Genomic DNA, 72,089 nt, shown 5'->3' with positions numbered 1-72,089 from the left:
TGCTATTTGTTATGGTAGTTATAAGTGACATATGCAACCAGATATATTTATCAATTGTATAATACATGTTTTGAGATTAATTTGGGGCATGTTGAAATTGTCTTAGAGGAATGGTGATACTATGTTTTGAATCCTGTAAAAAGTGTACTTCAACTTTAGCAACTTTCTTCAGACATTAAATGTAGAAAGTGCTACCAAGTTGAGGTATATTTTTCTGCAGATTATACCACACACAAAAGTTTTAACTTATATTTGCAAGCAATTTGTATAGAAATACTGTGCCAAAACATTGATCAGGTTTTAGGTTAACACTATGGAAACATTGAAGAAAATGTCATTTGCATTTCTTTTGTAGGACTGTCTGGAAAGATGATGCACGTCTCAATCACTCCAGTCGTTAAGGTAGAAATGCTCATTTATAGCCACTATTTCATGAGGTGAATGGCTTAAAGGAGGGGCAAGGTGGGATTTAAATTGAAACGGTCATCAGGTATCACTGGGTGCAGTTAAAGGGGCTACACCTCTGATCATGCAACACACAGGAGGAATCTGTTCCAACACAGACTACATTCTTAAGTTTTCCTTACATGTGAGGTTGGGTATTAACATGGAGATTTGTTCTCTGAGCAAAAAAGAGAGGAGCAAGATATTCAGCATCATCCCAGTTTATGACCTAAGAAGCCTTCTGACCTGTTGGCAGATCCAGGTAAGTGCTGGATTTCCAGATAGATCTGAGTGAGTCTAGTTACCAGAGATGTATTTGAAAACAATGTGAAATTCATCACCCATTACCATTCAGTATGGACCCTAAGAAGTGTACACTGAGATTACTTCAAATTGGAGCACTGATGTGAAATATAGCCATAAGTGCTCCAAATTGTGGTACTTTCATCTGTGTCTTGCATCTCCATTTTCTGCAGACTTTGATTCTGTTGCAGATTCAGCTAAAGATCATTGTAATTTCTAACCATTTTAGCTATTCTTAAGCAATGTTTCAATTGAGTTACATGCAATTAATTATTGACACAAGGATTTCAGCTCCCAACTACGTCACAGTATATACCTTAACAAATGCACTGACCTGTTGAACAAAATTTGGTAACTGCTATTTATTAAAGTAGTTATAAGTGACACATGCAACAAACAATGTGCAATTTAGTTCAAATTTGGTAAGTGCTATTTGTTATGGTAGTTATAAGTGACATATGCAACCAGATATATTTATCAATTGTTGAGTACATGTTTGAGATTAATTTGGGGCATGTTGAAATTGTCTTAGAGGAATGGTGATACTATGTTTTGAATCCTGTAAAAAGTGTACTTCAACTTTAGCAACTTTCTTCAGACATTAAATGTAGAAAGTGCTACTAAGTTGAGGTATATTTTTCTGCAGATTATACCACACACAAAAGTTTTAACTTATATTTGCAAGCAATTTGTATAGAAATACTGTGCCAAAACATTGATCAGGTTTTAGGTTAACACTATGGAAACATTGAAGAAAATGTCATTTGCATTTCTTTTGTAGGACTGTCTGGAGAGATGATGCACGTCTCAATCACTCCAGTCGTTAAGGTAAAAATGCTCATTTATAGCCACTATTTCATGAGGTGAATGGCTTAAAGGAGGGGCAAGGTGGGAGTTAAATTGAAAGTTATCAGTTATCACTGGGTGCATTTAAAGGTGCTACACCTCTGATCATGCAACACACAGGAGGAATCTGTTCCAACACAGACTACATTTTTAAGTTTTCCTTACATGTGAGGTTGGGTATTAACATGGAGATTTGTTCTCTGAGCAAAAAAGAGAGGAGCAAGATATTCAGCATCATCCCAGTTTATGACCTAAGAAGCCTTCTGACCTGTTGGCAGATCCAGGTAAGTGCTGAATTTCCAGATAGATCTGAGTGAGTCTAGTTACCAGAGATGTATTTGAAAACAATGTGAAATTCATCACCCATTACCATGCAGTATGGACCTTAAGAAGTGTACACTGAGATTACTTCAAATTGGAGCACTGATGTGAAATATAGCCATAAGTGCTCCAAATTGTGGTACTTTCATCTGTGTCTTGCATCTCCATTTTCTGCAGACTTTGATTCTGTTGCAGATTCAGCTAAAGATCATTGTAATTTCTAACCATTTTAGCTATTCTTAAGCAATGTTTCAATTGAGTTACATGCAATTAATTATTGACACAAGGATTTCAGCTCCCAACTACGTCACAGTATATACCTTAACAAATGCACTGACCTGTTGAACAAAATTTGGTAAGTGCTATTTATTAAGGTAGTTATAAGTGACACATGCAACAAACAATGTGGAATTTAGTTCAAATTTGGTAAGTGCTATTTGTTATGGTGGTTATAAGTGACATATGCAACCAGATATATTTATCAATTGTATAATACATGTTTGAGATTAATTTGGGGCATGTTGAAATTGTCTTAGAGGAATGGTGATACTATGTTTTGAATCCTGTAAAAAGTGTACTTCAACTTTAGCAACTTTCTTCAGACATTAAATGTAGAAAGTGCTACTAAGCTGAGGCATATTTTTCTGCAGATTATACCACACACAAAAGTTTTAACTTATATTTGCAAGCAATTTGTATAGAAATACTGTGCCAAAACATTGATCAGGTTTTAGGTTAACACTATGGAAACATTGAAGAAAATGTCATTTGCATTTCTTTTGTAGGACTGTCTGGAAATATGATGCACGTCTCAATCACTCCAGTCGTTAAGGTAGAAATGCTCATTTATAGCCACTATTTCATGAGGTGAATGGCTTAAAGGAGGGGCAAGGTGGGATTTAAATTGAAAGTTATCAGTTATCACTGGGTGCATTTAAAGGTGCTACATCTCTGATCATGCAACATACAGGAGGAATCTGTTCCAACACAGACTATATTCTTAAGTTTTCCTTACATGTGAGGTTGGGTATTAACATGGAGATTTGTTCTCTGAGCAAAAAAGAGAGGAGCAAGATATTCAGCATCATCCCAGTTTATGACCTAAGAAGCCTTCTGACCTGTTGGCAGATCCAGGTAAGTGCTGGATTTCCAGATAGATCTGAGTGAGTCTAGTTACCAGAGATGTATTTGAAAACAATGTGAAATTCATCACCCATTACCATGCAGTATGGACCCTAAGAAGTGTACACTGAGATTACTTCAAATTGGAGCACTGATGTGAAATATAGCCATAAGTGCTCCAAATTGTGGTACTTTCATCTGTGTCTTGCATCTCCATTTTCTGCAGACTTTGATTCTGTTGCAGATTCAGCTAAAGATCATTGTAATTTCTAACCATTTTAGCTATTCTTAAGCAATGTTTCAATTGATTTACATGCAATTAATTATTGACACAAGAATTTCAGCTCCCAACTACGTCACAGTATATACCTTAACAAATGCACTGACCTGTTGAACAAAATTTGGTAAGTGCTATTTATTAAGGTAGTTATAAGTGACACATGCAACAAACAATGTGGAATTTAGTTCAAATTTGGTAAGTGCTATTTGTTATGGTGGTTATAAGTGACATATGCAACCAGATATATTTATCAATTGTTGAATACATGTTTGAGATTAATTTGGGGCATGTTGAAATTGTCTTAGAGGAATGGTGATACTATGTTTTGAATCCTGTAAAAAGTGTACTTCAACTTTAGCAACTTTCTTCAGACATTAAATGTAGAAAGTGCTACTAAGTTGAGGTATATTTTTCTGCAGATTATACCACACACAAAAGTTTTAACTTATATTTGCAAGCAATTTGTATAGAAATACTGTGCCAAAACATTGATCAGGTTTTAGGTTAACACTATGGAAACATTGAAGAAAATGTCATTTGCATTACTTTTGTAGGACTGTCTGGAAAGATGATGCACGTCTCAATCACTCCAGTCGTTAAGGTATGCTCATTTATAGCCACTATTTCATGAGGTGAATGGCTTAAAGGAGGGGCAAGGTGGGATTTAAATTGAAAGTTATCAGTTATCACTGGGTGCATTTAAAGGTGCTACATCTCTGATCATGCAACATACAGGAGGAATCTGTTCCAACACAGACTATATTCTTAAGTTTTCCTTACATGTGAGGTTGGGTATTAACATGGAGATTTGTTCTCTGAGCAAAAAAGAGAGGAGCAAGATATTCAGCATCATCCCAGTTTATGACCTAAGAAGCCTTCTGACCTGTTGGCAGATCCAGGTAAGTGCTGGATTTCCAGATAGATCTGAGTGAGTCTAGTTACCAGAGATGTATTTGAAAACAATGTGAAATTCATCTCCCATTACCATGCAGTATGGACCCTAAGAAGTGTACACTGAGATTACTTCAAATTGGAGCACTGATGTGAAATATAGCCATAAGTACTCCAAATTGTGGTACTTTCATCTGTGTCTTGCATCTCCATTTTCTGCAGACTTTGATTCTGTTGCAGATTCAGCTAAAGATCATTGTAATTTCTAACCATTTTAGCTATTCTTAAGCAATGTTTCAATTGAGTTACATGCAATTAATTATTGACACAAGGAATTCAGCTCCCAACTACGTCACAGTATATACCTTAACAAATGCACTGACCTGTTGAACAAAATTTGGTAACTGCTATTTATTAAGGTAGTTATAAGTGACACATGCAACAAACAATGTGGAATTTAGTTCAAATTTGGTAAGTGCTATTTGTTATGGTAGTTATAAGTGACATATGCAACCAGATATATTTATCAATTGTATAATACATGTTTGAGATTAATTTGGGGCATGTTGAAATTGTCTTAGAGGAATGGTGATACTATGTTTTGAATCCTGTAAAAAGTGTACTTCAACTTTAGCAACTTTCTTCAGACATTAAATGTAGAAAGTGCTACTAAGTTGAGGTATATTTTTCTGCAGATTATACCACACACAAAAGTTTTAACTTATATTTGCAAGCAATTTGTATAGAAATACTGTGCCAAAACATTGATCAGGTTTTAGGTTAACACTATGGAAACATTGAAGAAAATGTCATTTGCATTTCTTTTGTAGGACTGTCTGGAGAGATGATGCACGTCTCAATCACTCCAGTCGTTAAGGTATGCTCATTTATAGCCACTATTTCATGAGGTGAATGGCTTAAAGGAGGGGCAAGGTGGGAGTTAAATTGAAAGTTATCAGTTATCACTGGGTGCATTTAAAGGTGCTACACCTCTGATCATGCAACACACAGGAGGAATCTGTTCCAACACAGACTACATTTTTAAGTTTTCCTTACATGTGAGGTTGGGTATTAACATGGAGATTTGTTCTCTGAGCAAAAAAGAGAGGAGCAAGATATTCAGCATCATCCCAGTTCATGACCTAAGAAGCCTTCTGACCTGTTGGCAGATCCAGGTAAGTGCTGGATTTCCAGATAGATCTGAGTGAGTCTAGTTACCAGAGATGTATTTGAAAACAATGTGAAATTCATCACCCATTACCATGCAGTATGGACCCTAAGAAGTGTACACTGAGATTACTTCAAATTGGAGCACTGATGTGAAATATAGCCATAAGTGCTCCAAATTGTGGTACTTTCATCTGTGTCTTGCATCTCCATTTTCTGCAGACTTTGATTCTGTTGCAGATTCAGCTAAAGATCATTGTAATTTCTAACCATTTTAGCTATTCTTAAGCAATGTTTCAATTGAGTTACATGCAATTAATTATTGACACAAGAATTTCAGCTCCCAACTACGTCACAGTATATACCTTAACAAATGCACTGACCTGTTGAACAAAATTTGGTAAGTGCTATTTATTAAGGTAGTTATAAGTGACACATGCAACAAACAATGTGGAATTTAGTTCAAATTTGGTAAGTGCTATTTGTTATGGTGGTTATAAGTGACATCTGCAACCAGATATATTTATCAATTGTATAATACATGTTTGAGATTAATTTGGGGCATGTTGAAATTGTCTTAGAGGAATGGTGATACTATGTTTTGAATCCTGTAAAAAGTGTACTTCAACTTTAGCAACTTTCTTCAGACATTAAATGTAGAAAGTGCTACTAAGTCGAGGCATATTTTTCTGCAGATTATACCACACACAAAAGTTTTAACTTATATTTGCAAGCAATTTGTATAGAAATACTGTGCCAAAACATTGATCAGGTTTTAGGTTAACACTATGGAAACATTGAAGAAAATGTCATTTGCATTTCTTTTGTAGGACTGTCTGGAGAGATGATGCACGTCTCAATCACTCCAGTCGTTAAGGTAAAAATGCTCATTTATAGCCACTATTTCATGAGGTGAATGGCTTAAAGGAGGGGCAAGGTGGGAGTTAAATTGAAAGTTATCAGTTATCACTGGGTGCATTTAAAGGTGCTACACCTCTGATCATGCAACACACAGGAGGAATCTGTTCCAACACAGACTACATTCTTAAGTTTTCCTTACATGTGAAGTTGGGTATTAACATGGAGATTTGTTCTCTGAGCAAAAAAGAGAGGAGCAAGATATTCAGCATCATCCCAGTTTATGACCTAAGAAGCCTTCTGACCTGTTGGCAGATCCAGGTAAGTGCTGGATTTCCAGATAGATCTGAGTGAGTCTAGTTACCAGAGATGTATTTGAAAACAATGTGAAATTCATCACCCATTACCATGCAGTATGGACCCTAAGAAGTGTACACTGAGATTACTTCAAATTGGAGCACTGATGTGAAATATAGCCATAAGTGCTCCAAATTGTGGTACTTTCATCTGTCTTGCATCTCCATTTTCTGCAGACTTTGATTCTGTTGCAGATTCAGCTAAAGATCATTGTAATTTCTAACCATTTTAGCTATTCTTAAGCAATGTTTCAATTGAGTTACATGCAATTAATTATTGACACAAGGATTTCAGCTCCCAACTACGTCACAGTATATACCTTAACAAATGCACTGACCTGTTGAACAAAATTTGGTAACTGCTATTTATTAAGGTAGTTATAAGTGACACATGCAACAAACAATGTGGAATTTAGTTCAAATTTGGTAAGTGCTATTTGTTATGGTAGTTATAAGTGACATATGCAACCAGATATATTTATCAATTGTATAATACATGTTTTGAGATTAATTTGGGGCATGTTGAAATTGTCTTAGAGGAATGGTGATACTATGTTTTGAATCCTGTAAAAAGTGTACTTCAACTTTAGCAACTTTCTTCAGACATTAAATGTAGAAAGTGCTACCAAGTTGAGGTATATTTTTCTGCAGATTATACCACACACAAAAGTTTTAACTTATATTTGCAAGCAATTTGTATAGAAATACTGTGCCAAAACATTGATCAGGTTTTAGGTTAACACTATGGAAACATTGAAGAAAATGTCATTTGCATTTCTTTTGTAGGACTGTCTGGAAAGATGATGCACGTCTCAATCACTCCAGTCGTTAAGGTAGAAATGCTCATTTATAGCCACTATTTCATGAGGTGAATGGCTTAAAGGAGGGGCAAGGTGGGATTTAAATTGAAACGGTCATCAGGTATCACTGGGTGCAGTTAAAGGGGCTACACCTCTGATCATGCAACACACAGGAGGAATCTGTTCCAACACAGACTACATTCTTAAGTTTTCCTTACATGTGAGGTTGGGTATTAACATGGAGATTTGTTCTCTGAGCAAAAAAGAGAGGAGCAAGATATTCAGCATCATCCCAGTTTATGACCTAAGAAGCCTTCTGACCTGTTGGCAGATCCAGGTAAGTGCTGGATTTCCAGATAGATCTGAGTGAGTCTAGTTACCAGAGATGTATTTGAAAACAATGTGAAATTCATCACCCATTACCATTCAGTATGGACCCTAAGAAGTGTACACTGAGATTACTTCAAATTGGAGCACTGATGTGAAATATAGCCATAAGTGCTCCAAATTGTGGTACTTTCATCTGTGTCTTGCATCTCCATTTTCTGCAGACTTTGATTCTGTTGCAGATTCAGCTAAAGATCATTGTAATTTCTAACCATTTTAGCTATTCTTAAGCAATGTTTCAATTGAGTTACATGCAATTAATTATTGACACAAGGATTTCAGCTCCCAACTACGTCACAGTATATACCTTAACAAATGCACTGACCTGTTGAACAAAATTTGGTAAGTGCTATTTATTAAGGTAGTTATAAGTGACACATGCAACAAACAATGTGCAATTTAGTTCAAATTTGGTAAGTGCTATTTGTTATGGTAGTTATAAGTGACATATGCAACCAGATATATTTATCAATTGTATAATACATGTTTTGAGATTAATTTGGGGCATGTTGAAATTGTCTTAGAGGAATGGTGATACTATGTTTTGAATCCTGTAAAAAGTGTACTTCAACTTTAGCAACTTTCTTCAGACATTAAATGTAGAAAGTGCTACCAAGTTGAGGTATATTTTTCTGCAGATTATACCACACACAAAAGTTTTAACTTATATTTGCAAGCAATTTGTATAGAAATACTGTGCCAAAACATTGATCAGGTTTTAGGTTAACACTATGGAAACATTGAAGAAAATGTCATTTGCATTTCTTTTGTAGGACTGTCTGGAAAGATGATGCACGTCTCAATCACTCCAGTCGTTAAGGTAGAAATGCTCATTTATAGCCACTATTTCATGAGGTGAATGGCTTAAAGGAGGGGCAAGGTGGGATTTAAATTGAAACGGTCATCAGGTATCACTGGGTGCAGTTAAAGGGGCTACACCTCTGATCATGCAACACACAGGAGGAATCTGTTCCAACACAGACTACATTCTTAAGTTTTCCTTACATGTGAGGTTGGGTATTAACATGGAGATTTGTTCTCTGAGCAAAAAAGAGAGGAGCAAGATATTCAGCATCATCCCAGTTTATGACCTAAGAAGCCTTCTGACCTGTTGGCAGATCCAGGTAAGTGTTGGATTTCCAGATAGATCTGAGTGAGTCTAGTTACCAGAGATGTATTTGAAAACAATGTGAAATTCATCACCCATTACCATGCAGTATGGACCCTAAGAAGTGTACACTGAGATTACTTCAAATTGGAGCACTGATGTGAAATATAGCCATAAGTGCTCCAAATTGTGGTACTTTCATCTGTGTCTTGCATCTCCATTTTCTGCAGACTTTGATTCTGTTGCAGATTCAGCTAAAGATCATTGTAATTTCTAACCATTTTAGCTATTCTTAAGCAATGTTTCAATTGAGTTACATGCAATTAATTATTGACACAAGGATTTCAGCTCCCAACTACGTCACAGTATATACCTTAACAAATGCACTGACCTGTTGAACAAAATTTGGTAAGTGCTATTAATTAAGGTAGTTATAAGTGACACATGCAACAAACAATGTGGAATTTAGTTCAAATTTGGTAAGTGCTATTTGTTATGGTAGTTATAAGTGACATATGCAACCAGATATATTTATCAATTGTATAATACATGTTTTGAGATTAATTTGGGGCATGTTGAAATTGTCTTAGAGGAATGGTGATACTATGTTTTGAATCCTGTAAAAAGTGTACTTCAACTTTAGCAACTTTCTTCAGACATTAAATGTAGAAAGTGCTACTAAGTTGAGGTATATTTTTCTGCAGATTATACCACACACAAAAGTTTTAACTTATATTTGCAAGCAATTTGTATAGAAATACTGTGCCAAAACATTGATCAGGTTTTAGGTTAACACTATGGAAACATTGAAGAAAATGTCATTTGCATTACTTTTGTAGGACTGTCTGGAAAGATGATGCACGTCTCAATCACTCCAGTCGTTAAGGTATGCTCATTTATAGCCACTATTTCATGAGGTGAATGGCTTAAAGGAGGGGCAAGGTGGGATTTAAATTGAAAGTTATCAGTTATCACTGGGTGCATTTAAAGGTGCTACATCTCTGATCATGCAACATACAGGAGGAATCTGTTCCAACACAGACTATATTCTTAAGTTTTCCTTACATGTGAGGTTGGGTATTAACATGGAGATTTGTTCTCTGAGCAAAAAAGAGAGGAGCAAGATATTCAGCATCATCCCAGTTTATGACCTAAGAAGCCTTCTGACCTGTTGGCAGATCCAGGTAAGTGCTGGATTTCCAGATAGATCTGAGTGAGTCTAGTTACCAGAGATGTATTTGAAAACAATGTGAAATTCATCTCCCATTACCATGCAGTATGGACCCTAAGAAGTGTACACTGAGAATACTTCAAATTGGAGCACTGATGTGAAATATAGCCATAAGTACTCCAAATTGTGGTACTTTCATCTGTGTCTTGCATCTCCATTTTCTGCAGACTTTGATTCTGTTGCAGATTCAGCTAAAGATCATTGTAATTTCTAACCATTTTAGCTATTCTTAAGCAATGTTTCAATTGAGTTACATGCAATTAATTATTGACACAAGGAATTCAGCTCCCAACTACGTCACAGTATATACCTTAACAAATGCACTGACCTGTTGAACAAAATTTGGTAACTGCTATTTATTAAGGTAGTTATAAGTGACACATGCAACAAACAATGTGGAATTTAGTTCAAATTTGGTAAGTGCTATTTGTTATGGTAGTTATAAGTGACATATGCAACCAGATATACTTATCAATTGTATAATACATGTTTGAGATTAATTTGGGGCATGTTGAAATTGTCTTAGAGGAATGGTGATACTATGTTTTGAATCCTGTAAAAAGTGTACTTCAACTTTAGCAACTTTCTTCAGACATTAAATGTAGAAAGTGCTACTAAGTTGAGGCATATTTTTCTGCAGATTATACCACACACAAAAGTTTTAACTTATATTTGCAAGCAATTTGTATAGAAATACTGTGCCAAAACATTGATCAGGTTTTAGGTTAACACTATGGAAACATTGAAGAAAATGTCATTTGCATTTCTTTTGTAGGACTGTCTGGAGAGATGATGCACGTCTCAATCACTCCAGTCGTTAAGGTAAAAATGCTCATTTATAGCCACTATTTCATGAGGTGAATGGCTTAAAGGAGGGGCAAGGTGGGAGTTAAATTGAAAGTTATCAGTTATCACTGGGTGCATTTAAAGGTGCTACACCTCTTATCATGCAACACACAGGAGGAATCTGTTCCAACACAGACTACATTCTTAAGTTTTCCTTACATGTGAAGTTGGGTATTAACATGGAGATTTGTTCTCTGAGCAAAAAAGAGAGGAGCAAGATATTCAGCATCATCCCAGTTTATGACCTAAGAAGCCTTCTGACCTGTTGGCAGATCCAGGTAAGTGCTGGATTTCCAGATAGATCTGAGTGAGTCTAGTTACCAGACATGTATTTGAAAACAATGTGAAATTCATCACCCATTACCATGCAGTATGGACCTTAAGAAGTGTACACTGAGATTACTTCAAATTGGAGCACTGATGTGAAATATAGCCATAAGTGCTCCAAATTGTGGTACTTTCATCTGTGTCTTGCATCTCCATTTTCTGCAGACTTTGATTCTGTTGCAGATTCAGCTAAAGATCATTGTAATTTCTAACCATTTTAGCTATTCTTAAGCAATGTTTCAATTGAGTTACATGCAATTAATTATTGACACAAGGATTTCAGCTCCCAACTACGTCACAGTATATACCTTAACAAATGCACTGACCTGTTGAACAAAATTTGGTAAGTGCTATTTATTAAGGTAGTTATAAGTGACACATGCAACAAACAATGTGGAATTTAGTTTAAATTTGGTAAGTGCTATTTGTTATGGTGGTTATAAGTGACATCTGCAACCAGATATATTTATCAATTGTATAATACATGTTTGAGATTAATTTGGGGCATGTTGAAATTGTCTTAGAGGAATGGTGATACTATGTTTTGAATCCTGTAAAAAGTGTACTTCAACTTTAGCAACTTTCTTCAGACATTAAATGTAGAAAGTGCTACTAAGTTGAGGCATATTTTTCTGCAGATTATACCACACACAAAAGTTTTAACTTATATTTGCAAGCAATTTGTATAAAAATACTGTGCCAAAACATTGATCAGGTTTTAGGTTAACACTATGGAAACATTGAAGAAAATGTCATTTGCATTTCTTTTGTAGGACTGTCTGGAAATATGATTGCTTTCGCACGTCTCAATTACTCCAGTCGTTTAGGTAGAAATGCTCATTTATTGCCACTACTTCATGAGGTGAATGTCTTAAAGGAGGGGCAAGGTGGGATTTAAATTGAAACGGTCATCAGGTATCACTGGGTGCAGTTAAAGGTGCTACACCTCTGATCATGCAACACACAGGAGCAATCTGTTCCAACACAGACTACATTCTTAAGTTTTCCTTACATGTGAGGTTGGGTATTAACATGGAGATTTGTTCTCTGAGCAAAAAAGAGAGGAGCAAGATATTCAACATCATCCCAGTTTATGACCTAAGACGCCTTCTGACCTGTTGGCAGATCCAGGTAAGTGCTGGATTTCCAGATAGATCTGAGTGAGTCTAGTTACCAGAGATGTATTTGAAAACAATGTGAAATTCATCACCCATTACCATGCAGTATGGACCCTAAGAAGTGTACACTGAGATTACTTCAAATTGGAGCACTGATGTGAAATATAGCCATAAGTGCTCCAAATTGTGGTACTTTCATCTGTGTCTTGCATCTCCATTTTCTGCAGACTTTGATTCTGTTGCAGATTCAGCTAAAGATCATTGTAATTTCTAACCATTTTAGCTATTCTTAAGCAATGTTTCAATTGAGTTACATGCAATTAATTATTGACACAAGGATTTCAGCTCCCAACTACGTCACAGTATATACCTTAACAAATGCACTGACCTGTTGAACAAAATTTGGTAAGTGCTATTAATTAAGGTAGTTATAAGTGACACATGCAACAAACAATGTGGAATTTAGTTCAAATTTGGTAAGTGCTATTTGTTATGGTAGTTATAAGTGACATATGCAACCAGATATATTTATCAATTGTTGAATACATGTTTTGAGATTAATTTGGGGCATGTTGAAATTGTCTTAGAGGAATGGTGATACTATGTTTTGAATCCTGTAAAAAGTGTACTTCAACTTTAGCAACTTTCTTCAGACATTAAATGTAGAAAGTGCTACTAAGTTGAGGTATATTTTTCTGCAGATTATACCACACACAAAAGTTTTAACTTATATTTGCAAGCAATTTGTATAGAAATACTGTGCCAAAACATTGATCAGGTTTTAGGTTAACACTATGGAAACATTGAAGAAAATGTCATTTGCATTTCTTTTGTAGGACTGTCTGGAAAGATGATGCACGTCTCAATCACTCCAGTCGTTAAGGTAGAAATGCTCATTTATAGCCACTATTTCATGAGGTGAATGGCTTAAAGGAGGGGCAAGGTGGGATTTAAATTGAAACGGTCATCAGGTATCACTGGGTGCAGTTAAAGGTGCTACACCTCTGATCATGCAACACACAGGAGGAATCTGTTCCAACACAGACTACATTCTTAAGTTTTCCTTACATGTGAGGTTGGGTATTAACATGGAGATTTGTTCTCTGAGCAAAAAAGAGAGGAGCAAGATATTCAGCATCATCCCAGTTCATGACCTAAGAAGCATTCTGACCTGTGGGCAGATCCAGGTAAGTGCTGGATTTCCAGATAGATCTGAGTGAGTCTAGTTACCAGAGATGTATTTGAAAACAATGTGAAATTCATCACCCATTACCATGCAGTATGGACCTTAAGAAGTGTACACTGAGATTACTTCAAATTGGAGCACTGATGTGAAATATAGCCATAAGTGCTCCAAATTGTGGTACTTTCATCTGTGTCTTGCATCTCCATTTTCTGCAGACTTTGATTCTGTTGCAGATTCAGCTAAAGATCATTGTAATTTCTAACCATTTTAGCTATTCTTAAGCAATGTTTCAATTGAGTTACATGCAATTAATTATTGACACAAGGATTTCAGCTCCCAACTACGTCACAGTATATACCTTAACAAATGCACTGACCTGTTGAACAAAATTTGGTAAGTGCTATTTATTAAGGTAGTTATAATTGACACATGCAACAAACAATGTGGAATTTAGTTCAAATTTGGTAAGTGCTATTTGTTATGGTAGTTATAAGTGACATATGCAACCAGATATATTTATCAATTGTATAATACATGTTTTGAGATTAATTTGGGGCATGTTGAAATTGTCTTAGAGGAATGGTGATACTATGTTTTGAATCCTGTAAAAAGTGTACTTCAACTTTAGCAACTTTCTTCAGACATTAAATGTAGAAAGTGCTACCAAGTTGAGGTATATTTTTCTGCAGATTATACCACACACAAAAGTTTTAACTTATATTTGCAAGCAATTTGTATAGAAATACTGTGCCAAAACATTGATCAGGTTTTAGGTTAACACTATGGAAACATTGAAGAAAATGTCATTTGCATTTCTTTTGTAGGACTGTCTGGAAAGATGATGCACGTCTCAATCACTCCAGTCGTTAAGGTAGAAATGCTCATTTATAGCCACTATTTCATGAGGTGAATGGCTTAAAGGAGGGGCAAGGTGGGATTTAAATTGAAACGGTCATCAGGTATCACTGGGTGCAGTTAAAGGGGCTACACCTCTGATCATGCAACACACAGGAGGAATCTGTTCCAACACAGACTACATTCTTAAGTTTTCCTTACATGTGAGGTTGGGTATTAACATGGAGATTTGTTCTCTGAGCAAAAAAGAGAGGAGCAAGATATTCAGCATCATCCCAGTTTATGACCTAAGAAGCCTTCTGACCTGTTGGCAGATCCAGGTAAGTGCTGGATTTCCAGATAGATCTGAGTGAGTCTAGTTACCAGAGATGTATTTGAAAACAATGTGAAATTCATCACCCATTACCATTCAGTATGGACCCTAAGAAGTGTACACTGAGATTACTTCAAATTGGAGCACTGATGTGAAATATAGCCATAAGTGCTCCAAATTGTGGTACTTTCATCTGTGTCTTGCATCTCCATTTTCTGCAGACTTTGATTCTGTTGCAGATTCAGCTAAAGATCATTGTAATTTCTAACCATTTTAGCTATTCTTAAGCAATGTTTCAATTGATTTACATGCAATTAATTATTGACACAAGGATTTCAGCTCCCAACTACGTCACAGTATATACCTTAACAAATGCACTGACCTGTTGAACAAAATTTGGTAAGTGCTATTTATTAAGGTAGTTATAAGTGACACATGCAACAAACAATGTGCAATTTAGTTCAAATTTGGTAAGTGCTATTTGTTATGGTAGTTATAAGTGACATATGCAACCAGATATATTTATCAATTGTATAATACATGTTTTGAGATTAATTTGGGGCATGTTGAAATTGTCTTAGAGGAATGGTGATACTATGTTTTGAATCCTGTAAAAAGTGTACTTCAACTTTAGCAACTTTCTTCAGACATTAAATGTAGAAAGTGCTACCAAGTTGAGGTATATTTTTCTGCAGATTATACCACACACAAAAGTTTTAACTTATATTTGCAAGCAATTTGTATAGAAATACTGTGCCAAAACATTGATCAGGTTTTAGGTTAACACTATGGAAACATTGAAGAAAATGTCATTTGCATTTCTTTTGTAGGACTGTCTGGAAAGATGATTGCTTTCGCACGTCTCAATCACTCCAGTCGTTAAGGTAGAAATGCTCATTTATAGCCACTATTTCATGAGGTGAATGGCTTAAAGGAGGGGCAAGGTGGGATTTAAATTGAAACGGTCATCAGGTATCACTGGGTGCAGTTAAAGGGGCTACACCTCTGATCATGCAACACACAGGAGGAATCTGTTCCAACACAGACTACATTCTTAAGTTTTCCTTACATGTGAGGTTGGGTATTAACATGGAGATTTGTTCTCTGAGCAAAAAATAGAGGAGCAAGATATTCAGCATCATCCCAGTTTATGACCTAAGAAGCCTTCTGACCTGTTGGCAGATCCAGGTAAGTGCTGGATTTCCAGATAGATCTGAGTGAGTCTAGTTACCAGAGATGTATTTGAAAACAATGTGAAATTCATCACCCATTACCATGCAGTATGGACCCTAAGAAGTGTACACTGAGATTACTTCAAATTGGAGCACTGATGTGAAATATAGCCATAAGTGCTCCAAATTGTGGTACTTTCATCTGTGTCTTGCATCTCCATTTTCTGCAGACTTTGATTCTGTTGCAGATTCAGCTAAAGATCATTGTAATTTCTAACCATTTTAGCTATTCTTAAGCAATGTTTCAATTGAGTTACATGCAATTAATTATTGACACAAGGATTTCAGCTCCCAACTACGTCACAGTATATACCTTAACAAATGCACTGACCTGTTGAACAAAATTTGGTAAGTGCTATTTATTAAGGTAGTTATAAGTGACACATGCAACAAACAATGTGGAATTTAGTTCAAATTTGGTAAGTGCTATTTGTTATGGTAGTTATAAGTGACATATGCAACCAGATATATTTATCAATTGTATAATACATGTTTTGAGAATAATTTGGGGCATGTTGAAATTGTCTTAGAGGAATGGTGATACTATGTTTTGAATCCTGTAAAAAGTGTACTTCAACTTTAGCAACTTTCTTCAGACATTAAATGTAGAAAGTGCTACCAAGTTGAGGTATATTTTTCTGCAGATTATACCACACACAAAAGTTTTAACTTATATTTGCAAGCAATTTGTATAGAAATACTGTGCCAAAACATTGATCAGGTTTTAGGTTAACACTATGGAAACATTGAAGAAAATGTCATTTGCATTTCTTTTGTAGGACTGTCTGGAAAGATGATGCACGTCTCAATCACTCCAGTCGTTAAGGTAGAAATGCTCATTTATAGCCACTATTTCATGAGGTGAATGGCTTAAAGGAGGGGCAAGGTGGGATTTAAATTGAAACGGTCATCAGGTATCACTGGGTGCAGTTAAAGGGGCTACACCTCTGATCATGCAACACACAGGAGGAATCTGTTCCAACACAGACTACATTCTTAAGTTTTCCTTACATGTGAGGTTGGGTATTAACATGGAGATTTGTTCTCTGAGCAAAAAAGAGAGGAGCAAGATATTCAGCATCATCCCAGTTTATGACCTAAGAAGCCTTCTGACCTGTTGGCAGATCCAGGTAAGTGCTGGATTTCCAGATAGATCTGAGTGAGTCTAGTTACCAGAGATGTATTTGAAAACAATGTGAAATTCATCACCCATTACCATTCAGTATGGACCCTAAGAAGTGTACACTGAGATTACTTCAAATTGGAGCACTGATGTGAAATATAGCCATAAGTGCTCCAAATTGTGGTACTTTCATCTGTGTCTTGCATCTCCATTTTCTGCAGACTTTGATTCTGTTGCAGATTCAGCTAAAGATCATTGTAATTTCTAACCATTTTAGCTATTCTTAAGCAATGTTTCAATTGAGTTACATGCAATTAATTATTGACACAAGGATTTCAGCTCCCAACTACGTCACAGTATATACCTTAACAAATGCACTGACCTGTTGAACAAAATTTGGTAAGTGCTATTTATTAAGGTAGTTATAAGTGACACATGCAACAAACAATGTGCAATTTAGTTCAAATTTGGTAAGTGCTATTTGTTATGGTAGTTATAAGTGACATATGCAACCAGATATATTTATCAATTGTATAATACATGTTTTGAGATTAATTTGGGGCATGTTGAAATTGTCTTAGAGGAATGGTGATACTATGTTTTGAATCCTGTAAAAAGTGTACTTCAACTTTAGCAACTTTCTTCAGACATTAAATGTAGAAAGTGCTACCAAGTTGAGGTATATTTTTCTGCAGATTATACCACACACAAAAGTTTTAACTTATATTTGCAAGCAATTTGTATAGAAATACTGTGCCAAAACATTGATCAGGTTTTAGGTTAACACTATGGAAACATTGAAGAAAATGTCATTTGCATTTCTTTTGTAGGACTGTCTGGAAAGATGATGCACGTCTCAATCACTCCAGTCGTTAAGGTAGAAATGCTCATTTATAGCCACTATTTCATGAGGTGAATGGCTTAAAGGAGGGGCAAGGTGGGATTTAAATTGAAACGGTCATCAGGTATCACTGGGTGCAGTTAAAGGGGCTACACCTCTGATCATGCAACACACAGGAGGAATCTGTTCCAACACAGACTACATTCTTAAGTTTTCCTTACATGTGAGGTTGGGTATTAACATGGAGATTTGTTCTCTGAGCAAAAAAGAGAGGAGCAAGATATTCAGCATCATCCCAGTTTATGACCTAAGAAGCCTTCTGACCTGTTGGCAGATCCAGGTAAGTGCTGGATTTCCAGATAGATCTGAGTGAGTCTAGTTACCAGAGATGTATTTGAAAACAATGTGAAATTCATCACCCATTACCATGCAGTATGGACCCTAAGAAGTGTACACTGAGATTACTTCAAATTGGAGCACTGATGTGAAATATAGCCATAAGTGCTCCAAATTGTGGTACTTTCATCTGTGTCTTGCATCTCCATTTTCTGCAGACTTTGATTCTGTTGCAGATTCAGCTAAAGATCATTGTAATTTCTAACCATTTTAGCTATTCTTAAGCAATGTTTCAATTGAGTTACATGCAATTAATTATTGACACAAGGATTTCAGCTCCCAACTACGTCACAGTATATACCTTAACAAATGCACTGACCTGTTGAACAAAATTTGGTAAGTGCTATTTATTAAGGTAGTTATAAGTGACACATGCAACAAACAATGTGGAATTTAGTTCAAATTTGGTAAGTGCTATTTGTTATGGTAGTTATAAGTGACATATGCAACCAGATATATTTATCAATTGTATAATACATGTTTTGAGAATAATTTGGGGCATGTTGAAATTGTCTTAGAGGAATGGTGATACTATGTTTTGAATCCTGTAAAAAGTGTACTTCAACTTTAGCAACTTTCTTCAGACATTAAATGTAGAAAGTGCTACCAAGTTGAGGTATATTTTTCTGCAGATTATACCACACACAAAAGTTTTAACTTATATTTGCAAGCAATTTGTATAGAAATACTGTGCCAAAACATTGATCAGGTTTTAGGTTAACACTATGGAAACATTGAAGAAAATGTCATTTGCATTTCTTTTGTAGGACTGTCTGGAAAGATGATGCACGTCTCAATCACTCCAGTCGTTAAGGTAGAAATGCTCATTTATAGCCACTATTTCATGAGGTGAATGGCTTAAAGGAGGGGCAAGGTGGGATTTAAATTGAAACGGTCATCAGGTATCACTGGGTGCAGTTAAAGGGGCTACACCTCTGATCATGCAACACACAGGAGGAATCTGTTCCAACACAGACTACATTCTTAAGTTTTCCTTACATGTGAGGTTGGGTATTAACATGGAGATTTGTTCTCTGAGCAAAAAAGAGAGGAGCAAGATATTCAGCATCATCCCAGTTTATGACCTAAGAAGCCTTCTGACCTGTTGGCAGATCCAGGTAAGTGCTGGATTTCCAGATAGATCTGAGTGAGTCTAGTTACCAGAGATGTATTTGAAAACAATGTGAAATTCATCACCCATTACCATTCAGTATGGACCCTAAGAAGTGTACACTGAGATTACTTCAAATTGGAGCACTGATGTGAAATATAGCCATAAGTGCTCCAAATTGTGGTACTTTCATCTGTGTCTTGCATCTCCATTTTCTGCAGACTTTGATTCTGTTGCAGATTCAGCTAAAGATCATTGTAATTTCTAACCATTTTAGCTATTCTTAAGCAATGTTTCAATTGAGTTACATGCAATTAATTATTGACACAAGGATTTCAGCTCCCAACTACGTCACAGTATATACCTTAACAAATGCACTGACCTGTTGAACAAAATTTGGTAAGTGCTATTTATTAAGGTAGTTATAAGTGACACATGCAACAAACAATGTGGAATTTAGTTCAAATTTGGTAAGTGCTATTTGTTATGGTAGTTATAAGTGACATATGCAACCAGATATATTTATCAATTGTATAATACATGTTTTGAGAATAATTTGGGGCATGTTGAAATTGTCTTAGAGGAATGGTGATACTATGTTTTGAATCCTGTAAAAAGTGTACTTCAACTTTAGCAACTTTCTTCAGACATTAAATGTAGAAAGTGCTACCAAGTTGAGGTATATTTTTCTGCAGATTATACCACACACAAAAGTTTTAACTTATATTTGCAAGCAATTTGTATAGAAATACTGTGCCAAAACATTGATCAGGTTTTAGGTTAACACTATGGAAACATTGAAGAAAATGTCATTTGCATTTCTTTTGTAGGACTGTCTGGAAAGATGATGCACGTCTCAATCACTCCAGTCGTTAAGGTAGAAATGCTCATTTATAGCCACTATTTCATGAGGTGAATGGCTTAAAGGAGGGGCAAGGTGGGATTTAAATTGAAACGGTCATCAGGTATCACTGGGTGCAGTTAAAGGGGCTACACCTCTGATCATGCAACACACAGGAGGAATCTGTTCCAACACAGACTACATTCTTAAGTTTTCCTTACATGTGAGGTTGGGTATTAACATGGAGATTTGTTCTCTGAGCAAAAAAGAGAGGAGCAAGATATTCAGCATCATCCCAGTTTATGACCTAAGAAGCCTTCTGACCTGTTGGCAGATCCAGGTAAGTGCTGGATTTCCAGATAGATCTGAGTGAGTCTAGTTACCAGAGATGTATTTGAAAACAATGTGAAATTCATCACCCATTACCATTCAGTATGGACCCTAAGAAGTGTACACTGAGATTACTTCAAATTGGAGCACTGATGTGAAATATAGCCATAAGTGCTCCAAATTGTGGTACTTTCATCTGTGTCTTGCATCTCCATTTTCTGCAGACTTTGATTCTGTTGCAGATTCAGCTAAAGATCATTGTAATTTCTAACCATTTTAGCTATTCTTAAGCAATGTTTCAATTGAGTTACATGCAATTAATTATTGACACAAGGATTTCAGCTCCCAACTACGTCACAGTATATACCTTAACAAATGCACTGACCTGTTGAACAAAATTTGGTAAGTGCTATTTATTAAGGTAGTTATAAGTGACACATGCAACAAACAATGTGCAATTTAGTTCAAATTTGGTAAGTGCTATTTGTTATGGTAGTTATAAGTGACATATGCAACCAGATATATTTATCAATTGTATAATACATGTTTTGAGATTAATTTGGGGCATGTTGAAATTGTCTTAGAGGAATGGTGATACTATGTTTTGAATCCTGTAAAAAGTGTACTTCAACTTTAGCAACTTTCTTCAGACATTAAATGTAGAAAGTGCTACCAAGTTGAGGTATATTTTTCTGCAGATTATACCACACACAAAAGTTTTAACTTATATTTGCAAGCAATTTGTATAGAAATACTGTGCCAAAACATTGATCAGGTTTTAGGTTAACACTATGGAAACATTGAAGAAAATGTCATTTGCATTTCTTTTGTAGGACTGTCTGGAAAGATGATGCACGTCTCAATCACTCCAGTCGTTAAGGTAGAAATGCTCATTTATAGCCACTATTTCATGAGGTGAATGGCTTAAAGGAGGGGCAAGGTGGGATTTAAATTGAAACGGTCATCAGGTATCACTGGGTGCAGTTAAAGGGGCTACACCTCTGATCATGCAACACACAGGAGGAATCTGTTCCAACACAGACTACATTCTTAAGTTTTCCTTACATGTGAGGTTGGGTATTAACATGGAGATTTGTTCTCTGAGCAAAAAAGAGAGGAGCAAGATATTCAGCATCATCCCAGTTTATGACCTAAGAAGCCTTCTGACCTGTTGGCAGATCCAGGTAAGTGCTGGATTTCCAGATAGATCTGAGTGAGTCTAGTTACCAGAGATGTATTTGAAAACAATGTGAAATTCATCACCCATTACCATGCAGTATGGACCCTAAGAAGTGTACACTGAGATTACTTCAAATTGGAGCACTGATGTGAAATATAGCCATAAGTGCTCCAAATTGTGGTACTTTCATCTGTGTCTTGCATCTCCATTTTCTGCAGACTTTGATTCTGTTGCAGATTCAGCTAAAGATCATTGTAATTTCTAACCATTTTAGCTATTCTTAAGCAATGTTTCAATTGAGTTACATGCAATTAATTATTGACACAAGGATTTCAGCTCCCAACTACGTCACAGTATATACCTTAACAAATGCACTGACCTGTTGAACAAAATTTGGTAAGTGCTATTTATTAAGGTAGTTATAAGTGACACATGCAACAAACAATGTGGAATTTAGTTCAAATTTGGTAAGTGCTATTTGTTATGGTAGTTATAAGTGACATATGCAACCAGATATATTTATCAATTGTATAATACATGTTTTGAGAATAATTTGGGGCATGTTGAAATTGTCTTAGAGGAATGGTGATACTATGTTTTGAATCCTGTAAAAAGTGTACTTCAACTTTAGCAACTTTCTTCAGACATTAAATGTAGAAAGTGCTACCAAGTTGAGGTATATTTTTCTGCAGATTATACCACACACAAAAGTTTTAACTTATATTTGCAAGCAATTTGTATAGAAATACTGTGCCAAAACATTGATCAGGTTTTAGGTTAACACTATGGAAACATTGAAGAAAATGTCATTTGCATTTCTTTTGTAGGACTGTCTGGAAAGATGATGCACGTCTCAATCACTCCAGTCGTTAAGGTAGAAATGCTCATTTATAGCCACTATTTCATGAGGTGAATGGCTTAAAGGAGGGGCAAGGTGGGATTTAAATTGAAACGGTCATCAGGTATCACTGGGTGCAGTTAAAGGGGCTACACCTCTGATCATGCAACACACAGGAGGAATCTGTTCCAACACAGACTACATTCTTAAGTTTTCCTTACATGTGAGGTTGGGTATTAACATGGAGATTTGTTCTCTGAGCAAAAAAGAGAGGAGCAAGATATTCAGCATCATCCCAGTTTATGACCTAAGAAGCCTTCTGACCTGTTGGCAGATCCAGGTAAGTGCTGGATTTCCAGATAGATCTGAGTGAGTCTAGTTACCAGAGATGTATTTGAAAACAATGTGAAATTCATCACCCATTACCATGCAGTATGGACCCTAATAAGTGTACACTGAGATTACTTCAAATTGGAGCACTGATGTGAAATATAGCCATAAGTGCTCCAAATTGTGGTACTTTCATCTGTGTCTTGCATCTCCATTTTCTGCAGACTTTGATTCTGTTGCAGATTCAGCTAAAGATCATTGTAATTTCTAACCATTTTAGCTATTCTTAAGCAATGTTTCAATTGAGTTACATGCAATTAATTATTGACACAAGGATTTCAGCTCCCAACTACGTCACAGTATATACCTTAACAAATGCACTGACCTGTTGAACAAAATTTGGTAAGTGCTATTTATTAAGGTAGTTATAAGTGACACATGCAACAAACAATGTGCAATTTAGTTCCAATTTGGTAAGTGCTATTTGTTATGGTAGTTATAAGTGACATATGCAACCAGATATATTTATCAATTGTTGAATACATGTTTGAGATTAATTTGGGGCATGTTGAAATTGTCTTAGAGGAATGGTGATACTATGTTTTGAATCCTGTAAAAAGTGTACTTCAACTTTAGCAACTTTCTTCAGACATTAAATGTAGAAAGTGCTACTAAGTTGAGGTATATTTTTCTGCAGATTATACCACACACAAAAGTTTTAACTTATATTTGCAAGCAATTTGTATAGAAATACTGTGCCAAAACATTGATCAGGTTTTAGGTTAACACTATGGAAACATTGAAGAAAATGTCATTTGCATTTCTTTTGTAGGACTGTCTGGAAAGATGATGCACGTCTCAATCACTCCAGTCGTTAAGGTAGAAATGCTCAATTATAGCCACTATTTCATGAGGTGAATGGCTTAAAGGAGGGGCAAGGTGGGATTTAAATTGAAACGGTCATCAGGTATCACTGGGTGCAGTTAAAGGGGCTACACCTCTGATCATGCAACACACAGGAGGAATCTGTTCCAACACAGACTACATTCTTAAGTTTTCCTTACATGTGAGGTTGGGTATTAACATGGAGATTTGTTCTCTGAGCAAAAAAGAGAGGAGCAAGATATTCAGCATCATCCCAGTTTATGACCTAAGAAGCCTTCTGACCTGTTGGCAGATCCAGGTAAGTGCTGGATTTCCAGATAGATCTGAGTGAGTCTAGTTACCAGAGATGTATTTGAAAACAATGTGAAATTCATCACCCATTACCATGCAGTATGGACCCTAAGAAGTGTACACTGAGATTACTTCAAATTGGAGCACTGATGTGAAATATAGCCATAAGTGCTCCAAATTGTGGTACTTTCATCTGTGTCTTGCATCTCCATTTTCTGCAGACTTTGATTCTGTTGCAGATTCAGCTAAAGATCATTGTAATTTCTAACCATTTTAGCTATTCTTAAGCAATGTTTCAATTGAGTTACATGCAATTAATTATTGACACAAGGATTTCAGCTCCCAACTACGTCACAGTATATACCTTAACAAATGCACTGACCTGTTGAACAAAATTTGGTAAGTGCTATTTATTAAGGTAGTTATAAGTGACACATGCAACAAACAATGTGCAATTTAGTTCAAATTTGGTAAGTGCTATTTGTTATGGTAGTTATAAGTGACATATGCAACCAGATATATTTATCAATTGTATAATACATGTTTTGAGATTAATTTGGGGCATGTTGAAATTGTCTTAGAGGAATGGTGATACTATGTTTTGAATCCTGTAAAAAGTGTACTTCAACTTTAGCAACTTTCTTCAGACATTAAATGTAGAAAGTGCTACTAAGTTGAGGTATATTTTTCTGCAGATTATACCACACACAAAAGTTTTAACTTATATTTGCAAGCAATTTGTATAGAAATACTGTGCCAAAACATTGATCAGGTTTTAGGTTAACACTATGGAAACATTGAAGAAAATGTCATTTGCATTTCTTTTGTAGGACTGTCTGGAAAGATGATGCACGTCTCAATCACTCCAGTCGTTAAGGTAGAAATGCTCATTTATAGCCACTATTTAATGAGGTGAATGGCTTAAAGGAGGGGCAAGGTGGGATTTAAATTGAAACGGTCATCAGGTATCACTGGGTGCAGTTAAAGGGGCTACACCTCTGATCATGCAACACACAGGAGGAATCTGTTCCAACACAGACTACATTCTTAAGTTTTCCTTACATGTGAGGTTGGGTATTAACATGGAGATTTGTTCTCTGAGCAAAAAAGAGAGGAGCAAGATATTCAGCATCATCCCAGTTTATGACCTAAGAAGCCTTCTGACCTGTTGGCAGATCCAGGTAAGTGCTGGATTTCCAGATAGATCTGAGTGAGTCTAGTTACCAGAGATGTATTTGAAAACAATGTGAAATTCATCACCCATTACCATGCAGTATGGACCCTAAGAAGTGTACACTGAGATTACTTCAAATTGGAGCACTGATGTGAAATATAGCCATAAGTGCTCCAAATTGTGGTACTTTCATCTGTGTCTTGCATCTCCATTTTCTGCAGACTTTGATTCTGTTGCAGATTCAGCTAAAGATCATTGTAATTTCTAACCATTTTAGCTATTCTTAAGCAATGTTTCAATTGAGTTACATGCAATTAATTATTGACACAAGGATTTCAGCTCCCAACTACGTCACAGTATATACCTTAACAAATGCACTGACCTGTTGAACAAAATTTGGTAAGTGCTATTTATTAAGGTAGTTATAAGTGACACATGCAACAAACAATGTGCAATTTAGTTCCAATTTGGTAAGTGCTATTTGTTATGGTAGTTATAAGTGACATATGCAACCAGATATATTTATCAATTGTTGAATACATGTTTGAGATTAATTTGGGGCATGTTGAAATTGTCTTAGAGGAATGGTGATACTATGTTTTGAATCCTGTAAAAAGTGTACTTCAACTTTAGCAACTTTCTTCAGACATTAAATGTAGAAAGTGCTACTAAGTTGAGGTATATTTTTCTGCAGATTATACCACACACAAAAGTTTTAACTTATATTTGCAAGCAATTTGTATAGAAATACTGTGCCAAAACATTGATCAGGTTTTAGGTTAACACTATGGAAACATTGAAGAAAATGTCATTTGCATTTCTTTTGTAGGACTGTCTGGAAAGATGATGCACGTCTCAATCACTCCAGTCGTTAAGGTAGAAATGCTCATTTATAGCCACTATTTCATGAGTTGAATGGCTTAAGCAATGTTTCAATTGAGTTACATGCAATTAATTATTGACACAAGGATTTCAGCTCCCAACTACGTCACAGTATATACCTTAACAAATGCACTGACCTGTTGAACAAAATTTGGTAAGTGCTATTTATTAAGGTAGTTATAAGTGACACATGCAACAAACAATGTGCAATTTAGTTCAAATTTGGTAAGTGCTATTTGTTATGGTAGTTATAAGTGACATATGCAACCAGATATATTTATCAATTGTATAATACATGTTTTGAGATTAATTTGGGGCATGTTGAAATTGTCTTAGAGGAATGGTGATACTATGTTTTGAATCCTGTAAAAAGTGTACTTCAACTTTAGCAACTTTCTTCAGACATTAAATGTAGAAAGTGCTACCAAGTTGAGGTATATTTTTCTGCAGATTATACCACACACAAAAGTTTTAACTTATATTTGCAAGCAATTTGTATAGAAATACTGTGCCAAAACATTGATCAGGTTTTAGGTTAACACTATGGAAACATTGAAGAAAATGTCATTTGCATTTCTTTTGTAGGACTGTCTGGAAAGATGATTGCTTTCGCACGTCTCAATCACTCCAGTCGTTAAGGTAGAAATGCTCATTTATAGCCACTATTTCATGAGGTGAAAGGCTTAAAGGAGGGGCAAGGTGGGATTTAAATTGAAACGGTCATCAGGTATCACTGGGTGCAGTTAAAGGTGCTACACCTCTGATCATGCAACACACAGGAGGAATCTGTTCCAACACAGACTACATTCTTAAGTTTTCCTTACATGTGAGGTTGGGTATTAACATGGAGATTTGTTCTCTGAGCAAAAAAGAGAGGAGCAAGATATTCAGCATCATCCCAGTTTATGACCTAAGAAGCCTTCTGACCTGTTGGCAGATCCAGGTAAGTGCTGGATTTCCAGATAGATCTGAGTGAGTCTAGTTACCAGAGATGTATTTGAAAACAATGTGAAATTCATCACCCATTACCATGCAGTATGGACCCTAAGAAGTGTACACTGAGATTACTTCAAATTGGAGCACTGATGTGAAATATAGTCATAAGTGCTCCAAATTGTGGTACTTTCATCTGTGTCTTGCATCTCCATTTTCTGCAGACTTTGATTCTGTTGCAGATTCAGCTAAAGATCATTGTAATTTCTAACCATTTTAGCTATTCTTAAGCAATGTTTCAATTGAGTTACATGCAATTAATTATTGACACAAGGATTTCAGCTCCCAACTACGTCATAGTATATACCTTAACAAATGCACTGACCTGTTGAACAAAATTTGGTAAGTGCTATTTATTAAGGTAGTTATAAGTGACACATGCAACAAACATAGTGGAATTTAGTTCAAATTTGGTAAGTGCTATTTGTTATGGTAGTTATAAGTGACATATGCAACCAGATATATTTATCAATTTTATAATACATGTTTTGAGGTTAATTTGGGGCATGTTGAAATTGTCTTAGAGGAATGGTGATACTATGTTTTGAATCCTGTAAAAAGTGTACTTCAACTTTAGCAACTTTCTTCAGACATTAAATGTAGAAAGTGCTACCAAGTTGAGGTATATTTTTCTGCAGATTATACCACACACAAAAGTTTTAACTTATATTTGCAAGCAATTTGTATAGAAATACTGTGCCAAAACATTGATCAGGTTTTAGGTTAACACTATGGAAACATTGAAGAAAATGTAATTTGCATTTCTTTTGTAGGACTGTCTGGAAAGATGATGCACGTCTCAATCACTCCAGTCGTTAAGGTAGAAATGCTCATTTATAGCCACTATTTCATGAGGTGAATGGCTTAAAGGAGGGGCAAGGTGGGATTTAAATTGAAACGGTCATCAGGTATCACTGGGAGCAGTTAAAGGTGCTACACCTCTGATCATGCAACACACAGGAGGAATCTGTTCCAACACAGACTACATTCTTAAGTTTTCCTTACATGTGAGGTTGGGTATTAACATGGAGATTTGTTCTCTGAGCAAAAAAGAGAGGAGCAAGATATTTAGCATCATCCCAGTTTATGACCTAAGAAGCCTTCTGACCTGTTGGCAGATCCAGGTAAGTGCTGGATTTCCAGATAGATCTGAGTGAGTCTAGTTACCAGAGATGTATTTGAAAACAATGTGAAATTCATCACCCATTACCATGCAGTATGGACCCTAAGAAGTGTACACTGAGATTACTTCAAATTGGAGCACTGATGTGATATATAGCCATAAGTGCTCCAAATTGTGGTACTTTCATCTGTGTCTTGCATCTCCATTTTCTGCAGACTTTGATTCTGTTGCAGATTCAGCTAAAGATCATTGTAATTTCTAACCATTTTAGCTATTCTTAAGCAATGTTTCAATTGAGTTACATGCAATTAATTATTGACACAAGGATTTCAGCTCCCAACTACGTCACAGTATATACCTTAACAAATGCACTGACCTGTTGAACAAAATTTGGTAAGTGCTATTTATTAAGGTAGTTATAATTGACACATGCAACAAACAATGTGGAATTTAGTTCAAATTTGGTAAGTGCTATTTGTTATGGTAGTTATAAGTGACATATGCAACCAGATATATTTATCAATTGTATAATACATGTTTTGAGATTAATTTGGGGCATGTTGAAATTGTCTTAGAGGAATGGTGATACTATGTTTTGAATCCTGTAAAAAGTGTACTTCAACTTTAGCAACTTTCTTCAGACATTAAATGTAGAAAGTGCTACCAAGTTGAGGTATATTTTTCTGCAGATTATACCACACACAAAAGTTTTAACTTATATTTGCAAGCAATTTGTATAGAAATACTCTGCCAAAACATTGATCAGGTTTTAGGTTAACACTATGGAAACATTGAAGAAAATGTCATTTGCATTTCTTTTGTAGGACTGTCTGGAAAGATGATGCACGTCTCAATCACTCCAGTCGTTAAGGTAGAAATGCTCATTTATAGCCACTATTTCATGAGGTGAATGGCTTAAAGGAGGGGCAAGGTGGGATTTAAATTGAAACGGTCATCAGGTATCACTGGGTGCAGTTAAAGGGGCTACACCTCTGATCATGCAACACACAGGAGGAATCTGTTCCAACACAGACTACATTCTTAAGTTTTCCTTACATGTGAGGTTGGGTATTAACATGGAGATTTGTTCTCTGAGCAAAAAAGAGAGGAGCAAGATATTCAGCATCATCCCAGTTTATGACCTAAGAAGCCTTCTGACCTGTTGGCAGATCCAGGTAAGTGCTGGATTTCCAGATAGATCTGAGTGAGTCTAGTTACCAGAGATGTATTTGAAAACAATGTGAAATTCATCACCCATTACCATTCAGTATGGACCCTAAGAAGTGTACACTGAGATTACTTCAAATTGGAGCACTGATGTGAAATATAGCCATAAGTGCTCCAAATTGTGGTACTTTCATCTGTGTCTTGCATCTCCATTTTCTGCAGACTTTGATTCTGTTGCAGATTCAGCTAAAGATCATTGTAATTTCTAACCATTTTAGCTATTCTTAAGCAATGTTTCAATTGATTTACATGCAATTAATTATTGACACAAGGATTTCAGCTCCCAACTACGTCACAGTATATACCTTAACAAATGCACTGACCTGTTGAACAAAATTTGGTAAGTGCTATTTATTAAGGTAGTTATAAGTGACACATGCAACAAACAATGTGCAATTTAGTTCAAATTTGGTAAGTGCTATTTGTTATGGTAGTTATAAGTGACATATGCAACCAGATATATTTATCAATTGTATAATACATGTTTTGAGATTAATTTGGGGCATGTTGAAATTGTCTTAGAGGAATGGTGATACTATGTTTTGAATCCTGTAAAAAGTGTACTTCAACTTTAGCAACTTTCTTCAGACATTAAATGTAGAAAGTGCTACCAAGTTGAGGTATATTTTTCTGCAGATTATACCACACACAAAAGTTTTAACTTATATTTGCAAGCAATTTGTATAGAAATACTGTGCCAAAACATTGATCAGGTTTTAGGTTAACACTATGGAAACATTGAAGAAAATGTCATTTGCATTTCTTTTGTAGGACTGTCTGGAAAGATGATTGCTTTCGCACGTCTCAATCACTCCAGTCGTTAAGGTAGAAATGCTCATTTATAGCCACTATTTCATGAGGTGAATGGCTTAAAGGAGGGGCAAGGTGGGATTTAAATTGAAACGGTCATCAGGTATCACTGGGTGCAGTTAAAGGGGCTACACCTCTGATCATGCAACACACAGGAGGAATCTGTTCCAACACAGACTACATTCTTAAGTTTTCCTTACATGTGAGGTTGGGTATTAACATGGAGATTTGTTCTCTGAGCAAAAAAGAGAGGAGCAAGATATTCAGCATCATCCCAGTTTATGACCTAAGAAGCCTTCTGACCTGTTGGCAGATCCAGGTAAGTGCTGGATTTCCAGATAGATCTGAGTGAGTCTAGTTACCAGAGATGTATTTGAAAACAATGTGAAATTCATCACCCATTACCATGCAGTATGGACCCTAAGAAGTGTACACTGAGATTACTTCAAATTGGAGCACTGATGTGAAATATAGCCATAAGTGCTCCAAATTGTGGTACTTTCATCTGTGTCTTGCATCTCCATTTTCTGCAGACTTTGATTCTGTTGCAGATTCAGCTAAAGATCATTGTAATTTCTAACCATTTTAGCTATTCTTAAGCAATGTTTCAATTGAGTTACATGCAATTAATTATTGACACAAGGATTTCAGCTCCCAACTACGTCACAGTATATACCTTAACAAATGCACTGACCTGTTGAACAAAATTTGGTAAGTGCTATTTATTAAGGTAGTTATAAGTGACACATGCAACAAACAATGTGCAATTTAGTTCAAATTTGGTAAGTGCTATTTGTTATGGTAGTTATAAGTGACATATGCAACCAGATATATTTATCAATTGTATAATACATGTTTTGAGATTAATTTGGGGCATGTTGAAATTGTCTTAGAGGAATGGTGATACTATGTTTTGAATCCTGTAAAAAGTGTACTTCAACTTTAGCAACTTTCTTCAGACATTAAATGTAGAAAGTGCTACCAAGTTGAGGTATATTTTTCTGCAGATTATACCACACACAAAAGTTTTAACTTATATTTGCAAGCAATTTGTATAGAAATACTGTGCCAAAACATTGATCAGGTTTTAGGTTAACACTATGGAAACATTGAAGAAAATGTCATTTGCATTTCTTTTGTAGGACTGTCTGGAAAGATGATGCACGTCTCAATCACTCCAGTCGTTAAGGTAGAAATGCTCATTTATAGCCACTATTTCATGAGGTGAATGGCTTAAAGGAGGGGCAAGGTGGGATTTAAATTGAAACGGTCATCAGGTATCACTGGGTGCAGTTAAAGGGGCTACACCTCTGATCATGCAACACACAGGAGGAATCTGTTCCAACACAGACTACATTCTTAAGTTTTCCTTACATGTGAGGTTGGGTATTAACATGGAGATTTGTTCTCTGAGCAAAAAAGAGAGGAGCAAGATATTCAGCATCATCCCAGTTTATGACCTAAGAAGCCTTCTGACCTGTTGGCAGATCCAGGTAAGTGCTGGATTTCCAGATAGATCTGAGTGAGTCTAGTTACCAGAGATGTATTTGAAAACAATGTGAAATTCATCACCCATTACCATGCAGTATGGACCCTAAGAAGTGTACACTGAGATTACTTCAAATTGGAGCACTGATGTGAAATATAGCCATAAGTGCTCCAGATTGTGGTACTTTCATCTGTGTCTTGCATCTCCATTTTCTGCAGACTTTGATTCTGTTGCAGATTCAGCTAAAGATCATTGTAATTTCTAACCATTTTAGCTATTCTTAAGCAATGTTTCAATTGAGTTACATGCAATTAATTATTGACACAAGGATTTCAGCTCCCAACTACGTCACAGTATATACCTTAACAAATGCACTGACCTGTTGAACAAAATTTGGTAAGTGCTATTTATTAAGGTAGTTATAAGTGACACATGCAACAAACAATGTGGAATTTAGTTCAAATTTGGTAAGTGCTATTTGTTTGTGACGGGCAGGTGTGAGCAACAAAAAGGAAGCGATCACGCCAAGTCTCAGGGAAAAAGGGTGGTTTAATATAAAGTGTGCAAACCTAAAACCCGTGCAATAGATCCAAATTAAGGATATAATGACCAGCGGTCAACTGGTACAAAGACAAGACATATATAGACAGACAAACGACCATCAGGTGGGAACGGATCACGGGCTCCGCCCACCTGAGGGGCGTACACGACGTCACACAACAACACCAACACAGCCGCTGTGGACAGAGGCGGCCGGTAGGGGGCCGCCTCACCGTGACAGACCCCCCCACCAAGCCGCACTCCCCTCCACTGGGTGTGTGGCACACAGCGGCTGCACAACAACACGAAGGGGCAGGAAGGCAAGGACAGGCAGGGACACACCTCCTGCAGTCCACGAGCTGAAACACAAAACACATAACATTAGTCAGCTCACCTCCCTGGGCGGGACCCTGGACCGACTGGGCCGTCAACAAGACAAAACCACGCCCCGGTCGGTCACAGGGCCCTCACGCCCTAACCGGCCTTAAGCCGCATAGCCCCACAGGTGCGAGGACGGCGGGCCTCGGCTCCTTGTCCGTCCGGGGTGTATGTGTGTGCAGGTTACCTCCCTGGGGCGTGGCTACGTCACCTCCAGGACCCCGTGGAAGGGTCTCCGTCCTGTGCAGGAGCTCTTCAGACCGGAGCCCCATGGTCCCCAAACATCCGGGGGCCCCAGCCCTCTAGGGAGGGGCTCTTTCCGACCGGGCTCCGGTCACCCCACAACATAAGGGGGCTCCTGCCAGCTGGAGACCCCCACAAGGTCCAGGGATGCCACGATTCAACGCCAGGGAGAAGCACCTGCACATAAAACACAAATGCACACACACACCCACACACACCAACACAGAACACAAACGCGCACTACCCTGATCCCCCCTCCAGGGGGGAGGGGTCTCCATCCTAACTCAGGAGAACCCCCCATTTACCTGGTCAGGGCCTCCCTCGGGAGCGACGCCCTCCGTGCCACACCCCATGGCACGGGACCACAGCCGGTCCCCCCCCAAACACACATTCAGGGGGAGGAGCATGCGTGGAATTACACACAAACATTAGACAACACGTTAGGACACAACACACACGCAACTACTAGACAAACAAAACAGTGTACAAACAGACAGACTGGACCCACACATGCGCGCTCTACATACACATACACAATAGTGACGCGGCGCTCCAAGTCGCAGTCGCTCCCCACATAAAACACAAGACACACGGGGAGCGAGGCGACAGTGACGAGCGGCGACCGCGTCACACATGAAACATTTAACATGAAACAACGAGCACGCACACAGATCCACACGTCCGTCAACATGTACACATTTTTCCCACACAAAACATGAAGAGCGCTCCCAGGGAAGACGTCCTGGTCCTCGCCGCGCCACAAACACAAACACGGCGGAGCTCTTCAAACAAACAAACAAACAACAAAAACGAAGAGTATTTCCAGGGCGAGAGCCCTGTCCCTCGCCGTGCCACAAACAACACAAAAGCACGGCGGATCTCTTCAAACAAACACTACGCAGACAAACACTTACCACGAGACATGACCACGAACGAAGGAGAAAGAAAAAGAGACTCGGCGGCTTCCGAAGGGTGGCTGGTCATTCTGTATTCCGCCGGTAGGGGGCCGCCTCACCGTGACATTGTTATGGTAGTTATAAGTGACATATGCAACCAGATATATTTATCAATTGTATAATACATGTTTTGAGATTAATTTGGGGCATGTTGAAATTGTCTTAGAGGAATGGTGATACTATGTTTTGAATCCTGTAAAAAGTGTACTTCAACTTTCTTCAGACATTAAATGTAGAAAGTGCTACCAAGTTGAGGTATATTTTTCTGCAGATTATACCACACACAAAAGTTTTAACTTATATTTGCAAGCAATTTGTATAGAAATACTGTGCCAAAACATTGATCAGGTTTTAGGTTAACACTATGGAAACATTGAAGAAAATGTCATTTGCATTTCTTTTGTAGGACTGTCTGGAAAGATGATTGCTTTCGCACGTCTCAATCACTCCAGTCGTTAAGGTAGAAATGCTCATTTATAGCCACTATTTCATGAGGTGAATGGCTTAAAGGAGGGGCAAGGTGGGATTTAAATTGAAACGGTCATCAGGTATCACTGGGTGCAGTTAAAGGGGCTACACCTCTGATCATGCAACACACAGGAGGAATCTGTTCCAACACAGACTACATTCTTAAGTTTTCCTTACATGTGAGGTTGGGTATTAACATGGAGATTTGTTCTCTGAGCAAAAAAGAGAGGAGCAAGATATTCAGCATCATCCCAGTTTATGACCTAAGAAGCCTTCTGACCTGTTGGCAGATCCAGGTAAGTGCTGGATTTCCAGATAGATCTGAGTGAGTCTAGTTACCAGAGATGTATTTGAAAACAATGTGAAATTCATCACCCATTACCATGCAGTATGGACCCTAAGAAGTGTACACTGAGATTACTTCAAATTGGAGCACTGATGTGAAATATAGCCATAAGTGCTCCAAATTGTGGTACTTTCATCTGTGTCTTGCATCTCCATTTTCTGCAGACTTTGATTCTGTTGCAGATTCAGCTAAAGATCATTGTAATTTCTAACCATTTTAGCTATTCTTAAGCAATGTTTCAATTGAGTTACATGCAATTAATTATTGACACAAGGATTTCAGCTCCCAACTACGTCACAGTATATACCTTAACAAATGCACTGACCTGTTGAACAAAATTTGGTAAGTGCTATTTATTAAGGTAGTTATAAGTGACACATGCAACAAACAATGTGGAATTTAGTTCAAATTTGGTAAGTGCTATTTGTTATGGTAGTTATAAGTGACATATGCAACCAGATATATTTATCAATTGTATAATACATGTTTTGAGATTAATTTGGGGCATGTTGAAATTGTCTTAGAGGAATGGTGATACTATGTTTTGAATCCTGTAAAAAGTGTACTTCAACTTTAGCAACTTTCTTCAGACATTAAATGTAGAAAGTGCTACCAAGTTGAGGTATATTTTTCTGCAGATTATACCACACACAAAAGTTTTAACTTATATTTGCAAGCAATTTGTATAGAAATACTGTGCCAAAACATTGATCAGGTTTTAGGTTAACACTATGGAAACATTGAAGAAAATGTCATTTGCATTTCTTTTGTAGGACTGTCTGGAAAGATGATTGCTTTCGCACGTCTCAATCACTCCAGTCGTTAAGGTAGAAATGCTCATTTATAGCCACTATTTCATGAGGTGAATGGCTTAAAGGAGGGGCAAGGTGGGATTTAAATTGAAACGGTCATCAGGTATCACTGGGTGCAGTTAAAGGGGCTACACCTCTGATCATGCAACACACAGGAGGAATCTGTTCCAAGACAGACTACATTCTTAAGTTTTCCTTACATGTGAGGTTGGGTATTAACATGGAGATTTGTTCTCTGAGCAAAAAAGAGAGGAGCAAGATATTCAGCATCATCCCAGTTTATGACCTAAGAAGCCTTCTGACCTGTTGGCAGATCCAGGTAAGTGCTGGATTTCCAGATAGATCTGAGTGAGTCTAGTTACCAGAGATGTATTTGAAAACAATGTGAAATTCATCACCCATTACCATGCAGTATGGACCCTAAGAAGTGTACACTGAGATTACTTCAAATTGGAGCACTGATGTGAAATATAGCCATAAGTGCTCCAAATTGTGGTACTTTCATCTGTGTCTTGCATCTCCATTTTCTGCAGACTTTGATTCTGTTGCAGATTCAGCTAAAGATCATTGTAATTTCTAACCATTTTAGCTATTCTTAAGCAATGTTTCAATTGAGTTACATGCAATTAATTATTGACACAAGGATTTCAGCTCCCAACTACGTCACAGTATATACCTTAACAAATGCACTGACCTGTTGAACAAAATTTGGTAAGTGCTATTTATTAAGGTAGTTATAAGTGACACATGCAACAAACAATGTGGAATTTAGTTCAAATTTGGTAAGTGCTATTTGTTATGGTAGTTATAAGTGACATATGCAACCAGATATATTTATCAATTGTATAATACATGTTTTGAGATTAATTTGGGGCATGTTGAAATTGTCTTAGAGGAATGGTGATACTATGTTTTGAATCCTGTAAAAAGTGTACTTCAACTTTAGCAACTTTCTTCAGACATTAAATGTAGAAAGTGCTACCAAGTTGAGGTATATTTTTCTGCAGATTATACCACACACAAAAGTTTTAACTTATATTTGCAAGCAATTTGTATAGAAATACTGTGCCAAAACATTGATCAGGTTTTAGGTTAACACTATGGAAACATTGAAGAAAATGTCATTTGCATTTCTTTTGTAGGACTGTCTGGAAAGATGATTGCTTTCGCACGTCTCAATCACTCCAGTCGTTAAGGTAGAAATGCTCATTTATAGCCACTATTTCATGAGGTGAATGGCTTAAAGGAGGGGCAAGGTGGGATTTAAATTGAAACGGTCATCAGGTATCACTGGGTGCAGTTAAAGGGGCTACACCTCTGATCATGCAACACACAGGAGGAATCTGTTCCAACACAGACTACATTCTTAAGTTTTCCTTACATGTGAGGTTGGGTATTAACATGGAGATTTGTTCTCTGAGCAAAAAAGAGAGGAGCAAGATATTCAGCATCATCCCAGTTTATGACCTAAGAAGCCTTCTGACCTGTTGGCAGATCCAGGTAAGTGCTGGATTTCCAGATAGATCTGAGTGAGTCTAGTTACCAGAGATGTATTTGAAAACAATGTGAAATTCATCACCCATTACCATGCAGTATGGACCCTAAGAAGTGTACACTGAGATTACTTCAAATTGGAGCACTGATGTGAAATATAGCCATAAGTGCTCCAAATTGTGGTACTTTCATCTGTGTCTTGCATCTTCATTTTCTGCAGACTTTGATTCTGTTGCAGATTCAGCTAAAGATCATTGTAATTTCTAACCATTTTAGCTATTCTTAAGCAATGTTTCAATTGAGTTACATGCAATTAATTATTGACACAAGGATTTCAGCTCCCAACTACGTCACAGTAGGCTATATACCTTAACAAATGCACTGACCTGTTGAACAAAATTTGGTAAGTGCTATTTATTAAGGTAGTTATAAGTGACACATGCAACAAACAATGTGGAATTTAGTTCAAATTTGGTAAGTGCTATTTGTTATGGTAGTTATAAGTGACATATGCAACCAGATATATTTATCAATTGTATAATACATGTTTTGAGATTAATTTGGGGCATGTTGAAATTGTCTTAGAGGAATGGTGATACTATGTTTTGAATCCTGTAAAAAGTGTACTTCAACTTTAGCAACTTTCTTCAGACATTAAATGTAGAAAGTGCTACCAAGTTGAGGTATATTTTTCTGCAGATTATACCACACACAAAAGTTTTAACTTATATTTGCAAGCAATTTGTATAGAAATACTGTGCCAAAACATTGATCAGGTTTTAGGTTAACACTATGGAAACATTGAAGAAAATGTCATTTGCATTTCTTTTGTAGGACTGTCTGGAAAGATGATTGCTTTCGCACGTCTCAATCACTCCAGTCGTTAAGGTAGAAATGCTCATTTATAGCCAATATTTCATGAGGTGAATGGCTTAAAGGAGGGGCAAGGTGGGATTTAAATTGAAACGGTCATCAGGTATCACTGGGTGCAGTTAAAGGGGCTACACCTCTGATCATGCAACACACAGGAGGAATCTGTTCCAACACAGACTACATTCTTAAGTTTTCCTTACATGTGAGGTTGGGTATTAACATGGAGATTTGTTCTCTGAGCAAAAAAGAGAGGAGCAAGATATTCAGCATCATCCCAGTTTATGACCTAAGAAGCCTTCTGACCTGTTGGCAGATCCAGGTAAGTGCTGGATTTCCAGATAGATCTGAGTGAGTCTAGTTACCAGAGATGTATTTGAAAACAATGTGAAATTCATCACCCATTACCATGCAGTATGGACCCTAAGAAGTGTACACTGAGATTACTTCAAATTGGAGCACTGATGTGAAATATAGCCATAAGTGCTCCAAATTGTGGTACTTTCATCTGTGTCTTGCATCTCCATTTTCTGCAGACTTTGATTCTGTTGCAGATTCAGCTAAAGATCATTGTAATTTCTAACCATTTTAGCTATTCTTAAGCAATGTTTCAATTGAGTTACATGCAATTAATTATTGACACAAGGATTTCAGCTCCCAACTACGTCACAGTATATACCTTAACAAATGCACTGACCTGTTGAACAAAATTTGGTAAGTGCTATTTATTAAGGTAGTTATAAGTGACACATGCAACAAACAATGTGGAATTTAGTTCAAATTTGGTAAGTGCTATTTGTTATGGTAGTTATAAGTGACATATGCAACCAGATATATTTATCAATTGTATAATACATGTTTTGAGATTAATTTGGGGCATGTTGAAATTGTCTTAGAGGAATGGTGATACTATGTTTTGAATCCTGTAAAAAGTGTACTTCAACTTTAGCAACTTTCTTCAGACATTAAATGTAGAAAGTGCTACCAAGTTGAGGTATATTTTTCTGCAGATTATACCACACACAAAAGTTTTAACTTATATTTGCAAGCAATTTGTATAGAAATACTGTGCCAAAACATTGATCAGGTTTTAGGTTAACACTATGGAAACATTGAAGAAAATGTCATTTGCATTTCTTTTGTAGGACTGTCTGGAAAGATGATTGCTTTCGCATGTCTCAATCACTCCAGTCGTTAAGGTAGAAATGCTCATTTATAGCCACTATTTCATGAGGTGAATGGCTTAAAGGAGGGGCAAGGTGGGATTTAAATTGAAACGGTCATCAGGTATCACTGGGTGCAGTTAAAGGGGCTACACCTCTGATCATGCAACACACAGGAGGAATCTGTTCCAACACAGACTACATTCTTAAGTTTTCCTTACATGTGAGGTTGGGTATTAACATGGAGATTTGTTCTCTGAGCAAAAAAGAGAGGAGCAAGATATTCAGCATCATCCCAGTTTATGACCTAAGAAGCCTTCTGACCTGTTGGCAGATCCAGGTAAGTGCTGGATTTCCAGATAGATCTGAGTGAGTCTAGTTACCAGAGATGTATTTGAAAACAATGTGAAATTCATCACCCATTACCATGCAGTATGGACCCTAAGAAGTGTACACTGAGATTACTTCAAATTGGAGCACTGATGTGAAATATAGCCATAAGTGCTCCAAATTGTGGTACTTTCATCTGTGTCTTGCATCTCCATTTTCTGCAGACTTTGATTCTGTTGCAGATTCAGCTAAAGATCATTGTAATTTCTAACCATTTTAGCTATTCTTAAGCAATGTTTCAATTGAGTTACATGCAATTAATTATTGACACAAGGATTTCAGCTCCCAACTACGTCACAGTATATACCTTAACAAATGCACTGACCTGTTGAACAAAATTTGGTAAGTGCTATTTATTAAGGTAGTTATAAGTGACACATGCAACAAACAATGTGGAATTTAGTTCAAATTTGGTAAGTGCTATTTGTTATGGTAGTTATAAGTGACATATGCAACCAGATATATTTATCAATTGTATAATACATGTTTTGAGATTAATTTGGGGCATGTTGAAATTGTCTTAGAGGAATGGTGATACTATGTTTTGAATCCTGTAAAAAGTGTACTTCAACTTTAGCAACTTTCTTCAGACATTAAATGTAGAAAGTGCTACCAAGTTGAGGTATATTTTTCTGCAGATTATACCACACACAAAAGTTTTAACTTATATTTGCAAGCAATTTGTATAGAAATACTGTGCCAAAACATTGATCAGGTTTTAGGTTAACACTATGGAAACATTGAAGAAAATGTCATTTGCATTTCTTTTGTAGGACTGTCTGGAAAGATGATTGCTTTCGCACGTCTCAATCACTCCAGTCGTTAAGGTAGAAATGCTCATTTATAGCCACTATTTCATGAGGTGAATGGCTTAAAGGAGGGGCAAGGTGGGATTTAAATTGAAACGGTCATCAGGTATCACTGGGTGCAGTTAAAGGGGCTACACCTCTGATCATGCAACACACAGGAGGAATCTGTTCCAACACAGACTACATTCTTAAGTTTTCCTTACATGTGAGGTTGGGTATTAACATGGAGATTTGTTCTCTGAGCAAAAAAGAGAGGAGCAAGATATTCAGCATCATCCCAGTTTATGACCTAAGAAGCCTTCTGACCTGTTGGCAGATCCAGGTAAGTGCTGGATTTCCAGATAGATCTGAGTGAGTCTAGTTACCAGAGATGTATTTGAAAACAATGTGAAATTCATCACCCATTACCATGCAGTATGGACCCTAAGAAGTGTACACTGAGATTACTTCAAATTGGAGCACTGATGTGAAATATAGCCATAAGTGCTCCAAATTGTGGTACTTTCATCTGTGTCTTGCATCTCCATTTTCTGCAGACTTTGATTCTGTTGCAGATTCAGCTAAAGATCATTGTAATTTCTAACCATTTTAGCTATTCTTAAGCAATGTTTCAATTGAGTTACATGCAATTAATTATTGACACAAGGATTTCAGCTCCCAACTACGTCACAGTATATACCTTAACAAATGCACTGACCTGTTGAACAAAATTTGGTAAGTGCTATTTATTAAGGTAGTTATAAGTGACACATGCAACAAACAATGTGGAATTTTGTTCAAATTTGGTAAGTGCTATTTGTTATGGTAGTTATAAGTGACATATGCAACCAGATATATTTATCAATTGTATAATACATGTTTTGAGATTAATTTGGGGCATGTTGAAATTGTCTTAGAGGAATGGTGATACTATGTTTTGAATCCTGTAAAAAGTGTACTTCAACTTTAGCAACTTTCTTCAGACATTAAATGTAGAAAGTGCTACCAAGTTGAGGTATATTTTTCTGCAGATTATACCACACACAAAAGTTTTAACTTATATTTGCAAGCAATTTGTATAGAAATACTGTGCCAAAACATTGATCAGGTTTTAGGTTAACACTATGGAAACATTGAAGAAAATGTCATTTGCATTTCTTTTGTAGGACTGTCTGGAAAGATGATTGCTTTCGCACGTCTCAATCACTCCAGTCGTTAAGGTAGAAATGCTCATTTATAGCCACTATTTCATGAGGTGAATGGCTTAAAGGAGGGGCAAGGTGGGATTTAAATTGAAACGGTCATCAGGTATCACTGGGTGCAGTTAAAGGGGCTACACCTCTGATCATGCAACACACAGGAGGAATCTGTTCCAACACAGACTACATTCTTAAGTTTTCCTTACATGTGAGGTTGGGTATTAACATGGAGATTTGTTCTCTGAGCAAAAAAGAGAGGAGCAAGATATTCAGCATCATCCCAGTTTATGACCTAAGAAGCCTTCTGACCTGTTGGCAGATCCAGGTAAGTGCTGGATTTCCAGATAGATCTGAGTGAGTCTAGTTACCAGAGATGTATTTGAAAACAATGTGAAATTCATCACCCATTACCATGCAGTATGGACCCTAAGAAGTGTACACTGAGATTACTTCAAATTGGAGCACTGATGTGAAATATAGCCATAAGTGCTCCAAATTGTGGTACTTTCATCTGTGTCTTGCATCTCCATTTTCTGCAGACTTTGATTCTGTTGCAGATTCAGCTAAAGATCATTGTAATTTCTAACCATTTTAGCTATTCTTAAGCAATGTTTCAATTGAGTTACATGCAATTAATTATTGACACAAGGATTTCAGCTCCCAACTACGTCACAGTATATACCTTAACAAATGCACTGACCTGTTGAACAAAATTTGGTAAGTGCTATTTATTAACACTAGAACTCCTGAGAATTCAGGATTCTGAGGACATCACCCCTCCTTCTTCTCCTTCTTGCCAGCAATTAGCAAAGCCAAACATCACCCTTTATTATGTTAATTCACAGAGCAAGACTGAGGCAGCAGCCTCACCCAGAAAGTCTCTGATCACAGAGATCACAGATCACAAACAAGCAGAAACACAAATGCTTCTATCAAATGCTTCTAACACAAATATAGATAGATAGATAGTATAAGAAATGTACAAAGAGCAAGATTCAAGCCTGCTGTTTAGATCATAAACAAGCAGAAACACAAATGCTTCTATCAAATGCTTCTAACACAAATATAGATAGATAGATAGTATAAGAAATGTACAAAGAGCAAGATTCAAGCCTGCTGTTTAGATCATAAACAAGCAGAAACACAAATGCTTCTATCAAATGCTTCTAACACAAATATAGATAGATAGATAGTATAAGAAATGTACAAAGAGCAAGATCCAAGCCTGCTGTTTAGATCACAAACAAGCAGAAACACAAATGCTTCTATCAAATGCTTCTAACACAAATATAGATAGATAGATAGTATAAGAAATGTACAAAGAGCAAGATTCAAGCCTGCTGTTTAGATCATAAACAAGCAGAAACACAAATGCTTCTATCAAATGCTTCTAACACAAATATAGATAGATAGATATAGTATAAGAAATGTACAAAGAGCAAGATTCAAGCCTGCTGTTTAGATCACAAACAAGCAGAAACACAAATGCTTCTATCAAATGCTTCTAATACAAATATAGATAGATAGATAGATAGATAGATAGATAGTATGAGAAATGTACAAAGAGCAAGATTCAAGCCTGCTGTTTAGATCACAAACAAGCAGAAACACAAATGCTTCTATCAAATGCTTCTAATACAAATATAGATAGATAGATAGATAGTATGAGAAATGTACAAAGAGCAAGATTCAAGCCTGCTGTTTAGATCACAAACAAGCAGAAACACAAATGCTTCTATCAAATGCTTCTAACACAAATATATATATATAGATAGATAGATAGATAGATAGATAGATAGATAGATAGAGAGCACATGAATTTGTTTTCCTGTCTTTTCCTCTCCTTTTCCAGCCTGCTGTTTAGATCACAACATTTATCAGTGATGCAGTGATGCAACGCGACCATGCTAATTTTCGCTAGCAATGATATGGGATTTCCTATATAACATTAGCATCAAGCTAATTGCGCCATATAATTTCTTAGCTTTTCAAATGCGAATTCAAACGCGGAAACAGAAAGTGTTTGATTACAACAAATATTATATAGTATAGTATATGAAATATACAAAGAGCAAGATTCAAACATTTTTATTTATTTTTATTGTTTGACGGGACTCATTAGAGAAACTGTCGTCTCTACGTGCGATTGAATTGTAACTTTTGAAACACGAGTCTACAAATTTTCTGCCGTTTGTTGTAGTATCGGTAACATACAGTCTGCTTGTAACTTCAACTTTTTCGTGAAGTATCACGTTTGGTGTTTTGGTCATATGAGCTTGGGGGTGAGCCAGCTTGTGCTTTGGCAGGCGTATGAGCTGGGGGTGAGCTGCTTCCACCGCATTACCAAGACAATGGGCGTTAATCCCTTCACAGCAGGGGAGTGGGCTACATGGACCCTACCAAGCCCTGTGAAATTTTTCGCTTCTCTAGGAGCTCTAGTGTTAAGGTAGTTATAAGTGACACATGCAACAAACAATGTGGAATTTAGTTCAAATTTGGTAAGTGCTATTTGTTATGGTAGTTATAAGTGACATATGCAACCAGATATATTTATCAATTGTATAATACATGTTTTGAGATTAATTTGGGGCATGTTGAAATTGTCTTAGAGGAATGGTGATACTATGTTTTGAATCCTGTAAAAAGTGTACTTCAACTTTAGCAACTTTCTTCAGACATTAAATGTAGAAAGTGCTACCAAGTTGAGGTATATTTTTCTGCAGATTATACCACACACAAAAGTTTTAACTTATATTTGCAAGCAATTTGTATAGAAATACTGTGCCAAAACATTGATCAGGTTTTAGGTTAACACTATGGAAACATTGAAGAAAATGTCATTTGCATTTCTTTTGTAGGACTGTCTGGAAAGATGATTGCTTTCGCACGTCTCAATCACTCCAGTCGTTAAGGTAGAAATGCTCATTTATAGCCACTATTTCATGAGGTGAATGGCTTAAAGGAGGGGCAAGGTGGGATTTAAATTGAAACGGTCATCAGGTATCACTGGGTGCAGTTAAAGGGGCTACACCTCTGATCATGCAACACACAGGAGGAATCTGTTCCAACACAGACTACATTCTTAAGTTTTCCTTACATGTGAGGTTGGGTATTAACATGGAGATTTGTTCTCTGAGCAAAAAAGAGAGGAGCAAGATATTCAGCATCATCCCAGTTTATGACCTAAGAAGCCTTCTGACCTGTTGGCAGATCCAGGTAAGTGCTGGATTTCCAGATAGATCTGAGTGAGTCTAGTTACCAGAGATGTATTTGAAAACAATGTGAAATTCATCACCCATTACCATGCAGTATGGACCCTAAGAAGTGTACACTGAGATTACTTCAAATTGGAGCACTGATGTGAAATATAGCCATAAGTGCTCCAAATTGTGGTACTTTCATCTGTGTCTTGCATCTCCATTTTCTGCAGACTTTGATTCTGTTGCAGATTCAGCTAAAGATCATTGTAATTTCTAACCATTTTAGCTATTCTTAAGCAATGTTTCAATTGAGTTACATGCAATTAATTATTGACACAAGGATTTCAGCTCCCAACTACGTCACAGTATATACCTTAACAAATGCACTGACCTGTTGAACAAAATTTGGTAAGTGCTATTTATTAAGGTAGTTATAAGTGACACATGCAACAAACAATGTGGAATTTAGTTCAAATTTGGTAAGTGCTATTTGTTATGGTAGTTATAAGTGACATATGCAACCAGATATATTTATCAATTGTATAATACATGTTTTGAGATTAATTTGGGGCATGTTGAAATTGTCTTAGAGGAATGGTGATACTATGTTTTGAATCCTGTAAAAAGTGTACTTCAACTTTAGCAACTTTCTTCAGACATTAAATGTAGAAAGTGCTACCAAGTTGAGGTATATTTTTCTGCAGATTATACCACACACAAAAGTTTTAACTTATATTTGCAAGCAATTTGTATAGAAATACTGTGCCAAAACATTGATCAGGTTTTAGGTTAACACTATGGAAACATTGAAGAAAATGTCATTTGCATTTCTTTTGTAGGACTGTCTGGAAAGATGATTGCTTTCGCAAGTCTCAATCACTCCAGTCGTTAAGGTAGAAATGCTCATTTATAGCCACTATTTCATGAGGTGAATGGCTTAAAGGAGGGGCAAGGTGGGATTTAAATTGAAACGGTCATCAGGTATCACTGGGTGCAGTTAAAGGTGCTACACCTCTGATCATGCAACACACAGGAGGAATCTGTTCCAACACAAACTACATTCTTAAGTTTTCCTTACATATGAGGTTGGGTATTAACATGGAGATTTGTTCTCTGAGCAAAAAAGAGAGGAGCAAGATATTCAGCATCATCCCAGTTTATGACCTAAGAAGCCTTCTGACCTGTTGGCAGATCCAGGTAAGTGCTGGATTTCCAGATAGATCTGAGTGAGTCTAGTTACCAGAGATGTATTTGAAAACAATGTGAAATTCATCACCCATTACCATGCAGTATGGACCCTAAGAAGTGTACACTGAGATTACTTCAAATTGGAGCACTGATGTGAAATATAGCCATAAGTGCTCCAAATTGTGGTACTTTCATCTGTGTCTTGCATCTCCATTTTCTGCAGACTTTGATTCTGTTGCAGATTCAGCTAAAGATCATTGTAATTTCTAACCATTTTAGCTATTCTTAAGCAATGTTTCAATTGAGTTACATGCAATTAATTATTGACACAAGGATTTCAGCTCCCAACTACGTCACAGTATATACCTTAACAAATGCACTGACCTGTTGAACAAAATTTGGTAAGTGCTATTTATTAAGGTAGTTATAAGTGACACATGCAACAAACAATGTGGAATTTAGTTCAAATTTGGTAAGTGCTATTTGTTATGGTAGTTATAAGTGACATATGCAACCAGATATATTTATCAATTGTATAATACATGTTTTGAGATTAATTTGGGGCATGTTGAAATTGTCTTAGAGGAATGGTGATACTATGTTTTGAATCCTGTAAAAAGTGTACTTCAACTTTAGCAACTTTCTTCAGACATTAAATGTAGAAAGTGCTACCAAGTTGAGGTATATTTTTCTGCAGATTATACCACACACAAAAGTTTTAACTTATATTTGCAAGCAATTTGTATAGAAATACTGTGCCAAAACATTGATCAGGTTTTAGGTTAACACTATGGAAACATTGAAGAAAATGTCATTTGCATTTCTTTTGTAGGACTGTCTGGAAAGATGATTGCTTTCGCAAGTCTCAATCACTCCAGTCGTTAAGGTAGAAATGCTCATTTATAGCCACTATTTCATGAGGTGAATGGCTTAAAGGAGGGGCAAGGTGGGATTTAAATTGAAACGGTCATCAGGTATCACTGGGTGCAGTTAAAGGTGCTACACCTCTGATCATGCAACACACAGGAGGAATCTGTTCCAACACAAACTACATTCTTAAGTTTTCCTTACATATGAGGTTGGGTATTAACATGGAGATTTGTTCTCTGAGCAAAAAAGAGAGGAGCAAGATATTCAGCATCATCCCAGTTTATGACCTAAGAAGCCTTCTGACCTGTTGGCAGATCCAGGTAAGTGCTGGATTTCCAGATAGATCTGAGTGAGTCTAGTTACCAGAGATGTATTTGAAAACAATGTGAAATTCATCACCCATTACCATGCAGTATGGACCCTAAGAAGTGTACACTGAGATTACTTCAAATTGGAGCACTGATGTGAAATATAGCCATAAGTGCTCCAAATTGTGGTACTTTCATCTGTGTCTTGCATCTCCATTTTCTGCAGACTTTGATTCTGTTGCAGATTCAGCTAAAGATCATTGTAATTTCTAACCATTTTAGCTATTCTTAAGCAATGTTTCAATTGAGTTACATGCAATTAATTATTGACACAAGGATTTCAGCTCCCAACTACGTCACAGTATATACCTTAACAAATGCACTGACCTGTTGAACAAAATTTGGTAAGTGCTATTTATTAAGGTAGTTATAAGTGACACATGCAACAAACAATGTGGAATTTAGTTCAAATTTGGTAAGTGCTATTTGTTATGGTAGTTATAAGTGACATGCAACCAGATATATTTATCAATTGTATAATACATGTTTTGAGATTAATTTGGGGCATGTTGAAATTGTCTTAGAGGAATGGTGATACTATGTTTTGAATCCTGTAAAAAGTGTACTTCAACTTTAGCAACTTTCTTCAGACATTAAATGTAGAAAGTGCTACCAAGTTGAGGTATATTTTTCTGCAGATTATACCACACACAAAAGTTTTAACTTATATTTGCAAGCAATTTGTATAGAAATACTGTGCCAAAACATTGATCAGGTTTTAGGTTAACACTATGGAAACATTGAAGAAAATGTCATTTGCATTTCTTTTGTAGGACTGTCTGGAAAGATGATTGCTTTCGCACGTCTCAATCACTCCAGTCGTTAAGGTAGAAATGCTCATTTATAGCCACTATTTCATGAGGTGAATGGCTTAAAGGAGGGGCAAGGTGGGATTTAAATTGAAACGGTCATCAGGTATCACTGGGTGCAGTTAAAGGGGCTACACCTCTGATCATGCAACACACAGGAGGAATCTGTTCCAACACAGACTACATTCTTAAGTTTTCCTTACATGTGAGGTTGGGTATTAACATGGAGATTTGTTCTCTGAGCAAAAAAGAGAGGAGCAAGATATTCAGCATCATCCCAGTTTATGACCTAAGAAGCCTTCTGACCTGTTGGCAGATCCAGGTAAGTGCTGGATTTCCAGATAGATCTGAGTGAGTCTAGTTACCAGAGATGTATTTGAAAACAATGTGAAATTCATCACCCATTACCATGCAGTATGGACCCTAAGAAGTGTACACTGAGATTACTTCAAATTGGAGCACTGATGTGAAATATAGCCATAAGTGCTCCAAATTGTGGTACTTTCATCTGTGTCTTGCATCTTCATTTTCTGCAGACTTTGATTCTGTTGCAGATTCAGCTAAAGATCATTGTAATTTCTAAGCATTTTAGCTATTCTTAAGCAATGTTTCAATTGAGTTACATGCAATTAATTATTGACACAAGGATTTCAGCTCCCAACTACGTCACAGTAGGCTATATACCTTAACAAATGCACTGACCTGTTGAACAAAATTTGGTAAGTGCTATTTATTAAGGTAGTTATAAGTGACACATGCAACAAACAATGTGGAATTTAGTTCAAATTTGGTAAGTGCTATTTGTTATGGTAGTTATAAGTGACATATGCAACCAGATATATTTATCAATTGTATAATACATGTTTTGAGATTAATTTGGGGCATGTTGAAATTGTCTTAGAGGAATGGTGATACTATGTTTTGAATCCTGTAAAAAGTGTACTTCAACTTTAGCAACTTTCTTCAGACATTAAATGTAGAAAGTGCTACCAAGTTGAGGTATATTTTTCTGCAGATTATACCACACACAAAAGTTTTAACTTATATTTGCAAGCAATTTGTATAGAAATACTGTGCCAAAACATTGATCAGGTTTTAGGTTAACACTATGGAAACATTGAAGAAAATGTCATTTGCATTTCTTTTGTAGGACTGTCTGGAAAGATGATTGCTTTCGCACGTCTCAATCACTCCAGTCGTTAAGGTAGAAATGCTCATTTATAGCCACTATTTCATGAGGTGAATGGCTTAAAGGAGGGGCAAGGTGGGATTTAAATTGAAACGGTCATCAGGTATCACTGGGTGCAGTTAAAGGGGCTACACCTCTGATCATGCAACACACAGGAGGAATCTGTTCCAACACAGACTACATTCTTAAGTTTTCCTTACATGTGAGGTTGGGTATTAACATGGAGATTTGTTCTCTGAGCAAAAAAGAGAGGAGCAAGATATTCAGCATCATCCCAGTTTATGACCTAAGAAGCCTTCTGACCTGTTGGCAGATCCAGGTAAGTGCTGGATTTCCAGATAGATCTGAGTGAGTCTAGTTACCAGAGATGTATTTGAAAACAATGTGAAATTCATCACCCATTACCATGCAGTATGGACCCTAAGAAGTGTACACTGAGATTACTTCAAATTGGAGCACTGATGTGAAATATAGCCATAAGTGCTCCAAATTGTGGTACTTTCATCTGTGTCTTGCATCTCCATTTTCTGCAGACTTTGATTCTGTTGCAGATTCAGCTAAAGATCATTGTAATTTCTAACCATTTTAGCTATTCTTAAGCAATGTTTCAATTGAGTTACATGCAATTAATTATTGACACAAGGATTTCAGCTCCCAACTACGTCACAGTATATACCTTAACAAATGCACTGACCTGTTGAACAAAATTTGGTAAGTGCTATTTATTAAGGTAGTTATAAGTGACACATGCAACAAACAATGTGGAATTTAGTTCAAATTTGGTAAGTGCTATTTGTTATGGTAGTTATAAGTGACATATGCAACCAGATATATTTATCAATTGTATAATACATGTTTTGAGATTAATTTGGGGCATGTTGAAATTGTCTTAGAGGAATGGTGATACTATGTTTTGAATCCTGTAAAAAGTGTACTTCAACTTTAGCAACTTTCTTCAGACATTAAATGTAGAAAGTGCTACCAAGTTGAGGTATATTTTTCTGCAGATTATACCACACACAAAAGTTTTAACTTATATTTGCAAGCAATTTGTATAGAAATACTGTGCCAAAACATTGATCAGGTTTTAGGTTAACACTATGGAAACATTGAAGAAAATGTCATTTGCATTTCTTTTGTAGGACTGTCTGGAAAGATGATTGCTTTCGCACGTCTCAATCACTCCAGTCGTTAAGGTAGAAATGCTCATTTATAGCCACTATTTCATGAGGTGAATGGCTTAAAGGAGGGGCAAGGTGGGATTTAAATTGAAACGGTCATCAGGTATCACTGGGTGCAGTTAAAGGGGCTACACCTCTGATCATGCAACACACAGGAGGAATCTGTTCCAAGACAGACTACATTCTTAAGTTTTCCTTACATGTGAGGTTGGGTATTAACATGGAGATTTGTTCTCTGAGCAAAAAAGAGAGGAGCAAGATATTCAGCATCATCCCAGTTTATGACCTAAGAAGCCTTCTGACCTGTTGGCAGATCCAGGTAAGTGCTGGATTTCCAGATAGATCTGAGTGAGTCTAGTTACCAGAGATGTATTTGAAAACAATGTGAAATTCATCACCCATTACCATGCAGTATGGACCCTAAGAAGTGTACACTGAGATTACTTCAAATTGGAGCACTGATGTGAAATATAGCCATAAGTGCTCCAAATTGTGGTACTTTCATCTGTGTCTTGCATCTCCATTTTCTGCAGACTTTGATTCTGTTGCAGATTCAGCTAAAGATCATTGTAATTTCTAACCATTTTAGCTATTCTTAAGCAATGTTTCAATTGAGTTACATGCAATTAATTATTGACACAAGGATTTCAGCTCCCAACTACGTCACAGTATATACCTTAACAAATGCACTGACCTGTTGAACAAAATTTGGTAAGTGCTATTTATTAAGGTAGTTATAAGTGACACATGCAACAAACAATGTGGAATTTAGTTCAAATTTGGTAAGTGCTATTTGTTATGGTAGTTATAAGTGACATATGCAACCAGATATATTTATCAATTGTATAATACATGTTTTGAGATTAATTTGGGGCATGTTGAAATTGTCTTAGAGGAATGGTGATACTATGTTTTGAATCCTGTAAAAAGTGTACTTCAACTTTAGCAACTTTCTTCAGACATTAAATGTAGAAAGTGCTACCAAGTTGAGGTATATTTTTCTGCAGATTATACCACACACAAAAGTTTTAACTTATATTTGCAAGCAATTTGTATAGAAATACTGTGCCAAAACATTGATCAGGTTTTAGGTTAACACTATGGAAACATTGAAGAAAATGTCATTTGCATTTCTTTTGTAGGACTGTCTGGAAAGATGATTGCTTTCGCACGTCTCAATCACTCCAGTCGTTAAGGTAGAAATGCTCATTTATAGCCACTATTTCATGAGGTGAATGGCTTAAAGGAGGGGCAAGGTGGGATTTAAATTGAAACGGTCATCAGGTATCACTGGGTGCAGTTAAAGGGGCTACACCTCTGATCATGCAACACACAGGAGGAATCTGTTCCAACACAGACTACATTCTTAAGTTTTCCTTACATGTGAGGTTGGGTATTAACATGGAGATTTGTTCTCTGAGCAAAAAAGAGAGGAGCAAGATATTCAGCATCATCCCAGTTTATGACCTAAGAAGCCTTCTGACCTGTTGGCAGATCCAGGTAAGTGCTGGATTTCCAGATAGATCTGAGTGAGTCTAGTTACCAGAGATGTATTTGAAAACAATGTGAAATTCATCACCCATTACCATGCAGTATGGACCCTAAGAAGTGTACACTGAGATTACTTCAAATTGGAGCACTGATGTGAAATATAGCCATAAGTGCTCCAAATTGTGGTACTTTCATCTGTGTCTTGCATCTTCATTTTCTGCAGACTTTGATTCTGTTGCAGATTCAGCTAAAGATCATTGTAATTTCTAACCATTTTAGCTATTCTTAAGCAATGTTTCAATTGAGTTACATGCAATTAATTATTGACACAAGGATTTCAGCTCCCAACTACGTCACAGTAGGCTATATACCTTAACAAATGCACTGACCTGTTGAACAAAATTTGGTAAGTGCTATTTATTAAGGTAGTTATAAGTGACACATGCAACAAACAATGTGGAATTTAGTTCAAATTTGGTAAGTGCTATTTGTTATGGTAGTTATAAGTGACATATGCAACCAGATATATTTATCAATTGTATAATACATGTTTTGAGATTAATTTGGGGCATGTTGAAATTGTCTTAGAGGAATGGTGATACTATGTTTTGAATCCTGTAAAAAGTGTACTTCAACTTTAGCAACTTTCTTCAGACATTAAATGTAGAAAGTGCTACCAAGTTGAGGTATATTTTTCTGCAGATTATACCACACACAAAAGTTTTAACTTATATTTGCAAGCAATTTGTATAGAAATACTGTGCCAAAACATTGATCAGGTTTTAGGTTAACACTATGGAAACATTGAAGAAAATGTCATTTGCATTTCTTTTGTAGGACTGTCTGGAAAGATGATTGCTTTCGCACGTCTCAATCACTCCAGTCGTTAAGGTAGAAATGCTCATTTATAGCCAATATTTCATGAGGTGAATGGCTTAAAGGAGGGGCAAGGTGGGATTTAAATTGAAACGGTCATCAGGTATCACTGGGTGCAGTTAAAGGGGCTACACCTCTGATCATGCAACACACAGGAGGAATCTGTTCCAACACAGACTACATTCTTAAGTTTTCCTTACATGTGAGGTTGGGTATTAACATGGAGATTTGTTCTCTGAGCAAAAAAGAGAGGAGCAAGATATTCAGCATCATCCCAGTTTATGACCTAAGAAGCCTTCTGACCTGTTGGCAGATCCAGGTAAGTGCTGGATTTCCAGATAGATCTGAGTGAGTCTAGTTACCAGAGATGTATTTGAAAACAATGTGAAATTCATCACCCATTACCATGCAGTATGGACCCTAAGAAGTGTACACTGAGATTACTTCAAATTGGAGCACTGATGTGAAATATAGCCATAAGTGCTCCAAATTGTGGTACTTTCATCTGTGTCTTGCATCTCCATTTTCTGCAGACTTTGATTCTGTTGCAGATTCAGCTAAAGATCATTGTAATTTCTAACCATTTTAGCTATTCTTAAGCAATGTTTCAATTGAGTTACATGCAATTAATTATTGACACAAGGATTTCAGCTCCCAACTACGTCACAGTATATACCTTAACAAATGCACTGACCTGTTGAACAAAATTTGGTAAGTGCTATTTATTAAGGTAGTTATAAGTGACACATGCAACAAACAATGTGGAATTTAGTTCAAATTTGGTAAGTGCTATTTGTTATGGTAGTTATAAGTGACATATGCAACCAGATATATTTATCAATTGTATAATACATGTTTTGAGATTAATTTGGGGCATGTTGAAATTGTCTTAGAGGAATGGTGATACTATGTTTTGAATCCTGTAAAAAGTGTACTTCAACTTTAGCAACTTTCTTCAGACATTAAATGTAGAAAGTGCTACCAAGTTGAGGTATATTTTTCTGCAGATTATACCACACACAAAAGTTTTAACTTATATTTGCAAGCAATTTGTATAGAAATACTGTGCCAAAACATTGATCAGGTTTTAGGTTAACACTATGGAAACATTGAAGAAAATGTCATTTGCATTTCTTTTGTAGGACTGTCTGGAAAGATGATTGCTTTCGCACGTCTCAATCACTCCAGTCGTTAAGGTAGAAATGCTCATTTATAGCCACTATTTCATGAGGTGAATGGCTTAAAGGAGGGGCAAGGTGGGATTTAAATTGAAACGGTCATCAGGTATCACTGGGTGCAGTTAAAGGGGCTACACCTCTGATCATGCAACACACAGGAGGAATCTGTTCCAACACAGACTACATTCTTAAGTTTTCCTTACATGTGAGGTTGGGTATTAACATGGAGATTTGTTCTCTGAGCAAAAAAGAGAGGAGCAAGATATTCAGCATCATCCCAGTTTATGACCTAAGAAGCCTTCTGACCTGTTGGCAGATCCAGGTAAGTGCTGGATTTCCAGATAGATCTGAGTGAGTCTAGTTACCAGAGATGTATTTGAAAACAATGTGAAATTCATCACCCATTACCATGCAGTATGGACCCTAAGAAGTGTACACTGAGATTACTTCAAATTGGAGCACTGATGTGAAATATAGCCATAAGTGCTCCAAATTGTGGTACTTTCATCTGTGTCTTGCATCTCCATTTTCTGCAGACTTTGATTCTGTTGCAGATTCAGCTAAAGATCATTGTAATTTCTAACCATTTTAGCTATTCTTAAGCAATGTTTCAATTGAGTTACATGCAATTAATTATTGACACAAGGATTTCAGCTCCCAACTACGTCACAGTATATACCTTAACAAATGCACTGACCTGTTGAACAAAATTTGGTAAGTGCTATTTATTAAGGTAGTTATAAGTGACACATGCAACAAACAATGTGGAATTTAGTTCAAATTTGGTAAGTGCTATTTGTTATGGTAGTTATAAGTGACATATGCAACCAGATATATTTATCAATTGTATAATACATGTTTTGAGATTAATTTGGGGCATGTTGAAATTGTCTTAGAGGAATGGTGATACTATGTTTTGAATCCTGTAAAAAGTGTACTTCAACTTTAGCAACTTTCTTCAGACATTAAATGTAGAAAGTGCTACCAAGTTGAGGTATATTTTTCTGCAGATTATACCACACACAAAAGTTTTAACTTATATTTGCAAGCAATTTGTATAGAAATACTGTGCCAAAACATTGATCAGGTTTTAGGTTAACACTATGGAAACATTGAAGAAAATGTCATTTGCATTTCTTTTGTAGGACTGTCTGGAAAGATGATTGCTTTCGCACGTCTCAATCACTCCAGTCGTTAAGGTAGAAATGCTCATTTATAGCCACTATTTCATGAGGTGAATGGCTTAAAGGAGGGGCAAGGTGGGATTTAAATTGAAACGGTCATCAGGTATCACTGGGTGCAGTTAAAGGGGCTACACCTCTGATCATGCAACACACAGGAGGAATCTGTTCCAACACAGACTACATTCTTAAGTTTTCCTTACATGTGAGGTTGGGTATTAACATGGAGATTTGTTCTCTGAGCAAAAAAGAGAGGAGCAAGATATTCAGCATCATCCCAGTTTATGACCTAAGAAGCCTTCTGACCTGTTGGCAGATCCAGGTAAGTGCTGGATTTCCAGATAGATCTGAGTGAGTCTAGTTACCAGAGATGTATTTGAAAACAATGTGAAATTCATCACCCATTACCATGCAGTATGGACCCTAAGAAGTGTACACTGAGATTACTTCAAATTGGAGCACTGATGTGAAATATAGCCATAAGTGCTCCAAATTGTGGTACTTTCATCTGTGTCTTGCATCTCCATTTTCTGCAGACTTTGATTCTGTTGCAGATTCAGCTAAAGATCATTGTAATTTCTAACCATTTTAGCTATTCTTAAGCAATGTTTCAATTGAGTTACATGCAATTAATTATTGACACAAGGATTTCAGCTCCCAACTACGTCACAGTATATACCTTAACAAATGCACTGACCTGTTGAACAAAATTTGGTAAGTGCTATTTATTAAGGTAGTTATAAGTGACACATGCAACAAACAATGTGGAATTTTGTTCAAATTTGGTAAGTGCTATTTGTTATGGTAGTTATAAGTGACATATGCAACCAGATATATTTATCAATTGTATAATACATGTTTTGAGATTAATTTGGGGCATGTTGAAATTGTCTTAGAGGAATGGTGATACTATGTTTTGAATCCTGTAAAAAGTGTACTTCAACTTTAGCAACTTTCTTCAGACATTAAATGTAGAAAGTGCTACCAAGTTGAGGTATATTTTTCTGCAGATTATACCACACACAAAAGTTTTAACTTATATTTGCAAGCAATTTGTATAGAAATACTGTGCCAAAACATTGATCAGGTTTTAGGTTAACACTATGGAAACATTGAAGAAAATGTCATTTGCATTTCTTTTGTAGGACTGTCTGGAAAGATGATTGCTTTCGCACGTCTCAATCACTCCAGTCGTTAAGGTAGAAATGCTCATTTATAGCCACTATTTCATGAGGTGAATGGCTTAAAGGAGGGGCAAGGTGGGATTTAAATTGAAACGGTCATCAGGTATCACTGGGTGCAGTTAAAGGGGCTACACCTCTGATCATGCAACACACAGGAGGAATCTGTTCCAACACAGACTACATTCTTAAGTTTTCCTTACATGTGAGGTTGGGTATTAACATGGAGATTTGTTCTCTGAGCAAAAAAGAGAGGAGCAAGATATTCAGCATCATCCCAGTTTATGACCTAAGAAGCCTTCTGACCTGTTGGCAGATCCAGGTAAGTGCTGGATTTCCAGATAGATCTGAGTGAGTCTAGTTACCAGAGATGTATTTGAAAACAATGTGAAATTCATCACCCATTACCATGCAGTATGGACCCTAAGAAGTGTACACTGAGATTACTTCAAATTGGAGCACTGATGTGAAATATAGCCATAAGTGCTCCAAATTGTGGTACTTTCATCTGTGTCTTGCATCTCCATTTTCTGCAGACTTTGATTCTGTTGCAGATTCAGCTAAAGATCATTGTAATTTCTAACCATTTTAGCTATTCTTAAGCAATGTTTCAATTGAGTTACATGCAATTAATTATTGACACAAGGATTTCAGCTCCCAACTACGTCACAGTATATACCTTAACAAATGCACTGACCTGTTGAACAAAATTTGGTAAGTGCTATTTATTAAGGTAGTTATAAGTGACACATGCAACAAACAATGTGGAATTTTGTTCAAATTTGGTAAGTGCTATTTGTTATGGTAGTTATAAGTGACATATGCAACCAGATATATTTATCAATTGTATAATACATGTTTTGAGATTAATTTGGGGCATGTTGAAATTGTCTTAGAGGAATGGTGATACTATGTTTTGAATCCTGTAAAAAGTGTACTTCAACTTTAGCAACTTTCTTCAGACATTAAATGTAGAAAGTGCTACCAAGTTGAGGTATATTTTTCTGCAGATTATACCACACACAAAAGTTTTAACTTATATTTGCAAGCAATTTGTATAGAAATACTGTGCCAAAACATTGATCAGGTTTTAGGTTAACACTATGGAAACATTGAAGAAAATGTCATTTGCATTTCTTTTGTAGGACTGTCTGGAAAGATGATTGCTTTCGCACGTCTCAATCACTCCAGTCGTTAAGGTAGAAATGCTCATTTATAGCCACTATTTCATGAGGTGAATGGCTTAAAGGAGGGGCAAGGTGGGATTTAAATTGAAACGGTCATCAGGTATCACTGGGTGCAGTTAAAGGGGCTACACCTCTGATCATGCAACACACAGGAGGAATCTGTTCCAACACAGACTACATTCTTAAGTTTTCCTTACATGTGAGGTTGGGTATTAACATGGAGATTTGTTCTCTGAGCAAAAAAGAGAGGAGCAAGATATTCAGCATCATCCCAGTTTATGACCTAAGAAGCCTTCTGACCTGTTGGCAGATCCAGGTAAGTGCTGGATTTCCAGATAGATCTGAGTGAGTCTAGTTACCAGAGATGTATTTGAAAACAATGTGAAATTCATCACCCATTACCATGCAGTATGGACCCTAAGAAGTGTACACTGAGATTACTTCAAATTGGAGCACTGATGTGAAATATAGCCATAAGTGCTCCAAATTGTGGTACTTTCATCTGTGTCTTGCATCTCCATTTTCTGCAGACTTTGATTCTGTTGCAGATTCAGCTAAAGATCATTGTAATTTCTAACCATTTTAGCTATTCTTAAGCAATGTTTCAATTGAGTTACATGCAATTAATTATTGACACAAGGATTTCAGCTCCCAACTACGTCACAGTATATACCTTAACAAATGCACTGACCTGTTGAACAAAATTTGGTAAGTGCTATTTATTAAGGTAGTTATAAGTGACACATGCAACAAACAATGTGGAATTTAGTTCAAATTTGGTAAGTGCTATTTGTTATGGTAGTTATAAGTGACATATGCAACCAGATATATTTATCAATTGTATAATACATGTTTTGAGATTAATTTGGGGCATGTTGAAATTGTCTTAGAGGAATGGTGATACTATGTTTTGAATCCTGTAAAAAGTGTACTTCAACTTTAGCAACTTTCTTCAGACATTAAATGTAGAAAGTGCTACCAAGTTGAGGTATATTTTTCTGCAGATTATACCACACACAAAAGTTTTAACTTATATTTGCAAGCAATTTGTATAGAAATACTGTGCCAAAACATTGATCAGGTTTTAGGTTAACACTATGGAAACATTGAAGAAAATGTCATTTGCATTTCTTTTGTAGGACTGTCTGGAAAGATGATTGCTTTCGCACGTCTCAATCACTCCAGTCGTTAAGGTAGAAATGCTCATTTATAGCCACTATTTCATGAGGTGAATGGCTTAAAGGAGGGGCAAGGTGGGATTTAAATTGAAACGGTCATCAGGTATCACTGGGTGCAGTTAAAGGGGCTACACCTCTGATCATGCAACACACAGGAGGAATCTGTTCCAACACAGACTACATTCTTAAGTTTTCCTTACATGTGAGGTTGGGTATTAACATGGAGATTTGTTCTCTGAGCAAAAAAGAGAGGAGCAAGATATTCAGCATCATCCCAGTTTATGACCTAAGAAGCCTTCTGACCTGTTGGCAGATCCAGGTAAGTGCTGGATTTCCAGATAGATCTGAGTGAGTCTAGTTACCAGAGATGTATTTGAAAACAATGTGAAATTCATCACCCATTACCATGCAGTATGGACCCTAAGAAGTGTACACTGAGATTACTTCAAATTGGAGCACTGATGTGAAATATAGCCATAAGTGCTCCAAATTGTGGTACTTTCATCTGTGTCTTGCATCTCCATTTTCTGCAGACTTTGATTCTGTTGCAGATTCAGCTAAAGATCATTGTAATTTCTAACCATTTTAGCTATTCTTAAGCAATGTTTCAATTGAGTTACATGCAATTAATTATTGACACAAGGATTTCAGCTCCCAACTACGTCACAGTATATACCTTAACAAATGCACTGACCTGTTGAACAAAATTTGGTAAGTGCTATTTATTAAGGTAGTTATAAGTGACACATGCAACAAACAATGTGGAATTTAGTTCAAATTTGGTAAGTGCTATTTGTTATGGTAGTTATAAGTGACATATGCAACCAGATATATTTATCAATTGTATAATACATGTTTTGAGATTAATTTGGGGCATGTTGAAATTGTCTTAGAGGAATGGTGATACTATGTTTTGAATCCTGTAAAAAGTGTACTTCAACTTTAGCAACTTTCTTCAGACATTAAATGTAGAAAGTGCTACCAAGTTGAGGTATATTTTTCTGCAGATTATACCACACACAAAAGTTTTAACTTATATTTGCAAGCAATTTGTATAGAAATACTGTGCCAAAACATTGATCAGGTTTTAGGTTAACACTATGGAAACATTGAAGAAAATGTCATTTGCATTTCTTTTGTAGGACTGTCTGGAAAGATGATTGCTTTCGCAAGTCTCAATCACTCCAGTCGTTAAGGTAGAAATGCTCATTTATAGCCACTATTTCATGAGGTGAATGGCTTAAAGGAGGGGCAAGGTGGGATTTAAATTGAAACGGTCATCAGGTATCACTGGGTGCAGTTAAAGGTGCTACACCTCTGATCATGCAACACACAGGAGGAATCTGTTCCAACACAAACTACATTCTTAAGTTTTCCTTACATATGAGGTTGGGTATTAACATGGAGATTTGTTCTCTGAGCAAAAAAGAGAGGAGCAAGATATTCAGCATCATCCCAGTTTATGACCTAAGAAGCCTTCTGACCTGTTGGCAGATCCAGGTAAGTGCTGGATTTCCAGATAGATCTGAGTGAGTCTAGTTACCAGAGATGTATTTGAAAACAATGTGAAATTCATCACCCATTACCATGCAGTATGGACCCTAAGAAGTGTACACTGAGATTACTTCAAATTGGAGCACTGATGTGAAATATAGCCATAAGTGCTCCAAATTGTGGTACTTTCATCTGTGTCTTGCATCTCCATTTTCTGCAGACTTTGATTCTGTTGCAGATTCAGCTAAAGATCATTGTAATTTCTAACCATTTTAGCTATTCTTAAGCAATGTTTCAATTGAGTTACATGCAATTAATTATTGACACAAGGATTTCAGCTCCCAACTACGTCACAGTATATACCTTAACAAATGCACTGACCTGTTGAACAAAATTTGGTAAGTGCTATTTATTAAGGTAGTTATAAGTGACACATGCAACAAACAATGTGGAATTTAGTTCAAATTTGGTAAGTGCTATTTGTTATGGTAGTTATAAGTGACATATGCAACCAGATATATTTATCAATTGTATAATACATGTTTTGAGATTAATTTGGGGCATGTTGAAATTGTCTTAGAGGAATGGTGATACTATGTTTTGAATCCTGTAAAAAGTGTACTTCAACTTTAGCAACTTTCTTCAGACATTAAATGTAGAAAGTGCTACCAAGTTGAGGTATATTTTTCTGCAGATTATACCACACACAAAAGTTTTAACTTATATTTGCAAGCAATTTGTATAGAAATACTGTGCCAAAACATTGATCAGGTTTTAGGTTAACACTATGGAAACATTGAAGAAAATGTCATTTGCATTTCTTTTGTAGGACTGTCTGGAAAGATGATTGCTTTCGCAAGTCTCAATCACTCCAGTCGTTAAGGTAGAAATGCTCATTTATAGCCACTATTTCATGAGGTGAATGGCTTAAAGGAGGGGCAAGGTGGGATTTAAATTGAAACGGTCATCAGGTATCACTGGGTGCAGTTAAAGGTGCTACACCTCTGATCATGCAACACACAGGAGGAATCTGTTCCAACACAAACTACATTCTTAAGTTTTCCTTACATATGAGGTTGGGTATTAACATGGAGATTTGTTCTCTGAGCAAAAAAGAGAGGAGCAAGATATTCAGCATCATCCCAGTTTATGACCTAAGAAGCCTTCTGACCTGTTGGCAGATCCAGGTAAGTGCTGGATTTCCAGATAGATCTGAGTGAGTCTAGTTACCAGAGATGTATTTGAAAACAATGTGAAATTCATCACCCATTACCATGCAGTATGGACCCTAAGAAGTGTACACTGAGATTACTTCAAATTGGAGCACTGATGTGAAATATAGCCATAAGTGCTCCAAATTGTGGTACTTTCATCTGTGTCTTGCATCTCCATTTTCTGCAGACTTTGATTCTGTTGCAGATTCAGCTAAAGATCATTGTAATTTCTAACCATTTTAGCTATTCTTAAGCAATGTTTCAATTGAGTTACATGCAATTAATTATTGACACAAGGATTTCAGCTCCCAACTACGTCACAGTATATACCTTAACAAATGCACTGACCTGTTGAACAAAATTTGGTAAGTGCTATTTATTAAGGTAGTTATAAGTGACACATGCAACAAACAATGTGGAATTTAGTTCAAATTTGGTAAGTGCTATTTGTTATGGTAGTTATAAGTGACATGCAACCAGATATATTTATCAATTGTATAATACATGTTTTGAGATTAATTTGGGGCATGTTGAAATTGTCTTAGAGGAATGGTGATACTATGTTTTGAATCCTGTAAAAAGTGTACTTCAACTTTAGCAACTTTCTTCAGACATTAAATGTAGAAAGTGCTACCAAGTTGAGGTATATTTTTCTGCAGATTATACCACACACAAAAGTTTTAACTTATATTTGCAAGCAATTTGTATAGAAATACTGTGCCAAAACATTGATCAGGTTTTAGGTTAACACTATGGAAACATTGAAGAAAATGTCATTTGCATTTCTTTTGTAGGACTGTCTGGAAAGATGATTGCTTTCGCACGTCTCAATCACTCCAGTCGTTAAGGTAGAAATGCTCATTTATAGCCACTATTTCATGAGGTGAATGGCTTAAAGGAGGGGCAAGGTGGGATTTAAATTGAAACGGTCATCAGGTATCACTGGGTGCAGTTAAAGGGGCTACACCTCTGATCATGCAACACACAGGAGGAATCTGTTCCAACACAGACTACATTCTTAAGTTTTCCTTACATGTGAGGTTGGGTATTAACATGGAGATTTGTTCTCTGAGCAAAAAAGAGAGGAGCAAGATATTCAGCATCATCCCAGTTTATGACCTAAGAAGCCTTCTGACCTGTTGGCAGATCCAGGTAAGTGCTGGATTTCCAGATAGATCTGAGTGAGTCTAGTTACCAGAGATGTATTTGAAAACAATGTGAAATTCATCACCCATTACCATGCAGTATGGACCCTAAGAAGTGTACACTGAGATTACTTCAAATTGGAGCACTGATGTGAAATATAGCCATAAGTGCTCCAAATTGTGGTACTTTCATCTGTGTCTTGCATCTTCATTTTCTGCAGACTTTGATTCTGTTGCAGATTCAGCTAAAGATCATTGTAATTTCTAACCATTTTAGCTATTCTTAAGCAATGTTTCAATTGAGTTACATGCAATTAATTATTGACACAAGGATTTCAGCTCCCAACTACGTCACAGTAGGCTATATACCTTAACAAATGCACTGACCTGTTGAACAAAATTTGGTAAGTGCTATTTATTAAGGTAGTTATAAGTGACACATGCAACAAACAATGTGGAATTTAGTTCAAATTTGGTAAGTGCTATTTGTTATGGTAGTTATAAGTGACATATGCAACCAGATATATTTATCAATTGTATAATACATGTTTTGAGATTAATTTGGGGCATGTTGAAATTGTCTTAGAGGAATGGTGATACTATGTTTTGAATCCTGTAAAAAGTGTACTTCAACTTTAGCAACTTTCTTCAGACATTAAATGTAGAAAGTGCTACCAAGTTGAGGTATATTTTTCTGCAGATTATACCACACACAAAAGTTTTAACTTATATTTGCAAGCAATTTGTATAGAAATACTGTGCCAAAACATTGATCAGGTTTTAGGTTAACACTATGGAAACATTGAAGAAAATGTCATTTGCATTTCTTTTGTAGGACTGTCTGGAAAGATGATTGCTTTCGCACGTCTCAATCACTCCAGTCGTTAAGGTAGAAATGCTCATTTATAGCCAATATTTCATGAGGTGAATGGCTTAAAGGAGGGGCAAGGTGGGATTTAAATTGAAACGGTCATCAGGTATCACTGGGTGCAGTTAAAGGGGCTACACCTCTGATCATGCAACACACAGGAGGAATCTGTTCCAACACAGACTACATTCTTAAGTTTTCCTTACATGTGAGGTTGGGTATTAACATGGAGATTTGTTCTCTGAGCAAAAAAGAGAGGAGCAAGATATTCAGCATCATCCCAGTTTATGACCTAAGAAGCCTTCTGACCTGTTGGCAGATCCAGGTAAGTGCTGGATTTCCAGATAGATCTGAGTGAGTCTAGTTACCAGAGATGTATTTGAAAACAATGTGAAATTCATCACCCATTACCATGCAGTATGGACCCTAAGAAGTGTACACTGAGATTACTTCAAATTGGAGCACTGATGTGAAATATAGCCATAAGTGCTCCAAATTGTGGTACTTTCATCTGTGTCTTGCATCTCCATTTTCTGCAGACTTTGATTCTGTTGCAGATTCAGCTAAAGATCATTGTAATTTCTAACCATTTTAGCTATTCTTAAGCAATGTTTCAATTGAGTTACATGCAATTAATTATTGACACAAGGATTTCAGCTCCCAACTACGTCACAGTATATACCTTAACAAATGCACTGACCTGTTGAACAAAATTTGGTAAGTGCTATTTATTAAGGTAGTTATAAGTGACACATGCAACAAACAATGTGGAATTTTGTTCAAATTTGGTAAGTGCTATTTGTTATGGTAGTTATAAGTGACATATGCAACCAGATATATTTATCAATTGTATAATACATGTTTTGAGATTAATTTGGGGCATGTTGAAATTGTCTTAGAGGAATGGTGATACTATGTTTTGAATCCTGTAAAAAGTGTACTTCAACTTTAGCAACTTTCTTCAGACATTAAATGTAGAAAGTGCTACCAAGTTGAGGTATATTTTTCTGCAGATTATACCACACACAAAAGTTTTAACTTATATTTGCAAGCAATTTGTATAGAAATACTGTGCCAAAACATTGATCAGGTTTTAGGTTAACACTATGGAAACATTGAAGAAAATGTCATTTGCATTTCTTTTGTAGGACTGTCTGGAAAGATGATTGCTTTCGCACGTCTCAATCACTCCAGTCGTTAAGGTAGAAATGCTCATTTATAGCCACTATTTCATGAGGTGAATGGCTTAAAGGAGGGGCAAGGTGGGATTTAAATTGAAACGGTCATCAGGTATCACTGGGTGCAGTTAAAGGGGCTACACCTCTGATCATGCAACACACAGGAGGAATCTGTTCCAACACAGACTACATTCTTAAGTTTTCCTTACATGTGAGGTTGGGTATTAACATGGAGATTTGTTCTCTGAGCAAAAAAGAGAGGAGCAAGATATTCAGCATCATCCCAGTTTATGACCTAAGAAGCCTTCTGACCTGTTGGCAGATCCAGGTAAGTGCTGGATTTCCAGATAGATCTGAGTGAGTCTAGTTACCAGAGATGTATTTGAAAACAATGTGAAATTCATCACCCATTACCATGCAGTATGGACCCTAAGAAGTGTACACTGAGATTACTTCAAATTGGAGCACTGATGTGAAATATAGCCATAAGTGCTCCAAATTGTGGTACTTTCATCTGTGTCTTGCATCTCCATTTTCTGCAGACTTTGATTCTGTTGCAGATTCAGCTAAAGATCATTGTAATTTCTAACCATTTTAGCTATTCTTAAGCAATGTTTCAATTGAGTTACATGCAATTAATTATTGACACAAGGATTTCAGCTCCCAACTACGTCACAGTATATACCTTAACAAATGCACTGACCTGTTGAACAAAATTTGGTAAGTGCTATTTATTAAGGTAGTTATAAGTGACACATGCAACAAACAATGTGGAATTTAGTTCAAATTTGGTAAGTGCTATTTGTTATGGTAGTTATAAGTGACATATGCAACCAGATATATTTATCAATTGTATAATACATGTTTTGAGATTAATTTGGGGCATGTTGAAATTGTCTTAGAGGAATGGTGATACTATGTTTTGAATCCTGTAAAAAGTGTACTTCAACTTTAGCAACTTTCTTCAGACATTAAATGTAGAAAGTGCTACCAAGTTGAGGTATATTTTTCTGCAGATTATACCACACACAAAAGTTTTAACTTATATTTGCAAGCAATTTGTATAGAAATACTGTGCCAAAACATTGATCAGGTTTTAGGTTAACACTATGGAAACATTGAAGAAAATGTCATTTGCATTTCTTTTGTAGGACTGTCTGGAAAGATGATTGCTTTCGCACGTCTCAATCACTCCAGTCGTTAAGGTAGAAATGCTCATTTATAGCCACTATTTCATGAGGTGAATGGCTTAAAGGAGGGGCAAGGTGGGATTTAAATTGAAACGGTCATCAGGTATCACTGGGTGCAGTTAAAGGGGCTACACCTCTGATCATGCAACACACAGGAGGAATCTGTTCCAACACAGACTACATTCTTAAGTTTTCCTTACATGTGAGGTTGGGTATTAACATGGAGATTTGTTCTCTGAGCAAAAAAGAGAGGAGCAAGATATTCAGCATCATCCCAGTTTATGACCTAAGAAGCCTTCTGACCTGTTGGCAGATCCAGGTAAGTGCTGGATTTCCAGATAGATCTGAGTGAGTCTAGTTACCAGAGATGTATTTGAAAACAATGTGAAATTCATCACCCATTACCATGCAGTATGGACCCTAAGAAGTGTACACTGAGATTACTTCAAATTGGAGCACTGATGTGAAATATAGCCATAAGTGCTCCAAATTGTGGTACTTTCATCTGTGTCTTGCATCTTCATTTTCTGCAGACTTTGATTCTGTTGCAGATTCAGCTAAAGATCATTGTAATTTCTAACCATTTTAGCTATTCTTAAGCAATGTTTCAATTGAGTTACATGCAATTAATTATTGACACAAGGATTTCAGCTCCCAACTACGTCACAGTAGGCTATATACCTTAACAAATGCACTGACCTGTTGAACAAAATTTGGTAAGTGCTATTTATTAAGGTAGTTATAAGTGACACATGCAACAAACAATGTGGAATTTAGTTCAAATTTGGTAAGTGCTATTTGTTATGGTAGTTATAAGTGACATATGCAACCAGATATATTTATCAATTGTATAATACATGTTTTGAGATTAATTTGGGGCATGTTGAAATTGTCTTAGAGGAATGGTGATACTATGTTTTGAATCCTGTAAAAAGTGTACTTCAACTTTAGCAACTTTCTTCAGACATTAAATGTAGAAAGTGCTACCAAGTTGAGGTATATTTTTCTGCAGATTATACCACACACAAAAGTTTTAACTTATATTTGCAAGCAATTTGTATAGAAATACTGTGCCAAAACATTGATCAGGTTTTAGGTTAACACTATGGAAACATTGAAGAAAATGTCATTTGCATTTCTTTTGTAGGACTGTCTGGAAAGATGATTGCTTTCGCACGTCTCAATCACTCCAGTCGTTAAGGTAGAAATGCTCATTTATAGCCAATATTTCATGAGGTGAATGGCTTAAAGGAGGGGCAAGGTGGGATTTAAATTGAAACGGTCATCAGGTATCACTGGGTGCAGTTAAAGGGGCTACACCTCTGATCATGCAACACACAGGAGGAATCTGTTCCAACACAGACTACATTCTTAAGTTTTCCTTACATGTGAGGTTGGGTATTAACATGGAGATTTGTTCTCTGAGCAAAAAAGAGAGGAGCAAGATATTCAGCATCATCCCAGTTTATGACCTAAGAAGCCTTCTGACCTGTTGGCAGATCCAGGTAAGTGCTGGATTTCCAGATAGATCTGAGTGAGTCTAGTTACCAGAGATGTATTTGAAAACAATGTGAAATTCATCACCCATTACCATGCAGTATGGACCCTAAGAAGTGTACACTGAGATTACTTCAAATTGGAGCACTGATGTGAAATATAGCCATAAGTGCTCCAAATTGTGGTACTTTCATCTGTGTCTTGCATCTCCATTTTCTGCAGACTTTGATTCTGTTGCAGATTCAGCTAAAGATCATTGTAATTTCTAACCATTTTAGCTATTCTTAAGCAATGTTTCAATTGAGTTACATGCAATTAATTATTGACACAAGGATTTCAGCTCCCAACTACGTCACAGTATATACCTTAACAAATGCACTGACCTGTTGAACAAAATTTGGTAAGTGCTATTTATTAAGGTAGTTATAAGTGACACATGCAACAAACAATGTGGAATTTTGTTCAAATTTGGTAAGTGCTATTTGTTATGGTAGTTATAAGTGACATATGCAACCAGATATATTTATCAATTGTATAATACATGTTTTGAGATTAATTTGGGGCATGTTGAAATTGTCTTAGAGGAATGGTGATACTATGTTTTGAATCCTGTAAAAAGTGTACTTCAACTTTAGCAACTTTCTTCAGACATTAAATGTAGAAAGTGCTACCAAGTTGAGGTATATTTTTCTGCAGATTATACCACACACAAAAGTTTTAACTTATATTTGCAAGCAATTTGTATAGAAATACTGTGCCAAAACATTGATCAGGTTTTAGGTTAACACTATGGAAACATTGAAGAAAATGTCATTTGCATTTCTTTTGTAGGACTGTCTGGAAAGATGATTGCTTTCGCACGTCTCAATCACTCCAGTCGTTAAGGTAGAAATGCTCATTTATAGCCACTATTTCATGAGGTGAATGGCTTAAAGGAGGGGCAAGGTGGGATTTAAATTGAAACGGTCATCAGGTATCACTGGGTGCAGTTAAAGGGGCTACACCTCTGATCATGCAACACACAGGAGGAATCTGTTCCAACACAGACTACATTCTTAAGTTTTCCTTACATGTGAGGTTGGGTATTAACATGGAGATTTGTTCTCTGAGCAAAAAAGAGAGGAGCAAGATATTCAGCATCATCCCAGTTTATGACCTAAGAAGCCTTCTGACCTGTTGGCAGATCCAGGTAAGTGCTGGATTTCCAGATAGATCTGAGTGAGTCTAGTTACCAGAGATGTATTTGAAAACAATGTGAAATTCATCACCCATTACCATGCAGTATGGACCCTAAGAAGTGTACACTGAGATTACTTCAAATTGGAGCACTGATGTGAAATATAGCCATAAGTGCTCCAAATTGTGGTACTTTCATCTGTGTCTTGCATCTCCATTTTCTGCAGACTTTGATTCTGTTGCAGATTCAGCTAAAGATCATTGTAATTTCTAACCATTTTAGCTATTCTTAAGCAATGTTTCAATTGAGTTACATGCAATTAATTATTGACACAAGGATTTCAGCTCCCAACTACGTCACAGTATATACCTTAACAAATGCACTGACCTGTTGAACAAAATTTGGTAAGTGCTATTTATTAAGGTAGTTATAAGTGACACATGCAACAAACAATGTGGAATTTAGTTCAAATTTGGTAAGTGCTATTTGTTATGGTAGTTATAAGTGACATATGCAACCAGATATATTTATCAATTGTATAATACATGTTTTGAGATTAATTTGGGGCATGTTGAAATTGTCTTAGAGGAATGGTGATACTATGTTTTGAATCCTGTAAAAAGTGTACTTCAACTTTAGCAACTTTCTTCAGACATTAAATGTAGAAAGTGCTACCAAGTTGAGGTATATTTTTCTGCAGATTATACCACACACAAAAGTTTTAACTTATATTTGCAAGCAATTTGTATAGAAATACTGTGCCAAAACATTGATCAGGTTTTAGGTTAACACTATGGAAACATTGAAGAAAATGTCATTTGCATTTCTTTTGTAGGACTGTCTGGAAAGATGATTGCTTTCGCACGTCTCAATCACTCCAGTCGTTAAGGTAGAAATGCTCATTTATAGCCACTATTTCATGAGGTGAATGGCTTAAAGGAGGGGCAAGGTGGGATTTAAATTGAAACGGTCATCAGGTATCACTGGGTGCAGTTAAAGGGGCTACACCTCTGATCATGCAACACACAGGAGGAATCTGTTCCAACACAGACTACATTCTTAAGTTTTCCTTACATGTGAGGTTGGGTATTAACATGGAGATTTGTTCTCTGAGCAAAAAAGAGAGGAGCAAGATATTCAGCATCATCCCAGTTTATGACCTAAGAAGCCTTCTGACCTGTTGGCAGATCCAGGTAAGTGCTGGATTTCCAGATAGATCTGAGTGAGTCTAGTTACCAGAGATGTATTTGAAAACAATGTGAAATTCATCACCCATTACCATGCAGTATGGACCCTAAGAAGTGTACACTGAGATTACTTCAAATTGGAGCACTGATGTGAAATATAGCCATAAGTGCTCCAAATTGTGGTACTTTCATCTGTGTCTTGCATCTTCATTTTCTGCAGACTTTGATTCTGTTGCAGATTCAGCTAAAGATCATTGTAATTTCTAACCATTTTAGCTATTCTTAAGCAATGTTTCAATTGAGTTACATGCAATTAATTATTGACACAAGGATTTCAGCTCCCAACTACGTCACAGTAGGCTATATACCTTAACAAATGCACTGACCTGTTGAACAAAATTTGGTAAGTGCTATTTATTAAGGTAGTTATAAGTGACACATGCAACAAACAATGTGGAATTTAGTTCAAATTTGGTAAGTGCTATTTGTTATGGTAGTTATAAGTGACATATGCAACCAGATATATTTATCAATTGTATAATACATGTTTTGAGATTAATTTGGGGCATGTTGAAATTGTCTTAGAGGAATGGTGATACTATGTTTTGAATCCTGTAAAAAGTGTACTTCAACTTTAGCAACTTTCTTCAGACATTAAATGTAGAAAGTGCTACCAAGTTGAGGTATATTTTTCTGCAGATTATACCACACACAAAAGTTTTAACTTATATTTGCAAGCAATTTGTATAGAAATACTGTGCCAAAACATTGATCAGGTTTTAGGTTAACACTATGGAAACATTGAAGAAAATGTCATTTGCATTTCTTTTGTAGGACTGTCTGGAAAGATGATTGCTTTCGCACGTCTCAATCACTCCAGTCGTTAAGGTAGAAATGCTCATTTATAGCCAATATTTCATGAGGTGAATGGCTTAAAGGAGGGGCAAGGTGGGATTTAAATTGAAACGGTCATCAGGTATCACTGGGTGCAGTTAAAGGGGCTACACCTCTGATCATGCAACACACAGGAGGAATCTGTTCCAACACAGACTACATTCTTAAGTTTTCCTTACATGTGAGGTTGGGTATTAACATGGAGATTTGTTCTCTGAGCAAAAAAGAGAGGAGCAAGATATTCAGCATCATCCCAGTTTATGACCTAAGAAGCCTTCTGACCTGTTGGCAGATCCAGGTAAGTGCTGGATTTCCAGATAGATCTGAGTGAGTCTAGTTACCAGAGATGTATTTGAAAACAATGTGAAATTCATCACCCATTACCATGCAGTATGGACCCTAAGAAGTGTACACTGAGATTACTTCAAATTGGAGCACTGATGTGAAATATAGCCATAAGTGCTCCAAATTGTGGTACTTTCATCTGTGTCTTGCATCTCCATTTTCTGCAGACTTTGATTCTGTTGCAGATTCAGCTAAAGATCATTGTAATTTCTAACCATTTTAGCTATTCTTAAGCAATGTTTCAATTGAGTTACATGCAATTAATTATTGACACAAGGATTTCAGCTCCCAACTACGTCACAGTATATACCTTAACAAATGCACTGACCTGTTGAACAAAATTTGGTAAGTGCTATTTATTAAGGTAGTTATAAGTGACACATGCAACAAACAATGTGGAATTTAGTTCAAATTTGGTAAGTGCTATTTGTTATGGTAGTTATAAGTGACATATGCAACCAGATATATTTATCAATTGTATAATACATGTTTTGAGATTAATTTGGGGCATGTTGAAATTGTCTTAGAGGAATGGTGATACTATGTTTTGAATCCTGTAAAAAGTGTACTTCAACTTTAGCAACTTTCTTCAGACATTAAATGTAGAAAGTGCTACCAAGTTGAGGTATATTTTTCTGCAGATTATACCACACACAAAAGTTTTAACTTATATTTGCAAGCAATTTGTATAGAAATACTGTGCCAAAACATTGATCAGGTTTTAGGTTAACACTATGGAAACATTGAAGAAAATGTCATTTGCATTTCTTTTGTAGGACTGTCTGGAAAGATGATTGCTTTCGCACGTCTCAATCACTCCAGTCGTTAAGGTAGAAATGCTCATTTATAGCCACTATTTCATGAGGTGAATGGCTTAAAGGAGGGGCAAGGTGGGATTTAAATTGAAACGGTCATCAGGTATCACTGGGTGCAGTTAAAGGGGCTACACCTCTGATCATGCAACACACAGGAGGAATCTGTTCCAACACAGACTACATTCTTAAGTTTTCCTTACATGTGAGGTTGGGTATTAACATGGAGATTTGTTCTCTGAGCAAAAAAGAGAGGAGCAAGATATTCAGCATCATCCCAGTTTATGACCTAAGAAGCCTTCTGACCTGTTGGCAGATCCAGGTAAGTGCTGGATTTCCAGATAGATCTGAGTGAGTCTAGTTACCAGAGATGTATTTGAAAACAATGTGAAATTCATCACCCATTACCATGCAGTATGGACCCTAAGAAGTGTACACTGAGATTACTTCAAATTGGAGCACTGATGTGAAATATAGCCATAAGTGCTCCAAATTGTGGTACTTTCATC

Source organism: Brachyhypopomus gauderio, unplaced genomic scaffold (assembly GCF_052324685.1).
Source record: "Brachyhypopomus gauderio isolate BG-103 unplaced genomic scaffold, BGAUD_0.2 sc132, whole genome shotgun sequence".
Classification (NCBI taxonomy): domain Eukaryota; kingdom Metazoa; phylum Chordata; class Actinopteri; order Gymnotiformes; family Hypopomidae; genus Brachyhypopomus; species Brachyhypopomus gauderio.
The sequence above is the reverse complement of the archived record's forward strand: the minus strand, read 5'-3'. Positions refer to the sequence as shown.